The 72,089-nt window shown below is 43.6% G+C and overlaps 2 protein-coding genes across 3 annotated transcripts; both read right to left on the bottom strand.

The window, feature by feature from the left end:
* Positions 1 to 20,705: 20,705 nt before the first annotated feature.
* Positions 20,706 to 23,825, bottom strand: LOC115172756 (P2Y purinoceptor 4-like). Of its 2 annotated transcripts, none has more exons than XM_029730498.1 (2): positions 23,438 to 23,825; positions 20,706 to 22,240 (listed from the first exon to the last, which is right to left on the bottom strand). In XM_029730498.1, exon 2 carries the CDS (start codon positions 22,195 to 22,197, stop codon positions 21,115 to 21,117), a length of 1,083 nt encoding a protein of 360 aa, XP_029586358.1. In that variant the 5' UTR covers positions 22,198 to 22,240; positions 23,438 to 23,825; the 3' UTR covers positions 20,706 to 21,114. The 2 variants fall into 2 exon arrangements, with proteins under 2 accessions (XP_029586358.1, XP_029586350.1); XM_029730490.1 differs by having other exon boundaries at positions 23,434 to 23,824.
* Positions 23,826 to 31,261: 7,436 nt separating this feature from the next.
* On the bottom strand, positions 31,262 to 69,970 carry LOC115172750 (phosphatidylinositol 3,4,5-trisphosphate 5-phosphatase 2B). The gene is made up of 26 exons (XM_029730480.1): positions 68,348 to 69,970; positions 56,888 to 56,951; positions 54,248 to 54,540; positions 53,752 to 53,892; positions 53,541 to 53,628; positions 52,672 to 52,761; positions 52,302 to 52,562; positions 52,004 to 52,118; positions 51,797 to 51,897; positions 51,603 to 51,705; positions 47,650 to 47,846; positions 46,332 to 46,449; positions 45,661 to 45,757; positions 45,093 to 45,231; positions 44,855 to 44,954; positions 44,608 to 44,696; positions 44,029 to 44,110; positions 38,089 to 38,178; positions 37,872 to 37,985; positions 37,680 to 37,768; positions 37,498 to 37,585; positions 37,077 to 37,229; positions 36,556 to 36,637; positions 35,615 to 36,401; positions 32,654 to 32,763; positions 31,262 to 32,556 (listed from the first exon to the last, which is right to left on the bottom strand). Exons 1-26 carry the CDS (start codon positions 68,482 to 68,484, stop codon positions 32,457 to 32,459), a joined length of 3,828 nt encoding a protein of 1,275 aa, XP_029586340.1. The 5' UTR covers positions 68,485 to 69,970; the 3' UTR covers positions 31,262 to 32,456.
* Between the last annotated feature and the right edge of the window lie 2,119 nt (positions 69,971 to 72,089).

Below are 72,089 nucleotides of genomic sequence, written 5' to 3'. Positions count from 1 at the left end.
CAGGGGTGAGATGAGGGCAGCTCAATGCCCCGGAGACTGACATGTCAATGGCAGATACAAGCTGCTGCTCCAGTGGAGAGGAGATGTCTCACAGACTCACTGCACTCCTCACTGACAGCAACACTGGAGCGCTCTCACTTTTATATTTTCTTTCACTCACTCACTCACTCACTCACTCACTCACTCACTCACTCACTCACCTCACTCAAAACACGGACGCATGTGCTTGTACAAACACATGATCAGCAGCATGAACGCACAAAGATATTCAGGCGTATGAAGGGAAGAGTGAATCATGCCATGCATTACATAAACTGTTACGAGGGTTGTCTTTGGAGTTGTTTTGAACTTCGATTTAGAGTCCTCTAAAAGCGGTACCGATTGAATCCATGTGAGCTAGGCTAACGTAATTTGTGTATGAATACAATGCAGTACATTACAGTCAGCAAGCTGTATTGTGTCTGTCAAACCTTTGTATTTATTAGGAATATCACCAACTGGCTATTAGTTTGAGCTCTGATCTAAAGCAACACACTTGCTCTGAAGGTCATACTTATCACATTACCTCTTCTGTTGTCCGTGTCCACCATGTGACTTGAATTTTTGCCCGACAATTTTTACTAACTTTGTCACTCAATAGGCACACAATACACAATGATGGCATCAGGACCAACAGATAATACCTTTACAGAGAATTAGATATCTGTAGTCAGCTGATATTTTTGCCAGACAGGACGTGACAATGTTTCCATGATTTATCGTACAATAAATGCATTCCTACTCGATGAATTTGCAAATAAAAACATTGTGAATCATGAAGGCCAAAAACGTGTTGCCCTTAGCTTTTCTGCCACCTCGGAACTGCATAGAACTATAGAGAACCGAACTCAGAGAACAGAACGGAGCGACACACACCAGCTCTCTCTACACCACCCTCCCACTTCCCTCCCTCACAACTCCCAACCACTACTAGCTCACGCACAAACACTCACCCAGCTCTGACTGACCCCCGGGGCTCCTGCTCTCCGATCCCTGTGTGAGGTGTCACACCTTCGGGGGCTCCCAGACGACAGGGCCAGAGGCAGGGGGAGGGGAACCTGGGATGAGGATGGGTTCGCGGAGAGGACTGACGAGGGGGTGGCTTTCCCAGCCCCATGCAGACCCCAGCGGCTGGGCTGAGACAGGGACTAGAGGGACGGCTGCTCCTGCCTCCCTGATCCTGCCTGCAGCAGAGAGAGAGAGAGAGAGAGAGAGAGCCAGGCAGGCGCCAGTGGTGTTGCGGTGCATGCCGCAGCCAAGCCCTCCCTGCTCTGGGACCCATCTCATTCAGCCAAGATTGCTTCATACAAAAGTTGACAATACACCAGTGAAAGCCATTGTTGATATTCAACATTTTTTAAATAGCTGAGCAGAATAGACAACATGGCAGGCCGTAAAACTTGGAAAGGGAAACTGACCTGGAGCTTCCCGGTTTGAAAAGGGCTGCCTTGGAACGGGAGAAAGGAGAGGGTTTCTGTGGGAAAAGGGAGTGCTGGTGTGAAAAGAGCACGAAAACAAAATGTCTCCTATCCCAGGAGAAAGGACTACAATGCTCGTTGTGTGGCTGTGAAAGGACAATACCCTCACTGGGTCAAAAGCATGTTAGTATTCAACAGATTGTATTAAGAAAAACAATGTAATCCAGTGCTATTAGATCCACTGTAATACTGGATATTGCATTTCTGGATTTCTAAGACGTACTCATGTCATCTGAGCAGGTTAACTAAGTACAAATACATTTGCGATCATTTGAGTTCAAACTATAAAACCCTTTGGGGTCAGAAACGGTATTTACAGCAATACCATTAGAAGCTGATCTAGCCCTAATGTCCATAGAGATAGTGACAGTGAGGGCCATCCATCCACTTCTAGGATGTTGTTCTGATGATCCTCCGTGACACGTGCTGACAGCTAATGATGTTCTGTTTCCAGTCTTTGTCACCGTGACAACCCTGCAGATTGATATAGACATTTAAGAAGCCTTTAACCTCCCATCTGTCAGAGCATGAGTGCCCAATGAGACTTTAGACTAACATGCTAGCAATCGATAAGGCAGTCAGTTAAATGCTTGATTGTGTGTTTCTGTGTGTATGTCTGTGTTGGTGTGTGTGTGTGTGCGTGTGTGTGCGTGTATGTGTGTCTGTGTTTGTGTGTGTGTCTGACTGTGTGGGTGTGTGTGTGTGTGCATGCGTGTGTGTGTCTGTGTTTGGGTGTGTGTGTCTGTGTTTGGGTGTGTGTGTCTGACTGTGTGTGTGTGTGTCTGAGTGTGTGTGTGTGTGTGTGTGTGTGTGTGCGTGTGTGTGTCTGTGTTTGGGTGTGTGTGTCTGACTGTGTGTGTGTGTGTGAAGAGAGGTAGGCTGTGTGTGTGTGTTGGGGGTGAGGGGAGGCTCGTAGCCTTGAGCCACGTCCCAGTGTTAAGTTTCATCTTCCCTGTATCTCTAGGTTGGAGTGGAGTGCGAGAGGAGGACATTCAAAGCTCCCAGTCTACCTGGGATTAATGAAGATTAATCCCAGGTAGACTGGGCACTTTGAGATTTATTTTAAATTGCAAAACCCTTACGCACCACTGCACTTTGTATACCAGGTTTGGCTGGCCTTCTTAAGTCACTCGTAGGCTCAGTCACTGGTATACTTTTATTTACAAAGCCATTTTGGGTTTACTACCTTTTTATTTGGGCATTTTTATTGTTCAGAAATGTGGTGGGTACTCTCTTCGTTCGCGGGACTTTATCCTGCTAACTGTTCCAAATGTCCGAACTGAATTTGGTAAAAGGGCTTTTATGTACTCTGCGCCATCGTCTTGGAATGCCTTACAAAATACTTTTAAACTGGAAGAACTTGTCCCGATTGGTATTTTTAAATCACTGATGAATGATCTTGAGACTGATTCCCTGACATGTCAATGTTTTTAATTAGCTGTTTTTGATTTTGTTATATTCTTTGTTAATTCTATGGTTTTTACTAGATTAATTGTAGTTTTTCATGTTGTTTGTCTGTAATTTTTGTAATGACTTTGCGCTGCCCATCTTGGCCAGGACGCTCTTGAAAAAGAGATTTTAAATCTCAATGAGCCCTTCCTGGTTAAATAAAGGTTAAATAAATAAATAAAAATAACCCTAAAGGAAACCCCTTTACTTCCTGTGACCCCTCCCTTTCCCTGTGTGCTTTATACAACCAGTACAACACAAACCTACTACATGGCCACAAGTATGTGGACACCCCTTCAAATTAGTGGATTTGGCTATTTCAGCCACACCCGTTGCTGACAGGTGTATAAAATCAAGCACACCGCCATGCAACCTCCATAGACAAACATTGGCAGTAGAATGGCCTTAGTGAAGAGCTCAGTGACTGTCAACGTGGCACCGTCATAGGATGCCACCTTTCCAACAAGTCAGTTCGTCAAATTTCTGCCTTGCTAGAGCTGCCTCGGTCAACTGTAAATCCCGTTATTGTGAAGTGGAAACGTCTAGGAGCAACAACGGCTTAGCCGCGAAGTGGTAGGCCGCACAAGCTCAGAGAACAGGACCGCCAAGTACTGAAGCGCGTAGCGTCTGTCCTCGGTTACAACACTCACTACCGAGTTTCATACTGCCTCTGGAAACTTCAGCACAAGAACTGTTCATCGGGAGCTTCGTGAAATGGTTTTCTATGGCAGAGCAGCCACACACAAGCCTAATATCAACATGCACAATGCCAAGTGTCGGCTGTAGTAGTGTAAAGCTCGCCGCCATTGGACTCTGGAGCAGTGGAAACGCGTTCTCTAGAGTGATGAATCACACTTCACTATCTGGCAGTCCGACAGCGAATCTGGGTTTGGCGGATGACAGGAGAGCTCTACCTGCCCCAATGGATAGTGCCAACGGCAAAGTTTGGTGAAGGAGAAATAATAGTCTAGGGCTGTCTTTCATGGTTCGGGCTAGGCCTTAGTTCCAGTGGAGGGAAATCTTAGCATACAATGACATTCTCGAGGATTCTGTACTTCCAACTTTGTGGCAACAGTTTGGGGAAGGCCCTTTCCTGTTTCAGCATGACAATGTTCCCATGCACAAAGCGATGTCCATACAAAATTGGTCTGTCAAGATCGGTGTGGAAGAAATTGACTTGCCTGCACAGAGCCCTGATCTCAACCCCATCGAACACCTTTGAGATGAATAGGAACGCTGACAGTGAGCCAGGCTTAATCGCCCAACATCAGTGCCCAACCTCACTAATGCTCTTGTGGCTGAATGGAAGAAAGTCCCTGCAGCATTGTTTCAACATCTAGTGGAAAGCGTTCCCAGAAGAGTGGAGGCTGTTATAGCAGCAAAGGGGATACCAACTCCATATTAATGCCCATGATTTTGGAATGAGATGTTTGGAATAAAATGTTTTTACTCCCCCCCTACATAGCCCCCAATGCAATACACTGAATATGAAATACAGGTGTCCACATACTTTTGGCTATGTAGTGTATATATGTATATAGTGTGTGTGTGTGTGTGTGTGTGTACTGAGGGGGCTTTATCAACAACACGGAACAGGACCAGTCGTGGCCCATTGATATTAGAGAGGGTGATGTGGAGATGTATAATTATATTGATCAGGGAGAAATTACAGCTCTTAGAGGAGAGGCTGGGCCCATATAATCTTACAGGTGTGTCAGCGCCCAGCCGGTAGAGCGAGAGCGAGAGCGAGAGCGAGAGAGAGAGAGAGAGAGAGAGAGCAAGCAAGGCAAACAACCTGCGGTGTCTTTACTGGAAGTTCCACATCAGTGACACCATCACATACTATTAGATGCCATAAAGCGCTCATTTTACTCTAGCATTACACCCCTTCCCCGCATCCCCACTGCCGCCCTCCCGCCTCCCCACTGCCCCCCTCCCTCTCCTGCTGGGCTGGATGGCGAAGCCTGGTGGGAAAACGACATTCAATCCGCCGCCGCCTCATTCAGGCCAAATTGGCAAATGACAGCTCTCCGCCTCTAGGATTTAGGGAAGTGAAAGGTACCACCGCCACCGTCCGCCTGAGCCATGGGGAACAGGGGAGCTGATGGTGGGGGCGGTACGTTCGAGGGGTGAGGCGGGGGGGCTGGAACTCTCCTGTCTCTTCCCCATGTCTGTTCCCTAGTTCTGGTGTGCAGGTAGAGAGAAAAGAAAAGGGGACCAGAATGCCTGCTCATCAGATCTTCCCTGTGACCGGAGGTAAAAAGCTTACACACCAACCAGCCCCACTATCTGAGCTTATACACTGCTGATAGCAAAGCCCTTGGCCTTACAGCAGACCAGAGCAGGGAGAGGGCAGAGAGAGTTATTCTTAAAATAAACACACGCTTACACAGCACAGACCTGTGTGGCCAGCTTTTCTTAAGGACGGGAAAAATGAGCCCTTTCGTGGCTGTAGTTTGGAGGGGATATGAGTTCCTGGGTATTTAAAACAAAATCTTATCCCTCAGCTAACCATGAAGACAAGAAGGCAGGCATATGTAAGAAAGCGTAGCACACGCGTACTTTGCACACACACACACACCAAACACACGTGCTAACAAAAGGAGGCCTTTTTCTTCACATTGGAGCATTTTGCTGTGACACACAGAGACAGAGCCAGAACATATTGTGTTGGACACTGACTGTCCCCTGTCTGAATGGTACTCTTACTGCTAATGAAGTGCTAATGGCAGTCCCCCTGCAGAGAATACTAATTAATGTTGCTGGGTGAGTACTGAATGTACTCCACTACTCCACCATGTCCTAATGAGCAGAGGCAGGAGGCAGGTTTGTCTCCACCATGTTCCAAGTGGTTAAAGAAGGAGGTCCATGTTAGGGTTTGGGGAGTGCTGGGTAAAGATGGGGGGGTTCCTGTCCCCCTTGCTCCTAACAGAACCCCCCCCCCCCCCCAAACTGGAGAGGACTGTAGGTGTCGAGGGGGCCAGCACAGTGGAGCCTCAGTCAACAACATGGATATGTAACGGTGACGACGCTGCTGTATCTGATGGGAAAATATAGGACAAGGCCGGTCTTTAGATAATGAACGCAGCAACATACAGCTCTGTAGCTCTGTAACGTCACAAAGACATCCGCCTCGCACAAGATAGTAAATCGCTACACTTCACCTATTACAATATTGCTTTTCTCAAGGACATTTGGATTTGTAAAGGTCCAAAACCTTTTCCTTATGCGTTAAATAAAAGCAAGCACAACCTTATCGCCTCGTAAAGAAATACCTTGACACCTTGTGAACAAACTGGAAACGTGTGCATTTTTAAACAATGTTCATGCACCTTCAAAATAAATATATTGTACATTGCATTTATTCTAAACCAATGAAATTGCTTCTTGGAAATGACTGACATCTCATAGAAAAGGACTTCAGTGTGATATAGTTTCTACCTTTCAAAGCATATACACACCAGGGAAAAATAAATATATACATAACATATTTGGAGGCAGACAGCGTGTAGGGGAATCAAATTCAAAGTGTTAAAGAATGAGTGAGTGTGTGTAAACATAGATTGGGGACGGTATTGGAATTACCTGAGTGAGATAATGGCAGGGCATTAAATTAACTTTCATTCATTAAATGCAACACATTTAGGTAATCTTGTCCCCCAAAAACACACCAATGGCGTGAAAGGCCTCCCTCTCGCTATCAGGAACCTGTGGTCCCCCACACTGATGCAGCTGGCAAGGCGCTACCGTCGACTGTCGAAACGCAGCACCAGATCTAGTTATAAAATAATTGAATTTTCATATCAGAGGGGACCAGAGTCCCAGCAGACAATAGGAGTGCTGAGTCCTCTCTGATATTGGCTCAGGCCCTTTGCCACGCACATGAAATCAGTATGTTAATGTTCCGGGATTTTCTTTTTTTAAGGGCACTTGTGCTCTCTGCAATGTACTACGGATGCGGTTTCAAAAAATTGCAACTATTGATAAGTAGGCTGCCAGCAACCCCTGGACCCCCCCCCCCCCCCCCCCCCGTGTAACTACCCACCTTCTCTCAACCAAGCAAGACTCCAGACATCCTCGTACCCCCACCCTACACCATTATTAAAATTGTAATTTATTTTTCTAAATCAGAATGACAGCTTGCTTTCTTTTCACTGCAGCAAGTGGTGAATCATGGAGCTTTAATTACTTTCGTAACTTTGCTGACCCTGTGAGAGCGCAACTCCAGTGGAAAAAAGGGGCCCTCCAACAAAGGCCTTCCACAGCCACAGACACCTATGTTAATTTAAAATGTGAGAATTTATCAAACTCTGGATTTTATACGATTTGTTAACATTTCACCTCCTACCTTTCTTACACTCCCTACAACTTCCCTACTTGCAGCTTCCCTGTGACCCCAATCTTATGACCCACCTCCTGAAGGGAATGGGTGCACACAGGAGAACTAAATAAACTCACTGCGATAGTGTGAGTGAGAGAGAGAGAGAGAGAGAGAGAGAGAGAGAGAGAGAGTCCACGTGTCTGCGTGCGTGTGTTTGCCCTCTTGTGTGTTTAAGTGCATGCCTGTGTGGGTAAAGGCAACAGAGTGCATCCAGAGGCCAGGAGCTGGCCAGAGGTCATCATAGTGGTAGCCCCTTAGTCGCCCCTCATATCCAGGCCACGAGCCCCACAGCAGGCTGACAGACAGAGCAGGATCCCACAGCAGGCTGACAGACAGAGCAGGATCCCACAGCAGGCTGACAGACAGAGCAGGATCCCACAGCAGGCTGACAGACAGAGCAGGATTCCACAGCAGGCTGACAGACAGAGCAGGATCCCACAGCAGGCTGACAGACAGAGCAGGATTCCACAGCAGGCTGACAGACAGAGCAGGATCCCACAGCAGGCTGACAGACAGAGCAGGATTCCACAGCAGGCTGACAGACAGAGCAGGATTCCACAGCAGGCTGACAGACAGAGCAGGATACGGGGCCCCAAAGAGATGAACAGGGATGAATGCTGCAGTGGATCACTTCACAAACCTTTGGTCCACGGGGACCAGGGTCAGGCTGCAGACAGAGGAAGTGATTAAGAGTCGTATCTATCAGCTTCCACTTCTGACCAGGGGTAGCCAGGATCGGACTTACTTTGATGCTTCTAAAGCTGACTGTAGAGCTGTCTCAAAAACAATACACTGCCCAATGCTAAAGAAGACATTGATCATCTCTATCGCAGAGTTTCAAGATTAACATAAGAAATACTTTGTTTTAAGCTACGGCACTTTATCATTTCATGCAGGGATCTTTGTTAATTCCAGTAGAGGTTCTTCTTGTTCGCCGGCAGAGTCAGCCGGCAGAGTCAGACTCCTATTGGTTCACATGCTGCCTGCCACCTGTCTAATTAAAGTTGCTAATATGGTGTAATCCCTACTATCTCTCGCCCCTTCTCACTGGTGAATCTCTGTTTTGGCTCCAGCGCTGGTGAGAACCGAGGGTAGGCAGGCGGGATTGCTCTTTGGCTGATAATTGAATGAGTGATTATCCCTCCCATTAATAGACAATGACACAGATAGCGCTGCCATATGTCCGGAATATTAATGGGTGGCTGCAGTGGCCCAGATAAGACGAGGCACCATACCGTTGCTATAATAGGGGTTAAAACTATTTGCCAGGAGTGCCACAGCCCCCTCTCGCCCACCCGCCCCCTCAGCAAGCAAGCCCGCCCGTCGGCTCCCCTGCCTGTCTGCCTCCCTCTTGCTATGCTAATCCCTGGTCCCCACTAACTAGGCCTCCACCACCCTCCACAGCCTGCCCTTGTGCTTGGGCCTGACCTTGCTGCTCCCGGGGCTATGAACACCATTGTGTTGTGGAGCTCATTGAAGGCCACTCATGCTGATGACACGGAGCAGCCTGTTTTTGGTATTTATGGGATTTTACATTTTAAAACAGGAGAGAAGATGGAGGGGGGGGGCTGGTTGTTTATGAATATCTGCCTCTGTACTTGTCCAATTAAGATTTGTGTCAACATATTGTTAGTGATGAAAGAGCGGAAGTACCTAACCATACCAAGTAAAGAAAATAAGTAAACAGATATCACCCTTGGCTTATGAATTTCAGCTCAAATTCAATTTCCACACAAATGCACGCACTGCTACTCGCTTGCCTTTTCCAGTGAGTTTAGTGTGGCTAGTCTGTGTTTTTCCCTACCAAATGTTATTATCAGTGAGAGAGAGAGAGTTATCAGAGGCAGTCTAGGCCCTCAGTGCCTCACAGAGCCATCATGGATAACCTCCGAGCCACTCATGCCAAAACTCGCCATTTCCCAAAAGGCTGGAGAGCAGGTGATCATTTAGGGCACAGCTCTACATGAATCACCATGCCAATCAATATCTAACATCTATTAGCATTTGAAAGCAATATTTCCTCTTTTTACCTTGCAACATTTGTGCTTAATGCTGTGAAGTACCTTATCATAGGTTTGACAGCAAAAGAAAGGCCGGTTCCCATGGAGACTGTGAAAGCCATTGGTTTCCTTTTCAGCTGGATAATGAACTTCTCTCTTCTTTATGTCACTCTTCCCCTCAGCTCTCAGCCCCTCCAGTTAAATTCAAATCCGTGCGTCCTTGAAATCTTCAATTTCTTCCAAATAGTTCTTCCAAACAAGAACACAGACAGAGAGAGAGAGAAATAGATTTGAAGCTCCACAGATACCATAGGCCTATTATATGGGATATTGATAAAAATCCTAGAAATCTAAACATAAACTCAAGTTAATTTACTTAATACTAATACTCAAAAACCATTTTTGGCTAGAAAATACATGAAATAAAACTAAAAAGGGTAGATAGCCTCCAGTGTTCATTTTATGCTTTCTAGTAGGCTAACAAATAACCATATTAGGCAAAACACCGACCTCCAAGACTGACCTCTGTTCAGCAATGCATCAGTTTTCTTATCTTCTCCAACACTCATGGCTTGTATAATTTCTCTGCCAAACTCGCCCTGCACCAAATTATAAGAACATTGGTTGTAATTGATAAACATTAAACATGTATAATTCCAAAAGTATTAAACAAAACAAAAGTCAATGGTGAAATTATTCAACAAATGACGTCAACGATTTGGGTGAGTGGATTTGGAGGGCACGGGCTAACCCTACCTCAATTCTGCTGTTTTGGCGCGTTTTTTTCAGGTGGTCTCCTGATTTGCCCGTCTCATAGGAGATTAATTAAGATGGGCCTAACTGTACATCCTAATTTCAAGAGCACAGACATGATATTCGCCACTTGCCAAATTAAATATTTCTTAGGCCTCCTGCTTCTTCTTTCTTGATACCCTGTCTGTAAGACAACGTTTTTTCTGACCGTTCGAAATATATTTAAACGGCAACTGAACCAAAAACAAACAACTTCTTAGTCGAGAACGGTCTATGTGGTATCGATATGAGTCAGAAACATTTATTCTAGTGTCAAAATGAACTACAAAGTGTAAATATGATCATGTTGGTGACAAAGTCAGTATCGATTTGCGAGAATATAGGGTAAGTAACAGTTTCCATTGAGTTGGGTTTATTTCAATCCTGCCAACATTGTATCAACGAACGAGGCGGCTCAGATAATATTGAAACGTTTTGAATCAACTAGACTGCTCGGAGAATATTAATATTGCAACATAGTAGCCAATGCAGAAGCGGCCCGCGAACGTTTTTCCCCCGGGCAGCATGGCTCTGTCTAATGACATTGTGTTGCCTACGCTGCATCTGGGTGCTCATTATATACAACAAAACAGCCCTACATCCACACTATAGTTAAATAACTTAATATTTAATGACGTTTTGCCAGCAAGATTGGCCTGTTACAAGATAGAATTTTAATTCGAGTAGATGGACAAGCAAGATTGAAAGAGTGAGAGGTGGAAATGCATTATACCAGAGGCAGGTAAGCTGCAGGTAGAGATGAAGGCAGAGGATGATGATGTAGGCCTACAGCAAGAAGTTAATGATTACCTAGTTGGGCTAACTATTTTAACTATTTGTATTATCTCAATTATCGTTATGTCACTGCATGACAATGCACATTTGTTATAGTCTACAATTGTTATTGTCTTTGAAGCCAAAAACAAGACATGTATTTTGGGGAAATAGCAAGTTTTTTTTTCACACCAATAGGTCTACACGAAACCAAAATTGCACTAGCCTACTGGGCAAATAAATGAAAATAACAATTATGCCTACAGCTTACACAATCTATAGTTTAATTTTAATAAAATAGCAACAAGGAGGGCTCCCCAATTCCAAATTAAATGAACCCCTGGCTCTCAGATTACAATAAGGTTTACAAGGCTGACATCAAATTCAAAGCAATTGGTGCACTGCCTAAACAGCTGACCGACAAAGCAAATGGCACTCTTTTTAGAAGTGACAGAAAAGGTACACAGGCTGGAAGCTGCTCTACGAGCAATTCTCCGCATGGTCCTAAAGCCATTCCTTATGGTAAACAGCCATAGCATTTTAATCAGAATTGAGGGGGGGGGGCTGAGAATTTGTCGTGGATGTTTATTTTTGACAGCTATATCAAACCGCTAACACAGGACTGGTAAAGGCTCAGTGTACTTCTTTTGTGATTTTTTTTTCACAAAAGAAAGAATATATATATATATATATATATATATATATATATATATATATATATATATATATATATATATATATATAGTACCAGTCAAAAGTTTGACACACCTACTCAGGGTTGTTTTTCTTTATTTTAATAATTTCTACATTGTAGAATAATAGTGAAGACATTAAAACTATGAAATAACACATATGGAATCATGTGGTAACCAAAAAATATGTTATATTTGAGATTCTTCAAAGTAGCCACCCTTTGCCTTGATGACAGTTTTGCACACTCAATCAGCTTCATGAGGTAGTCACCTGGAATGCATTTCAATTAACAGGTGTGCCTTTTTTAAAAGTTCATTTGTGGAATTTATTTCCTTACTGCGTTTGAGCCAATCAGTTGGGTTGTGACAAGTTAGGGGTGGTATACAGAAGATAGCCCTATTTGGTAAAAGACCAAGTCCATATTATGGCAAGACCTGCTCAAATAAGTAAAGAGAAACGACAGTCCACCATTACTTTAAGACATGAACTTTGAAAGTTTCTTCAAGTGCAGTCACAAAAACCATCAAGCGCTATGATGAAACTTGCTCTCATGAGGACCGCCACAGGAAAGGAAGACCCAGAGTTACCTCTGCTGCAGAGGTTAAGTACGTTGGCGTTAACAGCCTCAGAAATGGCAGCCCAAATAAATACCTCACAGAGTTACAGACACATCTCAACATGATCCAAACACACCAAGACAGTTGTGAAGAGGCCACGACAACACCTTTTCCCCCTCAGGAGACTGAAAATATTTGGCGTGGGTCCCCAGAGCCTCAAAAGGTTCTACAGTTGCACCATCGAGAGCATCCTGACCAGTTGCATCATCGCCTGGTAGGGCAACTGCTCAGCATCTGACCATAAGGTGCTACAGAGGGCAGTGCTTATGGCCCAGTACATCACTGGGGCCAAGCTTCCTGACATACAGGTCCTATATACTAGGCGGTGTCAGAGGAAGGCCCAAAAAATGGTCAAAGACTCCAGTCACCTAAGTCATAGACTGTTCTCTCTGATACAGCACGGCAAGCAGTACCGGACAGCCAAGTCTATAGGACCAAAAGGCTCCTTAACAGCTTCTCCAAGCTATAAGACTGCTGAACAATTAATCAAATGGTCACCCGGACTATTAACATTGACCCCCCCTCCCTTTGTTTTTACACTGCTGCTACTCACTGTTTATTATCTATGTATAGTCACTTTACAAATTACCTTGACTAACCTGTTCCCTCCGCACATTGACTCGGTACCCCCTGTATACAGCCTCGTTATTGTTATGTAATTTTCTTCTTACTTTTATGTTATTTTTTTACTTTAGTTTATTTAGTAAATATTTTCTTAACTATAAGTCTTGAACTGCATTGCTGGTTAAGGGGCTTGTAAGTAAGCATTTCACGGTTTTATTCGGCACGTGACAAATAAAATTTGATTTGATAAAAATGTTTTTTTACATTTTAATGGCTCCAAATGTCAATGACTTAAAAGCCTCAAACCAACTATAAGTTGTAGAAATTTTTGAGTCTACACATATTGAACGTATTTAATGAGAAAACTAAAAGGTGTGCAATATGAAAATATTGTCCCATTTACATTGTGTAATTTATTGACTGTCCCTAACTAGCCCCACTATCCAAAATCAAACCAACTTTGGTAATTGGCAAAGGAGTTGGCTAGTTTGCTAGCTAGCCTAGGCTACTTCCAAACCCAAGACCTGGTTACACTGTTTAAATGTATTTAACTGTGTACTGTTTTGGCAGACTGAATGTACTAAAACTTCCCACATGTAAACACACACATAATGACACCCATTACACCTCCAAGACCCAAATCTCGTTCTCAGTCGCATTTCCTAATAAGGAGGCTTGAAACCAAGGCTAAATCAGTCAGTTCAGACCTCCTTTAATTTGGATGCTACCATTGTCCTTGAGGGTGGGGGGTGGAGTTCGATGGATAGCCTATGGTAGATTCCCTTGAGGCACAACTTCATTTTTTTTATAGCCTCCATAGGCCTAAAATGTGAACCTGTTATTAGTAATATATTCTTATTTAAATAAAACATGCACCTTTCTATTGAAATAGTCATATACGTTCCGGCTTCTTCTGTGGACATCTCAGCTTTTGGTCTCATATGTCAAATTCCTTCCAGGCAATTGATCCAGTCATTGGGGGCCGGAGTGGTGTCACACTTGTCCTCATCCCTAGCAGACACAGCTGATTAAACTAATTGCGTTCTAAACTGAAGATCATGATTAGAGTCAGGTGTGTTAGCTGGAGCTGGGGCAAATGTGTGACGCCAATCAGGCCCCCGAGGACAGGAGTTTCCCGCCCCTGACGTAGATCGTGAGAGGTTGTAATCTCACACGAAGAGAGTGGGGAGAGACTCAACAAACGTTGGGTAACAGTATTACATTGTTCCTCGGCAAAAAAAATATGGAGAATATCATTTGCTTCGCCCGCAGAACTCAATTCGGTGCAGAATGCGTCTCTTTCCTTTCACACTTGATATAATACACTACACAGTCCTCAGAGTAACTTCAAGAAATTATTAGAAACGTATTATCCGTTAGGTATTTTTTTTTCATAGTCTGGTGTCTACAATATTGTGACCCTGAGTATTCAACACAGATGTTCTTCACCTGCGCAGAGCCATGTCCTTGGAGCAGCGGCGCCTTTCATGAGGCGAGCGCGATGTGGATCGACGAGAGAGGCAGGAGGGGGGCGCACGGATCCCTCTTCTTTTCTAATGGCGTAATTAATAAGTGTATAAAGAATAATACATAGATTACAGTACAATATAGCGTTAAATACAGCGATATGTATCATGCATTACTTTGAAACACTGCATGCATTATTACAAATAACTTTTGATTACCCCCAAAAAACGAGGGGAAAAATGAAAACGTTCAGGAAAAAACTGACAATTTGTAATTTTTCCAGTGTTTATTTAAGGAATATACATTTAAATTAAATCAGTACAATTTCAACGTATTTATGTATTTTGTGGAAAATATATGAAATAGGCTGCTGATAAGTTAGTATTTATGAAACTCATCAAGCTTTTAAACGTATAACCCCATATCCTGAAAAATAGCCGAGATGTTTAGGGATGATTATAAATATTTAATAACTTAATAGATTTTTTTATTACTCTATTAAAATATGTTCACCTTAATACTCTGAAAGTTGAAGGCAATCAATGCATAGTTTCCATATGCATGTGGTATGCTCAATATAATATTTACATAAGACTTATTTACTTCTATAAAAATATGCAAATTACAAAAGTTATTTTATAAGTCCATTGCATTGTATAAGTCCAACAGCATTCATAAATGTCAGAGAACTTATGGCATTAATAAATGTTCTCATTACTGAGGTCTGAAAGGAACAACAATATTTTACCCAAATGTTACCCTATATCAAGAGACAATATGTTCCCATATATTTACAGAATAGAGGTTTCAAAAAATAATGTTTGTATTTTGCTTCATTTTATACCAAGTTCTAGCATTAAAATATTGTCTGCTGTAAATGAACTGCTGAGACTAGGCTACTTAAACCTGCTTTATGATAAACATTGTGCTTTTATTACAACTTCTGCAGTGAGCTATACAATGCCTGTTTACTTGCCTGTTTATACTATACCAATGACAATGTATAAATTCGTAATGTTTAGCTATTATAGGAAATATTGAGGCCCTCCCTATAGTAAATGTCTATAACAATTAAATTGACTTGCTACTGACTTCACAGAAAAAAATATATAGTTGAAGAAACTCCTTGCCAAACTTCCCCTCTTTTATTTTGGGTTAAGATTATTTTCAACTCAACATCACTCATAACAATCTCAAACTATATCTCAATAAATGCGATAAGCCCATAGGTAATTATCTGATATAGTTTCACATGATGCCCATGCTTTAGTAAAGAAACCGATGGGGCCACCTACTGACCAAGCTGAGAACATCCTACATGAGATGACTGAATCTTCTGTAAAGATGTGCAGTGGTATATACTATTGGTAATTCAATTGTATGTGGTTGGTTTATACAACATTATATATCCTAACAACAGAGTACAGTCGTGGCCAAAAGTTTTGAGAATGACACAAATATTAATTTCCACAAAGTTTGCTGCTTCAGTGTCTTTAGATATTTTTGTCAGATGTTACTATGGAATACTGAAGTATAATTACAAGCATTTCATAAGTGTCAAAGGCTTTTATTGACAATTACATGAAATTGATGCGAAGAGTCAATATTTGCAGTGTTGACCCTTCTTTTTCAAGACCTCTGCAATCCGCCATGGCATGCTGTCAATTAACTTCTGGGCCACATCCTGACTGATGGCAGCCCATTCTTGCATAATCAATGCTTGGAGTTTGTCATAATTTGTGGGGTTTTGTTTGTCCACCTGCCTCTTGAGGATTGACCACAAGTTCTCAATGGGATTAAGGTCTGGGGAGTTTCCTGGCCATGGACCCAAAATATCGATGTTTTGTTCCCCAAGCCACTTAGTTATCACTTTTGCCTTATGGCAAGGTGCTCCATCATGCTGGAAAAGGCATTGTTCGTCACCAAACTGTTCCTGGATGGTTGGGAGAAGTTGCTCTCGGAGGATGTGTTGGTACCATTCTTTATTCATGGCTGTGTTCTTAGACAAAATTGTGAGTGAGACCACTCCTTTGGCTGAGAAGCACCCCCACACATGAATGGTCTCAGGATGCTTTACTGTTGGCATGACACAGGACTGATGGTAGCGCCCACCTTGTCTTCTCCGGACAAGCTTTTTTCCAGATGCCCCAAACAATCGGAAAGGGGATTCATCAGAGAAAATGACTTTACCCCAGTCCTCAGCAGTCCAATCCCTGTACCTTTTGCAGTCCCTGATGTTTTTCCTGGAGAGAAGTGGCTTCTTTGCTGCCCTTCTTGACACCAGGCCATCCTCCAAATGTCTTCGCCTCACTGTGCGTGCAGATAACCTCACACTTGCCTGTTGCCATTCCTGAGCAAGCTCTGTACAGGTGGTGCCCCGATCCTGCAGCTGAATCAACTTTAGGAGACGGTCCTGGCGCTTGGTGGACTTTCTTGGGCGCCCTGAAGCCTTCTTCACAACAATTTAACCGCTCTCCTGGAAGTTCTTGATGATCTGATAAATGGTTGATTTAGGTGCAATCTTACTGGCAGCAATATCCTTGCCTGTGAAGCCCTTTTTGTGCAAAGCAATGATGACAGCATGTGTTTCCTTACAGGTAACCATGGTTGACAGAGGAAGAACAATGATTCCAAGCACCAACCTCCTTTTGAAGCTTCCAGTCTGTTATTCAAACTCAATCAGCATGACAGAGTGATCTCCAGCCTTGTCCTTGTCAACACTCACACCTGTGTTAACAAGAGAATCACTGACATGATGTCAGCTGGTCCTTTTGTGGCAGGGCTGAAATGCAGTGGAAATGTTTTTGGGGGATTCAGTCATTTGCATGGCAAATAGGGACTTTGCAATTAATTGCAATTCATCTGATCACTCTTAATAACATTCTGGAGTATATGCAAATTGCCATCATACAAACTGAGGCAGCAGACTTTGTGAAAATGAATATTTGTGTCATTCTCAAAACTTTTGGCCACGGCTGTAAATTTCTTTGTTGGGCCTAAGACTTATGTGACAAATTATTTTGTATACAAAAAAGTCATTTAAATTAAAAAAAAAAAAAATAATTATGGATAGGTACATCAATACTAAACATCTACATTTAAGCCTAGATATAATTTGTATTCCATTGTTACATTTCTATTCCATTTTAGATACTTAGAGGCACCAATGCACACCACTAATCGGTTTTGTCACAGTCAGCCCACAGAGTGGCGCTAGTGCTCATGGGATTCCAAATCTGACCAGACTACAAATCTTCAGATAAATATCCATGGAAACCATATTCTTCCTGGGGCTTGCTATTACATCAGTGGACGGCTTTAGCAACTAACTGGTCTCTTTGAGCATAAAATCTGTATTTAAATATGCCCTTTAATGCATCCTTGTTGGAAAGGAGAGCAGAGGTATGAAGGTAGCGGGGCAGACAAGACAACTAAATCATTGCAAAACACTGAATTGCAGACAATTAGTTGAACATTAGTTTGACTAGTTTATGACAATGGACAACCAATAACTGAAGGCGTACAACAAACAATGCATAAGTGAATGCAATTGCTAAAATATACATAAGTATCAAAAGTAAAAGTGTAAATGATTTCTAATTCCTTATATTAAGCTAACCAGACGGCACCTTTTTCTTGCTTTTTTCATTATATACGGATAGCCAGGGGCACACTCCAACACACAGACATAATTTACAAACGAAGCATGCATGTTTAATGAGTCTGCCAGATCAGAGGCAATATGGATTACCAGGAATGTTCTCTTGATAAGTGTGTGAATTTGACCATTTTCCTGTCCTGCTAAGCATTCAAAATATAACAAGTACTTTTGGGTGTCAGGGAAAATGTATGGAGTAAAAAGTACATTATTTACTTTAGGAATGTAATGAAGTAAAAGTTGTCATTGACAACAACTAACAATGCTCTACAGAAATATGGAGAATACACCTGCTGTGTACTGTGACTATTTTAACACCATCTATTGCTTTATGGAGAGTTGGTCTTCCCCTATTTCAGATCTCAATATCAGTTTGTTTATGGATGATTACGATGGACAATCAATACAGAGCCTTGGCTGGAAAGTGGAAACACAAGATCTTTTGGTTGGTGGGGCCAGCTTGGTTTTCTTGGCACGGACCAGGGAAGGAAAAACCCAAACAGTCCAGTACCATGACCAGCTCACTTCCTGCTCTTGTTTCTCCATCCGTCCCGTCCTCCCACTTCCTCAGGTCTCCTCCTTTCACCCCTGTCTGAATCATGGAGGACCTGCATCCGATAACGCCACATGTTTGGGTGAGACACGTAACCAACCATTACTTTCCCACACTCTCCCTCTATCATAACCCCATTCAAGTCTGCAAGACACTGCAGCACGAAGGAGTTCAGTTCGATATATGCACACAACTTCGATTTTGGTTAATCAACCAATGTCATGGATAAATATTGACAAATATTGACATAACACATAGCGCATAACAAAATAAAATTATAACCAAATGACAGTAAGCAAATGTGGATTTATAAAAATAGATTTAATGGCATTAGATTGTTATAAACCTATTGAACCATGTGTCTTCCTATCATACCTTGAACCTGAGTTATAATGCCTTTTATAAACACGACCAGTAGCTTAAATATAAAGTACAGCAGTGTAGTACTTCAAATACCCTTAGGAATGGACCTCTGACCTGCAATCTGCTTTACAGAGACATCTGCTTTCACATGGAAAGTAAGACAGTCTTTCTGAGAGCAGCAACAACAACAACAACAACAACAACCAAAACTAGTGCGGAAAAAGACCATGTTGGGTCAAGTAATGAGTCCAAATTGGGTAATGCAGGAAAATCTCCTCTTTATCCAAAGTGTGGGTTGTTGGATGGAGTTGATACTCCAGCCTACACATCCATTCAGTCCCTCTACTCCCTCACACCACCCCACCCCTGGTTTCCCCACTGCAGAGACAGACAGATAGACAGCTGTGGAGACTGTGCTGAAGGACACAAACAGCTGGGAGAGGACTAGTGCTTTAGCTACCACACATTTTTTGGATAACACACACTGTTTCTGTTGAACTCTTTCAGCTTGCCTCAACCTCAGAGTTTTTTTGATAATTGTGACGTCACCTCCACTCTGACTGGAAGACATTTTTACCAGCCAAACTCCTTGGATCATATTTTTAAAATAATGTTATAGGAAGAGATGCTTTTGATGATCACAGTAACTCACTGATAATCCATAATAATCCATTCTGTCATACCCATCCACAGAGCCTCTCTCTGAGTACGTGCTACCATAATAACACAAATCTGAACAAACAGATTACAGATTACATACATTTCCTCCTGCTCTTCAGAGTCCTGTAGCTACTGTGCATAACACTCTGTGGTAATATTTTTATTTTATTTATTTAACCTTTATTTAACTAGGCAAGTCAGTTAAGAATTAATTCTATGAGACTACAGTCTGGCTCAGACAGAGGCACATAAACTGTTTTGTTTCCCTGGTTGAAAGGATTTGAACTCTTGTCTTACAAGCACGGCAACCGGCAGAATTAAATTAATAGACAAATATTCAGAGTAGGAAGAGACTGTACAGTACATGTATAAAACAGACTTGGCTTTTACATTTTTGCGGAAGCTCTTATCCAGAGCAACTTACAGGAGCAATTAGGGTTAAGTGCCTTGCTCAACAGATTTTTCACCTAGTCAGCTCGGGGATTTGAACCAGCAACCTTTCAGTTATTCTTTTCCATTAGGCTACCTGCCATAGCTTCTTACTAACAAGGGGGAATGTGGATGTCTCACGGTACTACATACTTTCAACACTGTTTTAAAGTGTTAGTGGTGATAAGGAGACTGTTTTCCAGCGGTGTAAAGTACTTTAAAGTACTACTTAAGTAGTTTTTTGGGGTATCTGTACTTTACTATTTATATTTTTGACAACTTTTACTTCACTACATTCCTAAAGAAAATAATGTACTTTTTAACTCCGTACATTTTCCCTTACACACAAAAGTACTCATTACATTTTGAATGCTTAGCAGGACAGGGAAAGGGTCCAATTCACGCACTTATCAAGAGAACATCCCTGGTCATCCCTACTGCTTCTGATCTGACGGACTCACTAAACACACATAAATAAAAAAGCAAGAAAAAGATGTTGTCTGGTTTGCTTAATATGAGGAATTGGAAATAATTAATAGTTTTACTTTTACTTTGATACTTAAGTATATTTTAGCAATTACATTTACATTTGATACTTAAGTATATTTAAAAACAAATGCTTTTAGACTTTGGGTCCCGTGTGGCTTAGTTGGTAGAGCATGGTGTTTGCAACGCCAGGGTTGTGGGTTCGATTCCCACGGGGGACCAGTACTGGGGGAAAAAAATAAAAAAATGTATGAAATGTATTCACTGCTGTAAGTCACTCTGGATAAGAGTGTCTGCTAAAATGTAAAAAAAAAAAATTTAAAAAGTAAAATGTTTTACTCAAGTAGTATTTTACTGGGTGACTTTCATTTTTACTTTACTCAAGTATGGTAATTAGGTACTTTTTTCACAACTGTTATCTGAACTCAACCGTACTCCCACTTCTTCATTCTCTTTAACATGACATTAGCTGCGTTGACCCAACAGCCTTATAGGAAATGAACTTCTCATTCAGGTCTGAGTTCTGTCAAGAGGCCCCTTCGTTCACTCTGGACAGTAGTCATCCTGTGTCTGAAATGACAGAACAGCATCCAAAGAAAGTGCAGCTGTGTAGTGGCCAGCCTAGGACTTTTAACTGTTTCCTCCCTGTTTATATCATGGAGGTTAGGCATATCTATATGATGCCCCATAGTTGTCCATATGTATAACCCACTATCTCATAGGTTCAGCGCTGGCTTTAGGCTCTGGGTTCTTATAGACCAGGGCGATCTCATGGTTCTTTTTGGGGCGCTTTGTCAGGCAGGTTGTCGGTCTATTTCCAGTGAGAGCTTTGACCAGCTTAGAGCGGTAGTGATCCCCAGCCAGGAAATACAGGAGGGGATCAATACAACTGTTCACACTGGCCAGGGGCCTGGTGATCTTATAGGCAAAGTTGACGATGTTCAGAAATTCACATTTGGCATTCAGTACACGGTAGGTGTAGTAAAGGGTGCGTGTGATATGGAAGGGTACAAAACACACGGCGAACACCACCAGCACCACCACAATTAGCTTGATGGACTTGGTGCGTGAGGGTGAGTTCTGCTGGCTGGACGAGAGCCCCCGTCTGGGCCGACACAGAGCCAGTGCCATCAGACAGTAACAGACCATGATGACCATGAAGGGGACGCCGAACAGCAGGACCATGACCGCAGAGCTGTAGTCCACATACTCCTCAAACTTCTCGGGATTGGTCGTATCGTGACACATCGTGTCGTTGTCCCTCTGGCTGGTGGTGACAAAGATGAGGTTGGGCACCAGACACGCCGTGACAGCAGCCCACACCATTCCACACACGGCGTGGGCATGGCGTGGCTTCACCATGGTCAGGGCCTTGATGGGGTGGCAGATGCCCAGGTAGCGGTGGACGCTGATGCAGGTGAGGAAGAGGATGCTGCAGTAGAGGTTGGCGTAGAACAAGAAGCGGACGATCTTGCAGGCGGCCACGCCGAAGGGCCAGTGGCTGCGGTTAGCGTAGTAGTAGATGAGGGTGGGCAGGGAGAGAACGTACAGGAAGTCTGAGAGGGCCAGGTGGAACATGTAGACGGTGCTGGTGTTCCACGGTCGCATCTTGGTCAGGAACATCCACAGAGCCACAGAGTTCAGCACCAGACCCAAAACGCACACCAGGCTATAGGAAACAGGTAGTAGGATGTACTTAAACTCCTCATTGAAGCGACAGGTCTCGTTGGAATAACCAGCACTCAGAAGAATGGACTGGTTCTGCACAAGGTGGCTGTTAATGGCTGAGTCCATCTTCTGTCTCTTCAGCAGAGAGCTAAGGCTTGGATTGTAATATCTGTGGAGACATTGAATACATTTGGAATCCACATGGCATCACTCTGAAAATGACAGTTTCACCAAAAATATATATATTTAGTATGAATTCAAATTTTGAAGCAGTCCCTGATTACATTTTTTCCGGAAAGAAAAATATTAACAGCATGTTGTGTTAGAAATACAAATGTCTTGTTGACATCTTTGAAGAATGAACTGAAGTTCAACCTGCTCATAAAAGTTTACTGCACTGCATATATCCAGGGCCGGCTCCAGGCATAAGCAATATAAGCAGTAGCCTTTTTTTAGGAACTCAGTCGGGGTCGCAACTTGTTGAGAGTTAGAATAATAGAATAGAGAAGGTGCAAGTTCGAATTTTGGTTGTGCATTAGCAGTTTTTCTCTTGTTTTGTCAGTCACTGACTGTCACTCAATTAGCCATGTCAGCTAACAATTTGGTATGTTAGTATGTTAGTCTGCCAGTTATCTAAACGTGTTGTAATCATGGTTGAATACTGACCGGGCATGCAGGGCACATTGATTTTGTTAGTCACTCTCACTCAGATATCTTTAACATGGCATAAGTCATGGAAAATGTTTAGAATTGCAGGAAAATCGTTTTAAAACTTCAAAAACACTTCACTCCACCCCAATGGGTAGAATTGCAGAAATGTAGCTTTAAAATGGCAAAAATGTATCTCTGCCCCATGGCAAAATTAGTGGAATTTAATGAATAAAAAAATAACATGGCAACATTTTATCTCTGCCCATGGCAAAATGTGTAGAATTGCATGAAATACATTTTGAAATGTACATTTTTCTCTCAGCTGTCAAAAGGGTTCCACTAAAACATTAGGCCCGTTTGGTGGGCTCCCCCAACCGAAAAGGCTAGAGCCTGCTCTGCTTATAGCCTAACCTAAAAAAATTGTTTTAATTTCCTACAAAGCCTATCCTGAAATGAACCCCAAATACCGAGCTATATCCATAAACGGATAACATTGGTGTTGTATCTAAATCTGTAATCCAAATAGTTCGCCGGAAGATTACAGAGAAATGTGCGCATGGTTTAAAAAATACATTTAAAAAACTGACGAGGATGCCCACTTCTTGAAAACCTGGCAAGGCAATGTGACTCATCGTAATAATTGCACTATAGCTAATAACCCTGACATAAGGGATATATAACTTCAAAGTTGAACTGAGATGTACAACTTACCCACCGTAGATACAAAATTGACTTGCCGAGACGGACTTGACTTGTGACCGCTGCTCTCAGTGCAGTGAGCGCACTATCTCTGCAAACGGCTTGGATAGAAATGGTATATGCGTCTTGACTGACTCTCCGGTCTAAAGGAAATATGCCCCTTTCCTCTCAACCGTCCCCATGAAATACAACTCCGATATTACTGAGGCAAGTTATTCGTTTTAAACCCGATATTAAATCAATGTTTTAGCATGATAATAACACTGATTTCAAATAGTGCTCAATATAAATTTTTTGATTACTTATATTTTTTGGTAAATTTGCCTTTTGAAGTGATGTAGCATAATTCTCACAATATTGCTTCATATACACTGAGTGTACAAATATTAAGAACACCTGCTCTTTCCGTTAAATGGACTGACCAGGTGAATCCAGGTGAAATCTATGATCCCTTATTGATGTCACTTGTTAAATCCACTTCAATCAGTATAGATGGGGAGAAGACAGATAAAAAAATCTATTTTTAACCCTTATGACAATTGAGACATGGCTTGTGCATGTGTAACATTCAGAGGGTGAATGGGAAAGACAAAATATTTAAGTGCCTTTGAACGGGGTATGGAAGTTTTTATTTATTTATTTTATTTCACCTTTATTTAACCAGGTAGACAAGTTGAGAACAAGTTATCATTTACAATTGCGACCTGGCCAAGATAAAGCAAAGCAGTTCGACAACATACAACAACACAGAGTTACACATGGAGTAAAAACAAACATACAGTCAATAATACAGTAGAAAAATAAGTCTATATACAATGTGAGCAAATGAGGTGAGATAAGGGAGGTAAAGGCAAAAAGGCCATGGTGGCAAAGTAAACACAATATAGCAAGTAAAACACTGGAATGGTAGATCTGCAGTAGAAGAAAGTGCAAAGTAGAAATAGAAATAATGGGGTGCAAAGGAAAAAATAAACAAATAAATAAATACAGGAAAAAATAAACAAATAAATAAATACAGTAGGGGAAGTGGTAGTTGTTTGGGCCAAATTACAGATGGGCTATGTACAGGTGCAGTGATCTGTGAGCTGCCCTGACAGCTGGTGCTTAAAGCTAGTGAGGGAGATAAGTGTTTCCAGTTTCATAGATTTTTGTAGTTCGTTCCAGTCATTGGCAGCAGAGAACTGGAAGGAGAGACGGCCAAAGGAGGAATTGGCTTTGGGGGTGACCAGAGAGATATACCTGCTGGAGCGCGTACTACAGGTGGGTGCTGCTATGGTGACCAGTGAGCGGAGATAAGGGGGGACTTTACCTAGCAGGGTCTTGTAGATGACCTGGAGCCAGTGGGTTTGGCGACGAGTATGAAGCGAGGGCCAGCCAACGAGAGCGTACAGGCCGCAGTGGTGGGTAGTTTTGGTGACAAAACGGATGGCACTGTGATAGACTGCATCCAGTTTGTTGAGTGGGGTATTGGAGGCTATTTTGTAAATGGCATCGCCGAAGTCGAGGATCGGGATGGTCAGTTTTACGAGGGTATATTTGGCAGCATGAGTGAAGGATGCTTTGTTGCGAAATAGGAAGCCAATTCTAGATTTAACTTTGGATTGGAGATGTTTGATGTGAGTCGGGAAGGAGAGTTTACAGTCTAACCAGACACCTAGGTATTTGTAGTTGTCCACATATTCTAAGTCAGAACCGTCCAGAGTAGTGATGCTGGACAGGCGGGCAGGTGCAGGCAGCGATCGGTTGAAGAGCATGCATTTAGTTTTACTTGTATTTAAGAGCAGTTGGAGGCCACGGAAGGAGAGTTGTATGGCATTGAAGCTTGTCTGGAGGGTTGTTAAAACAGTGTCCAAAGAAGGGCCAGAAGTATACAGAATGGTGTCGTCTGCGTAGAGGTGGATCAGAGACTCACCAGCAGCAAGAGCGACATCATTGATGTATACGGAGAAAAGAGTCAACTCGAGAATTGAACTCTGTGGCACCCCCATAGAGACTGCCAGAGGTCCGGACAACAGGCCATCCGATTTGACACACTGAACTCTATCAGAGAAGTAGTTGGTGAACCAGGCGAGGCAATCATTTGAGAAACCAAGGCTATTGAGTCAGCCGATGAGGATGTGGTGATTGACAGAGTCGAAAGCTTTGGCCAGGTCAATGAATACGGCAGCACAGTATTGTTTCTTATCGATGGCGGTTACGATATCGTTTAGGACCTTGAGCAGTAGGTGCCAGGCTCACCGGTTTGTGTTAAGAACTGCAACACTGCTGGGTTTTTCACGTTCAACAGTTTCTCGTCTGTATCAAGAATGATCCACCACCCAAAGGACATCCAGCCAACTTGACACAACTGTGGGAAGCATTGGAGTCAACATGGGCCAACATTCCTGTAGAACTCTTTCGACACCTTGTAGAGAGCATACCCCGAAAAATGTAGGCTATTCTGAGGGCAAAAGGGGGGTGCAACTCAATATTAGGAAGGTGTCCTTAATGTTTTGTACACTCAGTGTATTTGCAGAAATTAGTGATTTCTCACAAATAAATTATTCACATACAACCGCAACCACAAATATCATATCAAGTAGAAAAACACAAACACACGGCGTATGGAGCTGTGTCGGGGACCAAATTGGGAAGTAAAATTGATATGTGTTGACACTGTGTGCATGTCTGACCTCCTAAGTCTGCAACTTCCTTTCAATAGAAGAGGAATCAACCCTAACAATTTCATGAGAACTGGCACATAACCAAAAGTGCCGAAATCTTATGACTCAACAACGTCGGCGAACCACTGTGTATTTAATCGGATACAAACTGTAATAAATCAAAGTGGAAATAACATGAACTGTGATTAGCTGTATAATGACCCACTGTAGGGCCTACTGCACTAGCCTACTAATTGACCAGGGCAGCTGTATCAATATGGAGAGTAATGCATGACTTTTTTACCATTCCTGTGTAGCTCAGTTGATAGCCTATGGCCCTTGCAACACTAGTGTTGTGGGTTCTATTCCCACAGGGCACCAAGAAAATACATGCACTCACTACTGTAAGTTGCTCTGGATAAGAGCGTTTGCGAAATGGCAGAAATGTAAATAGCCTTTGTTTATGTATTCGATTTTCCAAATGAGTGTTAAGGTTAATATACCGTGAAAATGATTAATCAGACTGTATTCTACCAAAAAGTATGCTACTGTTTCTCTTCAACTCTGTCCTGCTTGTCATCATTGTCATGTTACTCTACTGCCAGCCAAGCCTGAAATTGGTGGGTCATTGCTACAGCTTTAAGGTTAATATTTAGACAGTTCTGTAAATGGTTGTCGCAAAGTAGCACATTTACACAGCGGTCGATCCTGGCATGACAGGAGAAATGTACTATTGACTCTGGCCACCTTTCCACGTCATCGTCTTAATTTGCCGGAAATGTGAGTGATAAAACATGATCATAAAGACATAAATGTGGACAGGATGAGCAGTAAGCTAACGCTGGCAGAGATGCATAGTCCAGGTGTTATCTATCTGGGAATGTCAGTTTTCACGTGACTCCAAACAGGACGGTCAGAAACTACAATAGTTATGCTTTTAGTTCCATATAGCATGCATCAGATCTGGGCCCGTATTCACAAAGCGTCTCAGAGTAGGAGTGCGGATCTAGGATCAGCTTTGCCTTTTAGATCATAATGAATAAGATTACATGGACAGGGGGGACCTGATCTTAAATCTGCGCTCCTACTCTGAGACGGGACCTGATTCCTGTACTGTAGCTTGTGGTATGTAGACTGTGTGTGTACGAGCCCATGGGTGTGGCCCTGTTGGGATTGTAGATTTGAATATCTATGGCTTAAATTTTCAAACGCAGCATACTGTTACACTTTCTGTATTTTGACTGTTCTACATCTTGAAAACTTGATTGCTGACAAAATATTTTGGGACTGTATCAAAAGTGGACTAATTAAACAAATACCAAAAGCTTTTGAATGGAATTTTCCTTCACCCTTGCAGATGCCCTTGTTAAAACAACATAACTTTCACGTGTGAACGATTTCTATTGAGGATTTATACTGTAAGTGACTATTTAGGGTAATTGTGCTTCTTTGGTTCTTCAAACAAATTAGGCTCATTGCAGTGTCATGGTGCTAATTTGCTCTGCATTCGTTCTGTTCGGCCGGCAGTTCTACTGCTCATATCCTGGGGTCAGTGCAGCCCCTCTTCTCCCTTCCCCTTTAAACCCTGGCCCCTGACCCATGGAGAAGTCAGAAACCCACTCAGTACCAATCAAAGGACAGGCTGACTTGCTTTATAGAACTTTCACAGACAGAAAGTCAGTGTATTGTATAATTTTTTTTTTCAAATCCAATAACATCTGTAGTAGACTACCAGGGTAATGAGTTAGCATCAGGTGAGCACTCATACAGATAATATCAATGATATTCCTCTCCTGATGACACCCAGCTATATGTGAAAACCAGTGGAGGCTCCTCAAAGAAGGAAGGGGAGGACCATCCCCCTCAGTGAATTTAATAATTAAAAAAATAGGGAAATATTTTGAAAAGTTATCCTTTTTAGATAAATCTATACTAAATATACGTATTCACGTCACCAAATACAGTGCATTCGGAAAGTATTCAGACCCGTTCCCTATTTCAACATTCTGTTATGTTACAGCCTTATTATAAAATCTACACTACACAAAATACACCATAAGGACAAAGCGAAAACAGGTTTTTATAAATGTTTGAAAATGTATTAAAAATAAAAAACAGAAATACCTTATTTACATTAGTATTTAAACCCTTTGCTATGAGACTCAAAATTGAGCTCAGGTGCATCCTGTTTCCATTGATCATCCGGGAGATGTTTGTACAACTGTATTGGAGTCCACCTGTGGTAAATTCAATTTATTGGGCATGATTTGGAAAGGCACACCCCTATCTATATAAGGTCCCACAGTTGACAGTGCATGTCAGAGCAAAAGCAAAGCCATGAGGTCAAATAAATTGTCCGTAGAGCACCGAGACAGGATTGTGTTGAGGCACAGATCTGGGGAAGGGTACCAAAACATTTCTGCAGCATTGAAGGTCCCCAAGAACACGGTGGCCTCCATCATTCTTAAATGGGAGAAGTTTGGAACCACCAAGTCTCTTCCTAGAGCTGGCCGCCCGGCCAGACTGAGCAATCGGGGGAGAAGGGTCTTGGTCAGGGCCATTGCACTCCACCAATCAGGCCTTTATGGTAGATTGGCCAGACGGAAGCCACTCCTCAGTAAAAGGCACATGACAGCCCGCTGACGTTTTGAACACTGAAGTCCACAAGTGAAGGGAAAAGGTGAGACAAGGAGAGCATATGGATGCGAGAAGGAATTATACAACGATCAAGGGATCATGCTGTTTCTATGTGGCTGCTATGAAAGTGAACTGTGTTTGCATGTGATCAGGGGTGTATTCATTCCACCAACTCTGTTGAAAACGTTTCTTAAACGGAAGCAAACAGAACAAAAAGGGGATAAACATAACCTGAATTTGTCCAATAGAAACTCATTTTTAACTGTTGGACTAATGATTACACCCTAGATCAGCTAGATGCAGGCAAAAGTGTGCAAGGCGGTATTGAATGTGCCAATGTCTGTCACCTTGATTACAAAATGTATCTCGACCTGTGCACCTACGTTGTAAACTTTCATTAATAGACTAGGTTGTAGCAACTTCACGAAGGGTATAGGGAAAACTAGAGTATCATGTAGTAGCCTAAACTTATCGATGTTACATTGAACTGGGTGAATGTAATATAAATGACAGTCATCCAATATGCTGTAATAGAAATAAGGCCATGCCCATAATAAAAGAATAATAAAAAATGCGTATCGTCCTCCCTCATCTTAAACAACCCTGATCACCACTGGTGAAAACTGCCCCAAGTCTCTCTGCTGCCTGTGCTCGTCTAAACACCTGCCTTAAGGAGATAAAAGCTTGCATGAAGCAAAACTCTCTTCAACTTAACAGCCGCAAAACCGAGGCTCTACCCCTCACCGGGTCCAGGTCCACTGTATCATTTCAAATCCAAAGTGCTGGAGTACAGAGCCAAAACAACAAAATATGTGTTACTGTCCCAATAATTTTGGAGCTCACTGTAGACGTGTTCCTTGTTGTGTCCCTTTGTTTTTTGTTTCAGGTACCCTGTCTACTTGTGCCCTTATTTAGTGTTTTTTTATTTGATTTATTTTAACGCACTCACTGCGCATTATACATTCAGTGTATTATTATTATGGAGTGGCTGAGGATCCAACTTTTCCCAGACCTTTTTTTTCTAACGTTAAAGGTCCCCAAGCTCCTGCGCATGTGTTAATTCTCTCCTTATGCGCTGCCTGTGTTCTACTTTTAGAGAACTCTTGCGAATGGTGCTTGTTTAATAACGATAGATGAAAGCTGAATCAATGTCTGCAAGATCACATGAGGATAGTACTCTACATAAAATAAACTAATATAATAGCATTGCATTACTGCAAGACAAAAAACACCACATTTTCCTCTCATGTGGCTAAAACTCAACCAGTAAAACGCTGCCAGTCGTGAATTATCATTCACGACTGGCAGCGAGAAATGTGAAGGGAAGGAGAACAGAAAAATATGTGCCTAACGTAGAGGTGAAGAAACACATGCGCTCAGGATAAAAAGGTCAGGGAAAAGTCAGCTCAGCAGCCACAGCCTTATTATTATTAGTAGTAGCAGTTGGATTAGAATGATTTGGAAAGAATCACAGACACACTATCATCTTGTTCCTGGCTTTAAACTAACCTACTGTAGTGAACAAAGGCTGTTGGGTTTATAGAGGAGCAAACAGGATCACTATGTTGACATTCTGCCAAAAGTCCCAGAAACCCCTGAGGATGTCCTGTGATGACATCATGAGAGTTCCACCGGAGCCAGTCTGACTGGGGGTCTTATCACCCTGGTCATCACCCCGCCGCAGTGTCTGAGTCCAGGCGGGGTGACCAGTACACATTTGCCTCTACGGTCAGCCAGGGGGTCACTGACACATACCCGCTGTCAAGGGACACAGAGGGATGTGTTGGCTCATTTTTTAATGACTAACTTGTACGTATGCACCACCAAAGGCCGCAAACACACAGACCAATAATATCAACAGATTTCTCCAAATCCCACATGGACACACGTCCTCCACTCTTGCGCCTGTTGCCTGTGTTAAAACGAGTAGAACTTACATGGCCAGCGCAGACAGGAAATGGTTCTGGGTTCCGAAGTTATAAGGGACCCACATACAGCTCGTAGTTATAGAACATTTGCTGTAAGGAAAAATGCCTATTATTTTCCCACAATGACTGTCGCTCCATGGGTACACTTTACATTGGAATTTACATAAGAGTATAAGTATTTCTCCTGTTCAAACATGCAGGCCTTGATAACATCCACTGAGCTATCATGTGTGTGGCACTGACATTGACATGCATTATGTAAAATACCCAAATCATGTCATGGGAACAGGTGAGTACAGCATAGAGACAGTCGTGTGGTTTTTGTGGGTGTAACTGACAATATAGTGTGAAACCAGACACAGGAAGTTTTGGGGAAGATATCCAACAAAGAAAGGCTTCAAGAAAAAATAACAATTAGCAAATCTAACTAAACCTGTTATAATTTTGCAAATTAAGCAAATGATGACAGCTATTCAATTGAATTTCTGTCATTTCTATAAAGATTGCAATATCATTGTGTTTATATGCTGTATCTAGGTATACCATTTTAGGTTGATGATTATATCAAGGCATGGTCAATTTGTTTTTCCGCTATTGTATTTTTTGTGCCAGCAAGGCCTGTACCATTAAGAGTGTGGATAGTTTATAGTTTAATATGAAGACAAAACAAACATAATTCCATAGTACAGTCTGGGATATGAAACCTCCCCATGCTCAATCTCCATTGGATTATATGGTCCCAAATGTCCTAATAAATATAGAGAGTTTACTTCCTAATGTTCACACAACATTGTTTTATTCACGTCGTGTCCCATTTGGTTGAATAAATGCAACATCACCTGCATGTAATACTTCATTACCTTAATTCAACAACCTTCAGAAAATAAAGTAGTAAACTTCTATGATCCACAGTTAAATGCATATCTAAAACGCAGATGATGACCAAAGTAGCGCCACTGGCAAAGAACCACAGGAAAAGAACCACAGGCGTCAAGCACAAGTTTTACGCCCTCAATCTTCACACAGTAGCAGTGTCTAAGAACCCACATATATCAACAGTTAGTTTTATACAATAACGTTTTAAAAAGGCAGTAAAAAAAATGCTAAGTTCACAGAAGCATTGATTAAGTGACTGTGATGTTCATGTTAAATGGGTGGGTGCCACTTTATTATCTCGTGAGCGCACGAGAGTTATGGGATAAGGGAGAGAATAGAGAAACATATACAATGTAATAGTAGGAATGTAAATAAACGGGCCCAGGGTTCGCATTTTCCTCCCACTGGATTCCCGTCTTATCACTAACAGCTACACCACAGTGACAATATAATAATACCATCGGACAGTAAACAGAAAGCGAGACCTTATTATTAACTTTCCAGGCCATGTTAAAATGTGTACTGGTAAATATGTACAGCTGTACATTTCATCCTCCATGGCCCTTATTGAGTGATTTTACAAGCTCTGTGCTGTTCTTTATAAACGGCAGAGCAGTGGAAAGGGCAGGGGAGGAGGTGATGCGTGTGAATGCTCAGTAAACACTCTCGTCTGGTGACTACTGGGGAGACATAAAATCAATATTTAGCTATGTGGATCTAAAATTGGATCTAAAAAATGTTTGACCATTTTAAGGTGGACGTGAATGGAAACGGATATGAGATGAGGATTTCATGGGACATGCACCATGTCTGTGTGTGTGCTTACTAGATTTGTTTTATACTGTATATAAAAGGACGTGAATGGAAGAGATGACGAGTAGTCCATTAGGGCAGGTATCTGTCACCGATGTCCATTGGGTTGAGTTTGAGAACTCAAACAAAGTGAGTAGGTCTATAGTGAATCCCAGGTCCTGGGTAAGTTCTCCAGGATCCTCCGGCGATGCGACGGGTTCCACACCCCGGCTGCACGCAGGTCCTCCTCTGTGATACCACTGTGGAGAGAGCAAAGGTCATTTAGGTATCCCTGACTGACTTAGACCACCGAGACCAAACAAATCAGGTTCCATCCACCGTTATTCCTCCTCTCACCTGAAGTAGTCCAGGTCATCCCAGCCGTTGAGGCTGAGTCCCAGAGTGTACTTCTGTAGACCCAGGGTGCTGAGTAGTTCTCGCACCGTCTCTGGAGCTCCATAGAGGACCTGTATCAAACACCAAAGCAAATGTCTCGTCAAAAAACTGATTGATAAAGCCTTAGGTCTGGGCCCATTACTAGGCTCCTACAATCTAAGCTAGATTCCCTCAATCTCACACAAATTATCAAGGAACCTACCAAGTACAACCCCAAATCCGTAAACACGGGCACCCTCAAAGATATCATCCTGACCAACCTGCCTTCTAAATACACCTCTGCTGTCTTCAACCAGGATCTCAGCGATCACTGCCTCATTGCCTGCGTCCGTAATGGGCCCGGGGTCAAACGACCACCCTTCATCACTGTCAAACGCTCCTTTCTAATCGACCTGGCCCGGGTATCCTGGAAGGATATTGACCTCATCCCGTCAGTAGAGGATGTCTGGTTATTCTTTAAAAGTGCTTTCCTCACCATCTTAAATAAGCATGCCACATTAAAAAAATGTAGACTAAGAACAGATATAGCCCTTGGTTCACTCCAGACTTGACTGCCCTTGACCAGCACAAAAAACATCCTGTGGCGTACTGCATTAGCATCGAATAGCCCCCGCGATATGCAACTTTTCAGGGAAGTTAGGAACCAATATACACAGTCAGTTAGGAAAGGAAAGGCTAGCTTTTTCAAACAGAAATTTGCATCCTGTAGCACAAATTCCCAAAAGTTTTGGGACACTGTAAAGTCCATGGAGAATAAGAGTACCTCCTCCCAGCTGCCCACTGCACTGAGGCTAGGAAACACTGTCACCACTGATAAATCCACGATAATCGAGAATTTCAATAAGCATTTTTCTACGGCTGGCCATGCTTTCCACCTGGCTACCCCTACCCCAGCCAACAGCTCTGCACCCCCCGCAGCTACTTGCCCAAGCCCCCCCCAGAGCTTCTCCTTCACCCAAATCCAGATAGCTGATGTTCTGAAAGAGCTGCAAAATCTGGACCCCTACAAATCAGCTGGGCTAGACAATCTGGACCCTCTCTTTCTAAGATTATCCGCTACAATTGTTGCAACCCCTATTACTAGCATGTTCAACCTCTCTTTCGTATCATCTGAGATCCCTAAAGATTGGAAAGCTGCCACTGTCATCCCCCTTTTCAAAGGGGGAGACACTCTAGACCCAAACTGTTGTAAATCTATATCCATCCTCCCCTGCCTTTCTAAAGTCTTCGAAAGCCAAGTTAACAAACAGATCACCGACCATTTCGAAACCTATCGCACCTTCTCCACTATGCAGTCTGGTTTCCGAACTGGTCATGGGTGCACCTCAGCCACGCTCAAGGTCCTAAACGATATCGTAACTGCCATCGATAAAAGACAGTACTGTGCAGCCGTCTTCATCGACCTGGCCAAGGCTTTCGACTCTGTCAATCACTGCATTCATATCGGCAGACTCAACAGCCTTGGTTTCTCTAATGACTGCCTCGCCTGGTTCACCAACTACTTCTCGGATAGAGTTCAGTGTGTCAAATCGGAGGGCCGGTTGTCCGGACCTCTGGCAGTCTCTATGAGAGTGCCACAGGGTTCAATTCTCTGGCCGACTCTTTTCTCTGTATATATCAATGATGTCGCTCTTGCTGCTGGTGATTCTCTGACCCACTTCTATGCAGATGACACCATTCTGTATACTTCTGGCCCTTCTTTGGACACTGTGTTAACAAACCTCCAGACGAGCTTCAATGCCATACAACACTCCTTCCGTGGCCTCCAACTGCTCTTAAATGCTAGTAAAACTAAATGCATGTTTTTAAACCGATCGCTGCCTGCACCCGCCCGCCCGCCCAGCATCACTACTATGGACGGTTCTGACTTAGAATATGTGGACAACTACAAATACCTTGGTGTCTGCTTAGACTGTAAACTCTCCTTCCAAACTCACATTAAGCATCTCCAATCCAAAATTAAATCCAGAATCGGCTTCCTATTTCGCATCAAAGCCTCCTTCACTCATGCTGCTAAACATACCCTCGTAAAACTGATTATCCTACCGATCCTTGACTTCGGCGATGTCATTTACAAAATAGCCTCCAACACTACTCAGAAAATTGGATGCAGTCGATCACAGTGCCATTCATTTCGTCACCAAAGCCCCATATACTACCCACCACTGCGACCTGTATGCTCTCGTTGGCTGGCCCTTGCTTCATATTCGTCACCAAACCCACTTCATATTCGTCACGAAACCCCAGGTCATCTATAACTCTTTGCTAGGTAAAGCCCAGCCTTATCTCAGCTCACTGGTCACCATAGCAGCACCCACCCGTAGCACTCGCTCCAGCAGGTATATTTCACTGGTCATCCCCAAAGCCAACTCCTCATTTGGCCGCCGTTCCTTCCAGTTCTCTGCTGCCAATGACTGGAACAAATTGCAAAATTCACTGAAGCTGGAGACTTATATATCCCTCACTAACTTTAAGCATCAGCTGTCAGAGTAGCTTACCGATCACTGCACCTGTACACAGCCCATCTGTAAATAGCCCACCCAACTACCTCATCCCCATATTGTTATTTATTTTTGCTCTTTTGCACCCCAGTATCTCTACTTGCACATCAGCATCTGCACATCTATCACTCCAGTTTTAATGCTAAGTTGTAATAATTTTGCCACTATGGTCTATTTATTGCCTTACCTCCCTAATCTTACTGCATTTGCACACACTGTATATAGATTTATATTTTTTCTATTGTGTTATTGACTGTACGTTTGTTTATCCCATGTGTAACTCTGTGTTCTTGTTTTTGTTGCACTGCTTTGCTTTATCTTGGCCAGGTCGCAGTTTTAAATGAGAACTTGTTCTCAACTGGCCTACCTGATTAAATAAAGGTGAAATAAAAAATAAAAGAAACATTTTATATCTACCCACCTCTTTCTCCCAGCAGTAGCCTCTTTCTGCAGCCATGGCCAGGTCATTCCTCTGGGCCAGTCTCTGGCATGGGGTAGATGGAGCCTCAAGGTCCATTGGGAAGAAGTCTACCTCGCTGAGTGACTTGGCTATCTGCAGGGCTGTGAGGGAGTGGTCCCCAAGGGGCCCAACTGGCTGCTCCACCACCCACGGTGCTGAGGCCTGGGTGTGGGGTACACAGGTGGACAAATATGGGTAGAAGGCTGGGAGTTTGCTGCTCCGTACAGGGATGGCTTGTTCCTGTTGGTGCACCCTAGGCTGTTCTCTCCTGGGGGTCTCTCTGATGATGGCGGAGTGGTTCATGTACATGTTCCTCAGGTTCTTGGCAGGCAGGATGGAGTCCTGGACAACATTGTTTTTACTTGGTCGTGGTTGTATGGGTTGTTCATGATAGTGAGAGGTGGGGCTTGGGGCAGGGGGGATTGGCGATGGGTCCTTTGATGGGAAGAGCTGATAGGAGGAGTTGGTCTGGGGTGGATGAGGATCATTGGTGGAAGGATAGTGGGGCAGGATCCCTGGAATCTCGATTTCAGTGAAGTCAGACCTGCGAGGGGACTTCCTGTCACAGCCACGCCCCCCGAAGAGTTTGGGTAACTGCAGCGCGGAGTCGCCGGCCCAGACCACCTGAGGGTCCCTGCGAGGGGGTGGAGACTCCTCTACTCTTCCCAGGACAGACACACCTTCAAATATGAAGTAGGCAGGGTTTGTGTAACTGCTAGGGGCTGGCTTGGGTGGAGGCGGTGAGGATCTGAAATGGGTGGACAGATAATAATGAAAGTAGGCTAAATGACAAACTATACTATAAACTCCCATCACTAATCATATCTCGGAATCATATGCTGACAATGTATGTTGGCTGGTTTTACAATGAGTGGCTTGAAAAACACCAAAAAGATCCTCACCGGCTGATAGGTGCCCGAGTGGACGGAGGAGACAAGCATCCCCTCACCAGACCCTTCTCATCCTTCTCAAAGCAGAACCATTCTGAAAAAGACAAAACAGATGTTTACTGGACACCATCTAACTCATGTCTTCTCCATATGTCCTGTGTTGTCTGGAGTAAAGGCTGCCCCTGGCGTGTGTTGGCAGTGTTTATGTGTGTTGTTATGGCAATGCATAATGCCTGACCTATAGGGCAAATGGCACCCACTCACACTGTGTCCTTTGAATGTCTCAGGATGCATCTGGTCAGGGTCAGTCAGCGAAGAGCCAAAAGAGGAAGCCAGGGCAGAGACCACAGAGAGAGAAAGCCAAGCCTTGGATCAATCAGGAACCAAATAGAGGAAGCAATGAGAGATACACAGGAGAACCAGACGGCATATGGACTGTCGCAACAGAAGCCCAGCGGGAAGTGATAGTGCGAGCAGAGGAAGGAGAGGAGAGCAGTGATGAGGTTGGCGGGAGGGCAGCCAGGCGAACCCACCGTAGATCTTCTCCCGTGTTCCTCGCCGGTCCTTGGGCACGTGGACCCTGACTCGCCCACGTATGGAGCCCATCTCCTCGCCCCGGTGGGTCAGAAACATCTCAAACTGCTCTGTCGCGCCGATAAGGGAGCGCAGCGCCACACAGCACTCACCTACAGAGTCAACAGTAGGATCAACAATGGAGTGGACACTGATCCCGGCCTAGACACTGATCTCTGGTCAGTTTAGCTTTTTTCTCTCCTAATAGTTAAGATTTGAAGACTGTACACTGGTCTTTGATCTGTGCCTAAAATACACTTCAAAAGATCAAAACATCCTAATGACTAGGGTCAAAGGGCATTGATTGACTAAGTGACTGATGAGAGGGGAAATAGTGAATGGTGGTGGTTATGAACAGGAAGGGAAGGAGTAATGACCAACCGTATGACTCAAACCCGTCACATGACTTGACAGACAGCAGGAGGTGCTGATCCTGAAGGTATTCCATGTCTGAGACGATCGGGAGAAGCTATGATAATGTAGACACACACACACAGACAAACAGGTTAGCTATGTGTCTTTGGTATGAGTTTGCTCATCTAGCTCCAGATTGATGTATTTACCTTGGGCAGCTGCTTGGGGGACCAGCCCAGTTTGAGGAAGCCAGGCACGTCACAGCTCTGTGAGTCATTCTCTACGGAACGGCGGATCTCTGCTCAAAACAGATATCGACTTAAATTATTCATCACATAAGTCACAGAGTTTATTATAGAACTGTACATGAACTAGGTGAGAAAAGGTTAAGGACAAAGCACCTTCAAGGCAGGATGAGTGAAACTCAATGAAGAACTTGGCTTTGCTGGCTGTCTTCACAATGGCCTCAACGCCTTCCAATTCCATCCAGGCCCTCTCCATGCTTGAGTTTGGGTCTGTTTTGTAGTGCAAAGCAATCGAGGCTCACAAGCAAGCATCACAGTTATATTATACGACGTATATTAATCACAATTCTTATGTCAAAATAACCACAATCACCTGTTTTGGAAATGAACTGTGATGTCACCCCTACATGGAATGTGGCAAAAACAGGTGAGTGGTCGCTGGTGAAGATGTCATCTGTACAACCTGGAGACAGAGAGATCTCAGTCATAATGATACAACCGTGTCCATTATCCTTATTCTGTTAACTGTACCATCATATAAGCATTCTTATGTCACTGATGATCACTTCAGCACTCTATGTTATTCAACCTTATCATCAAAACCTGTGGCATAGACTAAACTAATGATCCTTTAATGGCTATGAGTATGCTGTATTATGCTGTATGGTGAGTATTTGCTGAGGGAGGTCAAAAGCAGTGCCCTGGAGTCAGGGCTACGGTGAGGAACTGACTGTTCGTCTGAGGACCACAGACCAGAGAATGTAGGAGTTGTCAATCATACCTTAACAGGGCATCTCACATTTTACAGGAAAACAATGAAAGAAATGGCCACAAAAGATATAATTTAGGAACGCCACGAGAAATAATACTATGATATCCAGTTTGCTGTGCCTGAATGCTAAACTACAACGCTGTTTGAGTGCCTTCAGTATGTAATCAGGCCCCTAGACTTTTTCCACATTTTGTTATGGTTACAGTCTTATTTTAAAATGTATTAAATTGTTTTTTTCCCCCTCATCAATCTACACACAATATCCCATAATGACAAAGCAAAAACAGGATTTTAGACATTTTTGCTAATTTATTAAAAATTAAACCCGGAAATATCACATTCATATAAGTATTCAGACCATTTACTCAGTACTTTGTTGAAGCACCTTTGGCAGCGATTACAGCCTCGAGTCTTCTTGGGTATGACGCTACAAGCTTGGCAGACCTGTATTTGGGGAGTTTCTCCCATTCTTCTCTGCAGATCCTCTCAAGCTCTGTCAGGTTGGATGGGGAGTGTCGCTGCACAACTATTTTCAGGTTTCTCCAGAGATGTTCGATTGGGTTCAAGTCCGGCCTCTGGCTAGGCCACTCAAGGACATTTACAGGTTTGTCACTCCTGCTTTGTCTTGGCTGTGTGCTTAAGGTCGTTGTCCTGTTGGAAGGTGAACCTTTTCCCCATTCTGAGGTCTTCAGCGCTCTGGAGCAGGTTTTCATCAAGGATCTCTTTTGTACTTTTCTCCGTTCATCTTCACCTCGATCCTGACTAGTCTCCCAGTCCCTGCCACTGAAAAACACCCAAACAGAATAATGCTGCCACCACCATGCTTCACCGTAGGGATGGTGCCAGGTTCCTCTAGAAGTTATACTTGGCATTCAGGCCAAAGAGTTCAATCTTGGTTTCATCAGATCAGAGAATCTTGTTTCTCATGGTCTGAGTCTTTAGGTGCCTTTTGGCAAACTCCAAGCGGGCTGTCATGTGCCTTTTACTGAGGAGTGGCTTCTGTCTGGCCACTCTACCATAAAGGCTTGATTGGTGGTGCTGCAGAGATGGTTGTCCTTCTGGAAGGTTCTCCCATCTCCACAGAGGAACTCAAGAGCTCTGTCAGACTGACCAAGTCACCTCCCTGACCAAGGCCCTTTTCCTCCGATTGCTCAGTTTGGCCGGGCGGCCAGCTCTAGGAAGAGTCTTGGTGGTTCCAAACTTCTTCCATTTAAGAAAGATGGAAGCTACTGTGTTCTTGGGGACCTTCAATGCTGCAGAAATGTTTTGGTCGCTTCCCCAGATCTGTGTCTTGACACAATCCAGTCTCGGAGCTCTACAGACAATTCCTTCAACCTCATGGCTTGGCTTTTGCTCTGACATGCACTGTCAACTGTGGGACCTTATATAGACAGGTGTGTGCCTTTCCAAATCATGTTCAATTAATTGAATTTACCACAGGTGGACTCCAATCAAGTTGTAGAAACATCTCAAGGATGATCAATGGCAACAGGATGCACCTGAGCTCAATTTCGAGTCTTATAGCAAAGGGTCTGAATACTTGAGGAAATAAGGTATTTCTGTTTTTTTATTATTAATAAATTAGCAAGAATATCTAAAAAACAGTTTTTGCTTTTTCTTCATGTGGTATTGCTGACGATTTTTAATCCATTTTAGAATAAGGCTGTAATGTAACAAAATGTGGAAAAAGTCAAGGGGTCTGAATACTTTCTGAAGGCACTGTATGTCTGAGGATAATGTTACGAGCCAACAAAAAATAAACTCAGCAAAAAAATAAACGTCCTCTCACTGTCATTTATTTTCAGCAAACTTAACATGTGTAAATATTTGTATGAACATAAGATTCAACAACTGAGACATCAAACTGAGTTCCATAGACATTTGACTAACAGAAATTGAATAATGTGTCCCTGAACAAAAGGGAGGGTCAAAAGTAACAGTCAGAATCTGGTGTGGCCACCAGCTGCATTAAGTACTGCAGTGCATCTCCTCCTCATGGACTGCACCAGATTTGCCAGTTCTTGCTGTGAGATGTTACCCCACTTTTCCACCAAGGCACCTGCAAGTTCCCAGACAATTCTGGGGGGAATGGCCCTAGCCCTCACCCTCTGATCCAACAGGTCCCAGACGTGCTCAATGGGATTGAGATCCGGGCTCTTCGCTGGTCATGGCAGAACACTGACATTCCTGTCTTGCAGGAAATCACGCACAGAACGAGCAGTATGGCTGGTGGCATTGTCATGCTGGACATGCTGGAGGGTCATGTCAGGATGAGCCTGCAGGAAGGGTACCACATGAGGGAGGAGGATGTCTTCCCTGTAACGCACAGCGTTGAGATTGCCTGCAATGACATCACGCTCAGTCTGATGATGCTGTGACACACCGCCCCAGACCTTGACGGACCCTCCACCTCCAAATCGTTCCCACTCCAGAGTACAGGCCTCGGTGTAACATTCATTCCTTTGATGATAAACGCAAATCCGACCATCACCCCTGCTGAGATAAAACTGTGACTTGTCAGTGAAGGGCACTTTTTGCCAGTCCAGTCTGGTCCAGAGACGGTGGGTTTGTGCCCATATGCGATGTTGTTGCCAGTGATGTCTGGTGAGGACCTGCCTTACAACAGGCCTAAAAGCCCTCAGTCCAGCCTCTCTCAGCTTATTGCAGACAGTCTGAGCACTGATGGAGGGATTGTGCGTTCCTGGTGTAACTCGGGCAGTTGTTGTTGCCATCCTGTACCTGTCCCGCAGGTGTGGTGTTCGGATGTACTGATCCTTTGCAGGTGTTGTTACACGTGGTCTGCCACTGCGAGGACGATCAACTGTCCGTCCTGTCTCCCTGTAGCACTGTCTTAGGCGTCTCACAGTATGGACATTGCAATTTCTTGCCCTGGCCACATCTGCAGTCCACATGGCTCCTTGCAGCATGCCTAAGGCACGTTCACGCAGACGAGCAGGGACTCTACCCTGGGCATCTTTCTTTTGGTGTTTTTCAGAGTCAGTAGAAAGGCCTCTTTAGTGTTCTAAGTTTTCATAACTGTGACCTTAATTGCCTACCGTCTGTAAGCTTTTACTGTCTTAACGACCGTTCCACAGGTGCATGTTCATTCATTGTTTATGGTTCATTGAACAAGCATGGGAAACAGTGTTTAAACCCTCTGCAATTAAGTTATTTTGATTTTTATGAATTATCTTTGAAAGGGTCCTGAAAAAGATTGTTAATTTTTTTGCTGAGTTTATGTCCTAAACCAGGGATGGGCAATCAGCTGCCCACAGCCCCCATTTTGTAGGCCTGTGGCCCAATAATAATAATAACAAAAATACAAGTTATTAAACAAATTTTACATACATGTATTTGTTTTTGGTTGGAACTCAATCGGGGTCTCCACTTACTGTTGAGAGTTAGAATAATAGAATACACAGGGTGCAATTTTGAAATGTGGTTGTGCATCAGCAGTCACTCAGTTAGCACGTCAGCAATTTTATTTACGATTGATATGTTAGTCTAGTGGCTAGCTATCTAAACTTGTAGTAAGCATGGTCCAGTGGGCCCCGACCGAGGTGGGGCCCACTGATCATCAGTTATCATATAAAAAACTGCAAACATTTGCCTGCACCCTATGGCAAAATGTGTACAGTCGTGGCCAAAAGTTTTGAGAATGACACAAATATTAATTTTCACAAAGACTGCTGCCTCAGTATGTATGATGGTAATTTGGTAATTTGCATATACTGGTAATTTGCATATACTCCATATACTCCAATGTTAATATTAATTTTCACAAAGACTGCTGCCTCAGTATGTATGATGGTAATTTGGTAATTTGCATATACTGGTAATTTGCATATACTCCATATACTCCAATGTTATGAAGAGTGATCAGATGAATTGCAATTAATTGCAAAGTCCCTCTTTGCCATGCAAATGAACTGAATCCCAAAAACATTTCCACTGCATTTCAGCCCTGCCACAAAAGGACCAGCTAACATCATGTCAGTGATTCTCTTGTTAACACAGGTGTGAGTGTTGACGAGGACAAGGCTGGAGATCACTCTGTCATGCTGATTGAGTTCGAATAACAGACTGGAAGCTTCAAAAGGAGGGTGGTGCTTGGAGTCATTGTTCTTCCTCTGTCAACCACCGTTACCTGCAAGGAAACACGTGCCGTCATCATTGCTTTGCACAAAAAGGGCTTCACAGGCAAGGATATTGCTGCCAGTAAGATTGCACCTAAATCAACCATTTATCGGATCATCAAGAACTTCAAGGAGAGCGGTTCAATTGTTGTAAAGAATTCTTCAGGGCGGGGCACCACCAGTACAGAGCTTGCTCATGAATGGCAGCAGGCAGGTGTGAGTGCATCTGCACGCACAGTGAGACAAAGACTTTTGGAGGATGGCCTGGTGTCAAGAAGGGCAGAAAAGAAGCCACTTCTCTCCAGGAAAAACATCAGGGACAGACTGATATTCTGCAAAAGGTACAGGGATTGGACTGCTGAGGGACTGGAGTAAAGTAATTTTCTCTGATGAATCCCCTTTCCGATTGTTTGGGGCATCCGGAAAAAAGCTTGTCCGGAGAAGACAAGGTGAGCGCTACCATCAGTCCTGTGTCATGCCAACAGTAAAGCATCCTGAGACCATTCATGTGTGGGGTTGCTTCTCAGCCAAGGGAGTGGGCTCACTCACAATTTTGCCTAAGAACACAGCCATGAATAAAGAATGGTACCAACACATCCTCCGAGAGCAACTTCTCCCAACCATCCAGGAACAGTTTGGTGACGAACAATGCCTTTTCCAGCATGATGGAGCACCTTGCCATAAGGCAAAAGTGATAACTAAGTGGCTTGGGGAACAAGACATCGATATTTTGGGTCCGTGGCCAGGAAACTCCCCAGACCTTAATCCCATTGACAACTTGTGGTTAATCCTCAAGAGGCAGGTGGACAAACAAAAACCCACAAATTCTGACAAACTCCAAGCATTGATTATGCAAGAATGGGCTGCCATCAGTCAGGATGTGGCCCAGAAGTTAATTGACAGCATGCCAGGGCGGATTGCAGAGGTCTTGAAAAAGAAGGGTCAACACTGCAAATATTGACTCTTTGCATCAACTTCATGTAATTGTCAATAAAAGCCTTTGACACTTAAGAAATGCTTGTAATTATACTTCAGTATTTCCATAGTAACATCTGACAAAAATATCTAAAGACACAGAAGCAGCAGACTTTGTGAAAATGTATATTTGTGTCATTGTCAAACTTTTGGCCACGACTGTAGAATTGCCGGAAATTAGCTTCAAAACTGCTAATGTTTTTCTCCGCCCCATGGCAAAATGAGTAGAATTGCAGGAAATTAACTTTAAAATGTAAATATCGCTCATTGCTGTCATGAGGGGGGCCGCTAAAATGTTTTCTCACAAGGGGATGGGGTTGGGAGGGTACGCAGACCCATGAGCCACTGCGGCCCCTCATGATGAGTTCTGTTTTTTTGTGGCCCCCAGCCCCATCAAAATTGCTCATCCATGTCGTAAACCTAAACCCACCATAGGAGTTGCAGGTGATATGTGTCTCTGAGTAAGACTTCCACAGAATCCGGTCACACCATGATGGCACATTGACACGCACCTGTAGACACAGAATAGAAGAACGGCTATATTTATTGTGTGTTTGTGTGTGTTCGATGCGGACACATTGAACATAGAATTGATTTAGAAATGTTTTATTATATAATGTAGGGAACACTGCATTCCAATCATACCAGCCATTTCACTCTGTGAGGTAGTTTTAGTAGTCATGGTGACAGCTGCCGTCAAAGCAACTACCCCCTGTGTCCCCAATAGAGACTGATTTGGTTACACATACAGTAAATCCAGTCGTGAGCTATACTTCTTTGTGTAGAATGTTTAGGGGGGCAGGTTACACTAGTTGAAGAAGCGAAGGTTCCCAACCTAGCATTATGCAATTCCTTTATTTGCTGACTGCTTTCACAAGGCTCACAAATGATGCTTTGTGTGGATTATTCATCACTTACCGATTGAATGTAATTCAGACAACACGCTGATTTGGACACAATGTAGCTTTGAGAGGTTGGGTCAGATAGTGTCACAAGGAGATAGACTCACGCCAGAGGTCTTGTACTTCTGCCACAGGTAACTGTCCCTGGACCCCCTCTCATACCGATAGGTGGGTGGAAACGCAATCTTCTCTTCCTCTTAACCAGGACAACGTGAGAGAAAGGGAGAGAGAAGGGGTAGATTCAGAGACAAAAGCAACGAAGAGGAGAAATTATTGACAAGAATAAATAACACAGGTATTTTCACCCGCACAGCAACACACAGTTTGACATGACGTCAGTAGGATGCTACTCACTGAAATTGAGGAAGGCCTTCCTCTTGTGTCGTTCTCGCGTCAGCTGGTCAGCACACATGAGCTCATCAAACTCCCGCTTGGAAACATGTTTCAGAATGTCCTGTAAATCAATAGCAATGCAGTATGAGAGAATTCAAGGTACGGTTCTGGGTCTATGAAGATTCTTGTTTTCGGGTTACACAAAATTCGCTGGGGAACAACAAAACAGAGAGGGGAGAGGAGACAGGGTTTGTCTGACCTGTACGTCCAGATCTAGTCTGTAGTTGAGGTCTCCACACCAGAAGAGATGTGTGAAGCGCAGGCTGACGTCAAAGGCACTGAGCTGCCGGTCACCCAGGGACAACAGTCTGAGGATGTCCGCACAGTTCTGGTTCCTCCTGACAGGACCACAAGCACAGGGAGGGACAACATCAACTCACACACATAGACATGCTGCGTACATACATTGGAAACGTATACACTCTACAGCCCTGGAATGTCCTTATATAGAAAGTACACAGTGTACATCAATCTGATGATAGTTGTGTTGAACGTTACCCTAATGTTTTATCCGTCAGCTAACACCCAAATGATATACCAAACAGCTGAACATTGGAAATAGGTGTGTATACAGTTGTGTATACCACAGGAGGTTGGTGGCACCATAATTGGGGAGGACGGACTCATGGTAATGGCTGGAGCGGAATTAGCGGAACGGTATCAAATGCATCAAACACATAGTTTGATGCCATTCACTCCGTTTCGGCCATTATTATGAGCCGTCCTCCCCTCAGTAGCCTCCACTGGTGAATACAATATGTACATACCTGAGTACTTTCTCACTGCCAGAGGTCAGGTGGCAGTTAACAAATCCAAAAGAAGTACTGTTGAAGAGTAAGGAAACCCCAACTGCACCTTTATTTCCTGGAAACAAACAGATTTGACATTTTAAAGGTTTACCTCAGTTAGTTAATAAAACACAACATCTCATTCCTGTTGATCATGCTCGGATTTCATAGATCGGGAGTGTGAAACTCATTCCACGGAGGGCCGAGTGTCTGCAGGTTTTTGTTTTGTTCCTTCCAATTAAGACCTAGACAACCATGTAAGGGGAGTTCTTTACTAATTACTGACTTTAATTCATCAGTCAAGTACAAGGGAGGAGCAAAAACCCGTAGGCCCTCCGTGGAATGAGTTTGACACATGTCTTCGGCTGTAGGCTACGCCAAAGATACACTATGTGTCAGTGGAGGCTGCTGACGGGAGGACGGCTCATAATAATGCCTGGAATAGAGTCAATGGAATGGTATCAAGCATGTTGTTTCCTTGACATTCCATTGACTCCATTCCATCCATGACTATGAGCCGTCCTCCCCTCAGCAGTCTCCACTGGTATGTGGATGTGTATACTACACATTGTTTTCTGAGCCGAGGAGGAGGGTGTGGTGTTATGGGTAGCCGACCCATAGACGACCCAAGTAGGGGCCTGGCATTATACCCAGTGTATTCCCCAGGCCAGTCTTCACACTGGCTGTGTTTACATGGCTGATGCGACTCTCGTGCTCCGGCTTCACAAACACTGCCAGCCTCATGTTCCACAGGGACTGTACTGCCACCTGCAGGACACATAACCACAGTACACTATAACAGAGCAATTAAGACATAGGCCTACAATTCTGCTGTTTGAAAAAAGCTAAAGTAATGATAACATATATGTCTTGATTTTTCATGGAAGTATCATAATCATAGACATAAGCAATGGTTTTTAGACATTTTATTGCTAGGCTAACTCCAGTAAGTATCTGGTAAATGAATGAGCAATAAACCTTAAGATGCTCTAGACTTCCAGTTAATACCAACAATTTATATTTACACTAGATGACTATCATGGGAAGCTGTTTTGAAGCCACCACGCCCCCATCTTGGCACTCCACCACTGTTGTAAAAAAAATATTTTGGAAGCTATAGAAATGCATTGTTTTGCCACGTTTATTCCATTACAGACACATTAATGCATACTTTTTCATTATATTATGTGAGCTAAACATACAAATACATTTTTTTAAATATATACAATTATTTTCCTTAAAGCATACTTTTTGAAAGTTTGAATGTTACTGTCCCCACTGCAACAACAAAATACTGAAATCCATGTAATTTTGTCCTTAAAACATTTAATTGAAATACTGTAGAATTCCATTAATTCCTATGGAGAACCCTCTCTCCTTGGGAGTGCCAATAATGCCCACTGACGGTTTCAAACCCTCTCATTGGCCAATACATAGCATCCACAATCCAGGGTTTATATACGTCATTGGTTTATACACCCTTTTCTATGTACCTCTTTTTGCAAATACAAAGAGCACGTAAAGTAACTGTCACAGAGATAAACACCTATCATTGCTTCAGGATGAATGGGTAAAAGAAAAAGTACATCAAACAGATATCCTATAAGGTGAGCAAGGGCATAATGACATAATGCAAACACATGACAATCAGAGAAACTGAAATCTAGGAGAAAGGGCCAATAAGGTATAGGGACAGAAAGAAAGAGACAGAGATAGAAAGATGGCGAATGAGCGACACATACGGTAGAGATGGAGGAAAATAGGGACATGGAGATGGAGAAAAAGAAACAGAGAGAGATGGAGAAAGAGGACTGGGGACGACAGATGGAAATGAGCTGTTTGCTAAATCTGGTGCAACATTTCCTTTCTCCGTATTCTAAAACGTACGATTTTGTTGTACATTGCCTGTGTCCCAATTTTTTGTTGTTGAGTTAAATGGAGAACAATAGAGGAAAAACTGATGCTCACCTGTTTGTACTCTATATGAGTGTAGCTGTGTAGGGTAGCCTTGACGTGCTCGGTCCACTCCTTCTCCCCCTGAGAGTTCTCCTGGGTACCCAGGGCGTAGATGTCATGAGGCAGCAGAGCTGTGGACTCATCTGGGGTTCGCCCCAGACCACAGCACGTCACCCAGGACTGCAGACTGCGAGGGGGAGGGGAGCCACCTGGACACCCAGCCATTAAGATCATTAGTAAGGGTCCAACTCAGTATAGACCACCATCTAGTGCTTCAAATAAAAAATAGGGTGTTTCTAATAAGAAAATTGTGGCTTTCTAGTGTAATAACCCTGTAATAACCATAGCCATACCAGTAAAAGTTCTGGTTTTTTTTTTTCACCTTTATTTAACCAGGTAGGCAAGTTGAGAACAAGTTCTCATTTACAATTGCGACCTGGCCAAGATAAAGCAAGGCAGTTCGACAACATACAACAACACAGAGTTACACATGGAGTAAACAACATACAGTCGATAATACAGTAGAAAAAAAATAAGACTATATACAATGTGAGCAAATGATGTGAGATAAGGGAGGTAAAGGCAAAAAAATGCCATGGTGGCAAAGTAAATAAAGTATAGCAAGAAAAACACTGGAATGGTAGATTTGTAGTTTGAAGAAAGTTCAAAGTTCCACTATAAATAATATGGTGCAAAGGAGCAAAATAAATAAAATAAATAAATACAGTAGGGGAAGAGGTAGTAGTTTGGGCTAAATTATAGATGGGCTATGTACAGGTGCAGTGATCTATGAGCTGCTCTGACAGCTGGTGCTTAAAGCTAGTGAGGGAGATAAGTGTTTCCAGTTTCAGAGATTTTTGTAGTTCGTTCCAGTCATTGGCAGCAGAGAACTGGAAGGAGAGACGACCAAAGGAGGAGTTGGCTTTAGGGGTGACCAGAGAGATATACCTGCTGGAGCGCGTGCTACAGGTGGGTGCTGCTATGGTGACCAGTGAGCGGAGATAAGGGGGGACTTTACCTAGCAGGGTCTTGTAGATGACCTGGAGCCAATGTGTTTGGCGACGATTATGAAGTGAAGGCCAGCCAACGAGAGCATACAGGTCGCAGTGGTGGGTTGTATATGGGGCTTTGGTGACAAAACGGATGGCACTGTGATAGACTGCATCCAGCTTGTTGAGTAGGGTATTGGAGGCTATTTTGTAAATGACATCGCCGAAGTCGAGGATTGGTAGGATGGTCAGTTTTACGAGGGTATGTTTGGCAGCATGAGTGAAGGATGCTTAGATTTCACTTTGGATTGGAGATGATTGATGTGAGTCTGGAAGGAGAGTTTACAGTCTAACCAGACACCTAGGTATTTGTAGTTGTCCACAAATTCTAAGTTAGAACCGTCCAGAGAAGTTATGCTGGATGGGCGGGCAGGTGCAGGCAGCGATCGGTTGAAGAGCATGCATTTAGTTTTACTTGTGTTTAGGAGCAGTTGGAGACCACGGAAGGAGAGTTGAATGGCATTGAAGCTCGTTTGGAGGGTTGTTAACACAGTGTCCAAAGAAGGGCCAGAAGTATACAGAATGGTGTCGTCTGCGTAGAGGTGGATCAGAGATTCACCAGCAGCAAGAGCGACATCATTTATGTATACAGAGAAAGGAGTTGGCCCAAGAATTGAACCCTGTGGTACCCCCATAGAGACTGCCAGAGGTCCAGACAGTAGGCCCTCCGATTTGACACACTGAACTCTGTCAGAGAAGTAGTTGGTGAACCAGGCGACGCAATCGTTTGAGAAACCAAGGCTACTAAGTCTGCCGATGAGGATGTGGTGATTAACAGAGTCAAAAGCTTTGGCCAGGTCAATGAATACGGCAGCACAGTATTGTTTCTTATCGATGGCGGTTACGATGTCGTTTAGGACCTTGAGCGTGGCTGAGGTGCACCCATGACCAGCTCTGAAACCAGATTGCATAGCGGAGAGGGTGCGGTGGGATTCGAAATAGTCGGTAATCTGTTTGTTGACTTGGCTTTCGAAGACCTTAGAAAGGCAGGGTAGGATGGATATAGGTCTGTAGCAATTTGGGTCAAGAGTGTCACCTCCTTTGGAGAGGGGGATGACAGCAGCTGCTTTCCAATCTATGGGAATCTCAGACGACACGAAAGAGAGGTTGAACAGGCTAGTAATAGGGGTTGCAATAATTTCGGCAGATAATTTTAGAAAGAAAGGGTCCAGATTGTCAAGCCCAGCTGATTTGTAGGGGTCCAGATTTTGCAGCTCTTTCAGAACACCAGCTGAATGGATTTGGGAGAAGGAGAAATGGGGGAGGCTTGGGCGAGTAGCTGTGGGGGGTGCAGTGCTGTTGAATGCAGTAGGGGTAGTTAGGTGGAAAGCATGGCCAGCCGTAGAAAAATGCTTATTGAAATTCTCAATTATAGTGGGCTTATCGGTGGTGACAGAGTTTCCTATCCTCAGTGCAGCGTGCAGTTGGGAGGAGGTGTTCTTATTCTCCATGGACTTTACAATGTCCCAGAACTTTTTAGAGTTGGAGTTGCACGAAGCAAATTTCTGTTTGAAAAAGCTAGCCTTGGCGTTTCTAACTGCCTGTGTGTATTGGTTTCTAACTTCCCTAAAAAGTTGCATATCGCGGGGGCAGTTCGATGCTAATGCAGAACGCCACAGGATATTTTTGTGTTGGTTAAGGGCAGTCAGGTCTGGGGAGAACCAAGGGCTATATCTGTTCCTGGTTCTAAATTTCTTGAAAGGGGCATGCTTATTTAAGATGGAGAGGAAGGCATTTAAAAAAAATAACCAGGCATCCTCTACTGACGGGATGAGGTCAATATCCTTCCAGGATACCAGGGCCAGGTCGATTAGAAAGGCTTGCTCGTTGAAATGTTACAGGGAGCGTTTGACAGTGATGAGTGGAGGTCGTTTGACCGCTGACCCATTACGGGTGCAGGCAATGAGGCAGTGATCGCTGAGATCTTGGTTGAAAACAGCAAAGGTGTAATTAGAGGGCACATTGGTTAGGATGATATCTATGAGGGTGCCAGTGTTTGCGGCTTTGGGGTTGTACCTGGTGGGTTCATTAATAATTTGTGTGAGATTGAGGGCATCAAGCTTGGATTGTAGAAAGGCTGGGGTGTTAAGCATGTCCCAGTTTAGGTCGCCTAGTAGCACGAGCTCTGAAGATAGATGGGGGGCAATCAGTTCACATATGGTGTCCAGAGCACAGCTAGGGGCCGAGGGGGGTCTATAGCAGGCGGCAACGGTGAGAGACTTGTTTTTGGAGAGGTGGATTTTTAAAAGTAGAAGTTCAAATTGTTTGGGTACAGACCTGGATAGCAGGACAGAACTCTGCAGGCTATCTCTGCAGTAGATTGCAACACCGCCCCCTTTGGTCGTTCTATCTTGTCTGAAAACGTTGTAGTTAGGGATGAAGATTTCACAGTTTTTGGTGGACTTCCTAAGCCAAGATTCAGACACAGCTAGGACATCCGGGTTGGCAGAGTGTGCTAAAGCAGTGAATAAAACAAACTTAGGGAGGAGGCTTCTAATGTTAACATGCATGAAACCAAGGCTATTACGGTTACAGAAGTCATCAAAAGAGAGCGCCTGGGGAGTAGGAGTGGAGCCAGGCACTGCAGGGCCTGGATTCACCTCTACATCCCCAGAGGAGCAGAGAAGAATAAGTATGAGGGTACGGCTAAAAGCTATAAGAATTGGTCGTCTGTGACGTCCAGAATAGAAAAAGGAGCAGGTTTCTGGGGGCGATAAAATAGCTTCAAGGTATAATGTACAGACAAAGGTATGGTGGGATGTGAGTACAGAGGAGGTAAACCTAGGCATTTAGTGATTATGAGAGAGATATTGTCTCTAGAAACATCATTGAAACCAGAAGATGTCAGATGTCAGATAGTAATAGTGGAAGACATATTACTCTAGGACAGTGAGGTTCTATTGATGTCATAGTTACCCATATTCCAGCTGCCCACAAACACAGAGATGACGTCAGGTTCACTCAGATGGGAGTGTCTGGTCTTCATCAGCTGTAGCAGCTGGCAGAATGCCTCCCGTTTCTGGAGGGAAGAATGTTCTCAGTCAATATAAAAACTACAATGGAATCCAATGGGTGGCAACACACACAGATGAATGTAGACCTGTATGTACCCTTGCACTCTCAAACGTGAGCTCTCGTGGGGTGTTGTGATGACTGTCCACTACCATGCGCAGCTTGGCTGGACTGCTCTGGAACTTGACTAGCTGCAGAACTGACACGTGCGCCCGCAAGGAAAAAGAGGGGAATCGTTAAGATCACTGAAAGCTTCTTCATCGAACTGGGTCAAGTAATGTCAGGTGTTGATGTTATTCTCTTACTCCGGTCGTGTGAGACTGTCTCCGCTCCGAATGACCCGGCCTTCTTGTCAAACAGCAGCACTCCTGTGTCCAAGTCCACTGACACGGTCTGTCTGCCGTAACGCACCATCTTAATCTAGACACACACACACACACGCACACACGCACACACACACACACACACACACACACATACACACACACACACACAAAGATGATGCAACATATACAATACTGTACCACATAAATGATCAAAATATGATTAAACAGCTGGTATGCCCCCTAAAAGTATGAAGTGCCATTTGTCTTTCTCTGTCACCTGAAAAGAGTGGACAGGTATGGGCCTGGCATTGTTTTTGGCTACAGGGACTAGTGCTGGAGCATGGACTGGGGCTGGAGAAGGGGCTGGAGCTGGAGCAGGGGATGGAGCAGGGACCGGAGCTGGGGCAGGAGCAGGGACTGGAGCTGGGGAAGGAGCAGGAGCAGGGACTGGAGCTGGGGCAGGGGCGGGATCACGGGGAGGGGCAGGCTGCACAGCCAGGTTGTGATTGGTCACAGCATCTTGAAGAGCTTTCAGCACCTGCACAGTAAGAGCACAGAGAGCTTTAGACTGTATAGTAAATGAATATCAGACTGGTTTGCATTGGGGGATAGTGTGTGTGTGTGTGTGTATGTATGGGGGTACATACCCTCTTCTCCAGGGAGGACAGCAGGCTGACCAGGGCAGAGATCTTACACAGCAGGCTGTCCAACTCCATGTCTGGACCTCTGCCCATATTCTAAAAGGAGGGACAGTAATATACTGTATTAAGTAGCTGTGTGCTATGTGCAATACAGATATAAATATATAATTATACCCCATGAATGGAACATATTTAGAGGTGTTTTATTTTCAACTTTTTTAACAGTGATGCGCTGTGAAAGTTATTTTTCTCAATTGGTGCACTAGAGGGCGTAGCAGATCAGATTTCCATTTATTTTATGTCTTCTTAGTTTGTGGGTCCGTTATGGACCATAGTCGAGTAGACAGGATAGGACAGACAGGGTAGGACAGACCGCGTAGGGGCCATCCGAGTGGCGCAGTGGTCCCAGAGCTGTGCCACCAGAGATTCTGGGTTCGAGTCCATGCTCTGTTGCAGCCGGCCGCGACCTGGAGACCCTTGGTGCGGTGCACAATCGGCCCAGTGTCATCCGGGTTAGGGGAGGGTTTGGCCGGCAGGGATGTTCTTGTCCCATCGCGCACTATCGACTCCTGTGGCGGGCTGGGCACAGTACACGCTGACACGGTCGCCAGGTGTACGGTGTTTCCTCCGACACATTGGTGCAGCTGGCTTCCGGGTTAAGTGGGAATTGTGTCAAGAAGCAGTGCGGCTTGGTTGGGTCGTGTTTCGGAGGACGCACGGCTCTCGACCTTCGCCACTCCCGAGTCCGTACGGGAGTTGCAGCGACGAGACAAGACTGTTACTACCAATTGGATGCCACGAAATTGGGGAGAAAACGGGGTAAAAAAAGGACAGAACGGGTAGGACAGACAGGGTATATCACAGATGGGATGTACCTGTGACTTGGTGGAGGTGAAAGGGTAGGTGGGATGGTCAAACACTTTGGCCAGAGTCTCCAAACCGGACATGGTCAGATCAATCTCACTGTGGATCAGACAATCAGTTTCATTTTCTCCCTATGATAACCAACAAATCCATCACATCACAAACACTAAATGACATACAACACTTTAACTGTAATAGCAGTAGCAAAATGCTGAAACCCACCTGTTGAGTCCCTGGCATGCGGTGCCCAGGGTGTGGTGTAGATGGAGTAGGCCTTTTGCTCCTCTACGCAGACCCTCCACATCCAGAGGCAGCTCACTGCACAGATACTCACTGAGCAGCCCAACCACCTCACCTGCCATGCTGTGAAACCACAGTAAAAAAATCAACATTTTATGTGGGTTATCCATCATTTTACCAGAAAGAGTAGATTAAACTAACGGAATGGAATGTTTGTGTAAAAAAAAAACATTCAACACACTCTGTTGAAAAGAAACAACGTTTATTGTGAGTGTTCGCAAATGTAAGCCTGAAAGCAGCACTCAGGCAAGCTGAAGAGGAAGGGAAAGGGGATACCTAGATGCCACAGGAAAGTACTACAGTGCTAAAGTACCCTAAATAGCCCCAGACCAATATTGAACATTTTCCCTATTTATGTGTGGAACTGGAACTATATCTGTGTTCTGCTGATGTGTGATTGGTGTTAGGGAGTGTGTACCTGGGTGTGTTCAGCTCCTGCAGCCTGTGGAGGAAGAGGAGGTGGGGAGATGGGGTGACTGGGGGTCCTGCTGGGGGTCCTGCTGGGGGAGCTGTACTGACCGAGACTGGGGCTGGGCTGGGACTCCACACCAGCCCTGGCTTCTCATCATCACCTGAGCTCTCCTCACCAGGCTCTGTGTCCCTCCCCACAGGGTACAGCAGGGGGGTGACCAGACCCTTATGAGGGTGCTGGTACCCCAACACCAGGTCCCCCAGCGTACGGAAACAGTTCACCTGCACCCCTTGAGATGTCTGTGGGGAAACACACATACAGCATAGACATAATTATAATATAAATAGACATTCACAGACATAGCAATTTGCTCAAACATATAAGAATGAACATACATGGGCTGTGGTTATACATACATGGGCTGTGGCTATACATACATGGGCTGTGGTTACCCAGAAAAGTCAAAAATACCATAAACACATGATACAGAACCTACACAACACAGGTGATCTTCATGAGAGTTTCCTTTATTTACAGGATAGATGAACAAATTCCCTGAACTGGTGCCAGAATGAGCTGCAAACCGTCCATCAAGATAATGTTTATAAACTGTTACTCTAAAGTTCCTAAAGCTTGGAAGACCGTACAAATGTCTCAAAACCATAAGAACCTGTTCAGGATACGCATGTGTTGTTCCACCAAAACAAAATGGACCTGGATATGCTCAGGAGGGTCCCTTGGAGTAGAGGTGCGGTCTCTTAGGCCCTGGAGGTGCCAAACAGAAGCCACAACCACTCACCTCTGTTTGCATAGCCAGAACAAGAACCACATCAAACACTCACTGCCAAGCAGGCTGCAGAAACCACTGCTAATCAGCCACAGGACAGGAGATGATGTCACAAACAACCCCCCAGCTTCTGGTCACTGGCAAGGTTGGCTGCCATGAGTCACAGTGTTCCAGCAGTTTACTAGCCGACCTCTTGTGTTCTGAGCCAGTCTACCGTACACACGCACAAACGCTGCCCGCTATAAACAACACTCCAACAGCCAGCTGTCTCAGATACGTACAGTAAACATGGAGGGGGAAACACACATTCAACAGTCATAGACAAACACATTACGTGCCAGTCACACACACACACACACACACCGCGGGCATAGACATATTAGATGCCACGGACACACTCTCAGACACACACACACACACACACACACACACACACACACACACACACACACACACACACACACACACACACACACACACACACACACACATATTAGATGCCACAGACACACTCTCAGACACACACACACACACACACACACACACACACACACACACACACACACACACACACACACACACACACAGCAACACTGCAAACTAAAAGCCCCTTTCCTGTACGTCTTATTTTAGAAACGTTTGTTTTCATTATGTGGTTTGAAAAACCATTTTTGGCAGACATTACCTGCTCCAGTTGCCAGGGACTCTTCTAATGGTTGATGCATTTTTTCGAGGAACTCTTGAAAAGTGATTACAAAGAAAATACAGACTAAACGACTCAGGGAGACAAAAACAGCCTGTCTTTTAGCTCAAAATATCCCTTCTATAAAATAGCCCCCTCAGAAAAACAAGAAAGCAACCACGCAATCCCTATGTGGTAATGTTTTTATAGCAGTGAGACAATCTGCTTATTGGGGACTTTACTGACTTCAGTGGAAAACAAGCGAAGCAGCGCTACAGTACATGTAGCACAGCCCTCATCTGAAAAGAACGTTTACATGGTGTTTTCAAATCAAAGACTCATTACATGACTGTCTCTATGAGACAATTGTTATTGAGCTGTTGTTTTTGCACCAGATATGGTAAAGGAATGCACAGGCTGGTTTGCGGGCTGCCTCAAATGTTTTTCGTTGCTGTGTTTTTTTCTTCTTCTCATTCCTGATAATTAGGACCAGGAGCTGCGGCTCTTGAAAGGAGTCGTCCCCTATAGTCACTATCTAAAACACACCCATACAACCGCCACACACACACTATAGTCACTATCTAAAACACACCCATACAACCGCCACACACACACTAATCCGAACCATCCCTATCCCCCGCCCAACTAACCCTCAACACACATCCTTGTCCACGACACACACACACACACACACACACACACACACACATACACACACACACACACACACACACACACACACACACACACACACACACACACACACACAAAGTACAAACAGACCCATCCTCCTTAGAGCACTGGTCAACGAGTGGGTAGGTCAGGAATCTGTGAGACACACACAGACACACAATTTCTCCTCTGTGCAGCTGTCATTCTCCAAGCATGCAGCCGCATGGCAGAGATGCCATTCAAACAAAAAGGCCTAAGGCCGAATGAGCCTAGTAACAAGACACTTCCTGTTTCCCTTACAACAGACAATAACACAACTCTTTTGTAAGGATAACAACTACAGTATTGTACGGTCCATTCTTTCTCAAAAGTGGATGCTACAAGAGGATAATATCATGCTTGCACATGTAGGATATGCTACAGTATTAGCCTGGTTACTGTCAGGAATAGCTCATGTGTGTATGTGAGGGGGGTCTGGAAAGTTACACTAGCGATGGTTACTCACCTGTACAGCCAACAGGCCGTCTGCATCAGGAAGTATACGATAAGTGTGAACGTGCCGTTGGAACCTGAAAAGGGGAAAATAACATTTACAAATGTACTATATACCCCAACACAGCACTACACGTAACTATACCACTGTCTTGGGCCAGAAATAAACATTCAAAGGCAAAACATGCTTTAAAGTAGCAATGAAATAAGGATGAGCAGATGTGCTGCCCTTGTTAAAGATAAACAAGACGCTAATTTGTTGATAGTGTGACTCAGTTAGATGGTTATTTTAGCAACTTCATGGTCCACTGCATAGCGTGGGACTACATGACTACTACTGGGCAATTCCATGGAAAGGGAACTGCGCTGAGACTCAGATTTTTCACTTAAAATGTATTCCAAACAAAAACCTTTGATTTAAAAATGTAACAAACCATACAACTCTATGCACAATGACTACTTTTAATAATTTACACAGAACATTTTACAGAAACACATTTACTGGAAGAACTGTGCATATGCAAAGTTTAGTAAAATAATTTCGGTAAAAATCTCACTCCGTTTTTCATGTGACCATGTTTTTCAAAAGATCTGTTAAATAACTCCTCAAGATTAAGATTAAAAGATGTCTACTGAAAGAATGGGAAGTTAGCTATGACATGGTACCTTGACTCTGAAAAAAAACTATTTTGATTATTGAGCCACAGTAAGTGGATTTACACCCGGTAACGGAATTGCGGTAACAGAAATTTTTCATGGGTCCCCAATCTGTATTACACAGAAATGCATAATTATAGATATAAATGTCATTATCTCCATGGCGATGTATCCTAAATAGGTACACAAAAGGTATTAATATGCAAAATCTTCCTTTGCATATTTGGTTATTATTCTACACACTGGCTATTTGAATGAGCTCCTCCACTAAGCAAGACCAAATTTGGTTGGTCCGGACAGGACCAAATCTGAACCAATCATAGACATCTATGTTTCACAAGTTTTGACATCAAAGTACAGCACAGTAGAGCTCAGTAGAGTACAGTATAGTACAGTATAGTGTACTCAACTCATGTGCTCTACTGTACTGTACTGAACTCTACTCTATACTACTCTACTGTACTGCACTGTACTGAGCTATATTCTACTCAACTTTTTAAAACTTTACCGTACTGTACTGTGCTCCCCAAACTTGTGAAAAATAGATGTCTATGATTGTGTCACGTCCTGGCCAGTATAAGGGTTAATTAGTATTGTAGTTTGGTGAGGACGTGGCAGAGGGTATTCGTTTTATGTGGTTCGGGGTGGTGTGTTTTGTTGAAGGGGCATTTGGTTTAAGTATTCCGGGGTTTTTGGGCTATGTTTGGTTTTCAGGTATTCTATGTTTAGTCTAGTATGTCTGTTTCTATGTTTGGTTAATTGGGGTTGGGACTCTCAGTTGAAGGCAGGTGTTGTCTATTGATTGAGAGTCCCATATATTAGGGTGTGTTTGTTATTTGTGGGTGATTGTTCTGTGTTTCGCCTTGTGCCTTACCAGACTGTTTTTGTTGATCGTTCGTGGTTTTTGTTATTTTTGTACGTTCATTTTGAAAATAAATAAACATCAAGATGAGCCTGCACATACCTGCTGCGTTTTGGTCCTCCTTAACCGACGACAACCGTGACAGATTGGTTCATTTGTCCGGTCTGGACTAAATCTGAACCAATCATAGACGTTTGTTTCGGTCAAATCATGGCCGGTCCGGACCAGACCAAAAATCAACATCTGTGGACATTGAAATTAAAGTCGGTCCAGGCCGTACTAAAAAATAGCATATGTGGACATTGAAATGAAGGCCAGGGTGGACTGACCAATTTTCAACATTTTTCAACGTCCATGAACATTCGGTGTTGGTCGTGTCAGTGGGTAAGGATGCTGGTTACAGTAAATGGAAAGAGAGGGGGCTCATGGGTAGGTGTTGGCAGGCAGGTGCACAGATAGGAGTCAACCTGTGCCTAGTACATGGCCCTTTGCACTCCAACTCGCCAAGTGCCGTTTTGGGTGGTGGTATAGATATTTTTTTGTATTAAGTTTTGTTGTTGTTGTTCTGAACCCATTGCCCGCAAGTTCGTCATGACGTCTTCAAGTTTGCTACCTAAGGGACAGATCGAAATTTACTGTATAACAATAATTGTAGCGGCCCTGTGTTTATAAACATGTATATCTACTTGGCTTTTGTGGCACAAAAATAAACTCAGCAAAAAAAGAAACGTCCTCTCACTGTCAATTGTGTTTATTTTCAGCAAACTTAACGTGTAAATATTTGTATGAATATAACAAGATTCAACAACTGAGACATAAACTGAACAAGTTCCACAGATATGTGACTAACAGAAATGGAATAATGTGTTCCTGAACAAAAGGGGGGGGGGGGTCAAAATTAAAAGTAAGTCAGAATCTGGTGTGGCCACCAGCTGCATTAAGTACTGCAGTGCATCTCCTCCTTATGGACTGCACCAGATTTGCCAGTTCTTGCTGTGAGATGTTACCCCACACTTCCACCAAGGCACCTGCAAGATCCCAGACATTTCTAGGGGGAATGGCCCTAGCCCTCACCCTCCGATCCAACAGGTCCCAGACGTGCTCCATGGGATTGAGATCCGGGCTCTTCGCTGGTCATGGCAGAACACTGACATTCCTGTCTTGCAGGAAATCACGCACAGAACGAGCAGTATGGCTGGTGGCATTGTCATGCTGGAGGGTCATGTCAGGATGAGCCTGCAAGAAGGGTTCCACATGAGGGAGGAGGATGTCTTCCCTGTAACGCACAGCATTGAAATTGCCTGTAATGACAACAAGCTCAGTCCGATGATGCTGTGACACACCGCCCCAGACCATGATGGACCCTCCACCTCCAAATCGATCCCGCTCCAGAGTACAGGCCTCGGTGTAACGCTCATTCCTTCAGCGATTAACGCAAATCCAACCATCACCCCTTGTGAGCCAAAACCGCGACTCGTCAGTGAAGAGCACTTCTTTCCAGTCCTGTCTGGTCCAGCGACGGTGGGTTTGTGCCCATAGGCGACGTTGTTGCTGGTGATATTTGGGTGAGGACCTGCCTTTCAACAGGCCTAAAAGCCCTCAGTCCAGCCTCTCTCAGCCTCTCTCAGCCTATTACGGACAGTCTGATCACTGATGGAGGGATTGTGTGTTCCTGGTGTAACTCGGGCAGTTGTTGTTGCCATCCTGTACCTGTCCCGCAGGTGTGATGTTCGGATGTACCGATCCTGTGCAGGTGTTGTTACACGTGGTCTGCCACTGCGAGGACGATCAGCTGTCCGTCCTGTCTCCCTGTAGCGCTGTCTTATGCGTCAGTAATATAAGGACAGAATGCACTTCTAATTTACACATCTCCATCTGGCTTTGGGTGGTCATCTTATTTTTTTAACATAGCTACATCTGCGGGCTTTCATGCTTTTCTGTCGTGCGTAATGTGCAGTAGCCTATGTCATAGCCTATGTATTGGATAACGGTACAATCATTTGGCCTTTTTTGGGCTTGGGCTCATAAAATATCTTTAATGTAGGGCTCATAAAATGTCTTTAATGTAGGGCTCATAAAATATCTTTAATGTAGGGCTCATAAAATGTCTTTAATGTAGGTGTCACGACTCCCGCCGAAGTCGACCCCTCTCCTTGTTCGGGCGGTGTTCGGCGGTCGACGTCACCGGCTTACTAGTTGCCACCGATCGATGTTTCACTGTTCGTTTGGTTTTGTCTTTAGGTCTTTGTGTACACCTGTTTTGAGTTTCCCTAATTATGTTCATTATTTAAACCTCTACATTTCCTGTTTGTCTTGTCGGTGATTGTTTGTCCGTTTAGTGTAGTTGGAGGTGTTTTCTCCAGACTATGTATTTTTAAGAGAAGATGGATTTAATAATTTTAGTAAACACGTTTTGGTTTACCTTCATCCCTGTGTCCTGCGCCTGACTCCTCCACTTCTCTAAGAAGAACCGTTACAGTAGGGCTCATAAAATATCTTTAATGTAGGGCTCATAAAATGTCTTTAATGTAGGGCTCACAAAATATCTTTAATGTAGGACTTCATATATGGCTCATCAGTCTCAGGTAGCATCAGACTTGAATTTTCATGCCGATCAAAGCTCTAATCAAATCCAGACATCAATATGCTCTATGTGCTTGAGAATGACACTTCCGGTTTGGGTGGGAAATATCGTGTTACCCGGGAAAAAAGTGATTATTCTCAAGATGGAACATTTATAAAATACCGGGAAAATATTCAACCCTAGTCTGTAGCTTATTCTTTGGATGTTTGGGGTTGCTGGTGAACCATGATGTGCAGGCATGATCAAAGTGACACTGGACTAGCACTCTAGTCTTTCAGGTGTCTATAGGTTTCCATCCAATTGGCAACAGATTGTCATGGAAATATTCTCAAATCTGCATAAAAACAATATATACATTTCAGGGTTTCCTTTAGGAAAATTTGGCAGACAACATGACCGGGAAGATTTTAATTTACCAGACATTTGAGAAATTTACCGGACATTTGCATTCAGATCCAACCTGGCGCAGCCAGCGCCATCAATAAATGAGGGATATTGACCAAATGAGCAGTGGTGTAAAGTACTGAAGTAAAATTACTTAAGTAGGTTTTGGGGGGTATCAGTACTTTACTGTTTAAATTTTTGACTACTTTTACTTTTACTCCACTACATTCCTAAATAAAATAATGTACTTTTTACTCCATACATTTTCCGTGACACCCAAAAGTACTCGTAACATTATGAATGCTTAACAGGATAGGAAAATGGTCCAATTCACACAATTCATCAAGAGAACATCCCTGATCATCCCTACTGCCTCCAATCTGGCAGATTCACTTAACACACATGCCTCGTTTGTAAATTATGTCTGAGTGTTGGAGTGTTCACTTGACTATCCATAAATAAATGTAAAAAAGAAAATTGCACCATTTGTATTGCCTAATAGAAGTAATTTGAAATTATTTATACTTTTACTTTTGATATTTAAGTATATTTTTGCAATTACATCTACTTTTGACACTTAAGTATATTTAAAACAGAATACTTTTAGACTTTTACTCAAGTAGTATTTGACTGGGTGACTTTCACTTTTACTTGAGTCATTTTCTATTAATGTATCTTTACTTTTACTCAAGTATGACGATTGGGTACTTTTTCCACCACTGCAAATGAGCCACATTTACATGTCCTTAAAAACAGCCTATAACAAATTCCCAAAACACTATTCCTTGGTTTCGATGTGTAGCGTATGCAAAACTTTAAAGCAAATTTGTTTTATTGTTTTTTAGGCTACTTTCATAAAACAATAATGGTCCACCTCACGGTTCAGCTGTCGGCGATTTGAGTCCTAAATGCATCAGGGCATTGCATGCATAGGCCTACAGGCTAACGTGTCCACTGTATGATTTGTATTTATTACGGATCCCCAAGACAGCAGCTACTCTTCCTGGGGTCCAGCAAAATTAAGTCAGTAATACAATTTTTAAAACATTACAATACATTCACAACAGATTTCACAACACATGAAGTGTATGCCCTCAGACCCCTACACTACCACCACCTATCTACAACAGAAAATCCATGTGTATGTGTGTATAGTGCGTATGTTATTGTGTGTGTAGGCATGTGTCTGTGCCTGTGTTTGTGTTGCTTCACTGTCCCTGCTGTTCCATAAGGTGTTTTTTTAATCAGTTTTTGAAATCTTATTTTAGTGCTTGCATGTAGTCATGGCTCTATGTAGTACTGTGTGCCTCCCATAGTCTGTTCTGGACTTGGGGACTGTGAAGAGACCTCTGGTGGCATGTCTTGTGGGGTATGCATGGGTGTCCAAGCTGTGTGCCAGTAGTTCAAACAGACAGCTCGGGGCATTCAATATATCAATACCTCTCACAATTACACTTTGAGCCAGGAGAGATTGACATGCATATTATTAATATCAGCTCTCTGTGTATATCCAAGGGCCAGCCGTGGTGCCCTGTTCTGAGCCAATTGCAATTTTCCAAAGTCCCTCTTTGTGGCACCTGCCCACACGACTGAACAGTAGTCCAGGTGCGACAAAACTAGGGCCTGGAGGACCTGCCATGTTGATAGTGCTGTTAAGAAGACAGAGCAGCGCTTTATTATGGACAGACTTCTCCCCATCTTAGCTACTGTTGTATCAATATGTTTTGACCATGACAGTTTACAATCCAGGGTTACTCCAAGCAGTTTGGTCACCTCAACATGCTCAATTTATTCAAGATTCAGTTTAGGTTTAGGGTTTAGTGAATGATTTGTCCCTTATACAATGCTTTTAGTTTTTTAAATATTTAGATCTAACTTATTCCTTGCCACCCATTCTGAAAGTAACTATCTCTTTCTAAAGAGTTGCAGTCATTTCAGTCACTGTAGTAGCTGAAGTGTATAGTGTTGAGTCATCCGCATACATAGACACTCTGGCTTTACTCAAAGCCAGTGGCATGTCGTTAGTAAAAAGTAAGGGGCGACAGCTGCCTTGGGGAATTCCTGATTCTACCTGGATTATTTTGGAGAGGCTTCCATTAAAGAACACCCTCTGTGTTCTGTTAGACAGGTAACTCTTTATCCACAATAAAGCAGGGGGTGTAAAGCCATAAATAACACTTACGTTTTTTCCAACAGCAGACTATGATCAATAATGTCAAAATCCGCATTGAAGTCTAACAAAACAGCTCCCACAATCTTTTAATCATCAATTTCTCTCAGCCAATCATCAGTCATGTGTGTAAGTGCTGTGTTTGTTGAATGTCCTTCCCTATAAGTGTGCTGAACGTCTGTTGTCATTTTGTTTATTGTAAAATAGCATTGTATCTGGTCAAACACGATTTTTCCAGAAGTTTACTAAGGGTTGGTAACAGGCTGATTGGTCGGCTATTTGAGCCAGTAAAGGGGGCTTTCTATTCTTAGGTAGCGGAATGACGTTAGCTTCCCTCCAGGCCTGAGGGCACATACTTTCTAGTAGGCTTAAATTGAGGATATGGCAAATAGGAGTGGCAATATTGTCCGCTATTATCCTCAGTAATTTTCCCTCCAAGTTGTCAGACCCCAGTGGCTTGTCATTGTTGATAGACAGCAATAATTTTTTCACCTCTTCCACACTCACTTTACGGAATTCAAAATTACAATGCTTGTCTTTCATAATTTGGTCAGATATACTTGGATGTGTTTATTGCTGGCATGTCATGCCTACGCTTGCTAATCTTGCCAGTGACAAAGTGATTAAAGTAGTTGGCAATGTCAGTGGGTTTTGTCAATGAATGATGGAGCTGAGTTTGCCTTCTTGCCCCAATTTTTTGCTCCAAAGCTTTTACCTCTTTCATCTTTGTTTCATAGAGTAGTTTCTTCTTTTTATTCAGTTTAGTCACATGATTTCTCAATTTTCAGTACGCTTGCCAATCGGTTGCGCAGCCAGACTTATTTACCATTCCTTTTGCCTCATCCCTCTCAACTATACCATTTTTCAATTCCTCATCAATCCATGGGGATTTAACAGTCCTTATAGTAATTTTCTTAATGGCTGCATGCTTATTAGTAACTGGGAAAAGCAATTTCATAAACGTGCAGCGTCTGGTTGCTCTTCATTACACACCACGCACCAACAAATATTCTTTACATCAACACATAGGAATCACTACACAACGTTTTGTATGACATCTTATACACTATATTAGGCCCAGCCTTTGGAACTTCGGTTTTCCTAGATATGGCTACTATATTGTGATCACCACATTCAATGGATTTGGATACTGCTTTAAAGCAAATGACTGCAGCATTAGTAAAGATGTGATCACTACATGTTGATTATTTAATTCCTGTGCTGTTTGTAACTACCCTGGTAGGTTGACTGATAACCTAAACCAGTTTGCTGATATTAGTCACAGTTTGAAGTTCTCTTGAGTGGGCAGCCTGATATCTGTTGATATCACATACATTATCGAGCATTTCACACGTTCGCCAGATACTGACTGTTAGCACTTGGTGGTCTAACGCAGCTTCCCACCAAAATGGACTTTAGGTGAGGCAGATGAACCTGTAGCCATATTACTTCAACAGTATTTAACATTGTCACGCTGGTATAAATGTTCGGGAGACAGGCGCAGGAATGCGTAATAGTAAAAAAAAAAAATCTGCCCAGATTACAGCGTGCCATGTAAAGGCACGGGGACGCGAAGACCAAACAAACACGTATACAAAACACAGGGTTGAGACCCAAACAAAAGTGCGAGGAGTACCTCGAATAAATACACAAGCACACAATGATACCACACTGGACAAGAACCATAATCATATGCACAATACGCGTGACACGAAAGCCAAAACAACACAGCACAGGTACTCACACAACCAACGGACATTGTAACAATAATCAACCGAATAATGGTGAACAAAGGGCACACTTATACAATTACTAATCAATGGGAATAGGGACCAGGTGTGCGTAATGACAGTTCCGGAGGGATTCGTGTCAAACATGAGATCCTCTCGAAGCATTACAGAAACGTGTATCTGAATAGAAAACGGCCACACCACCTTTGGCATTTTGGTATTTTCTGTAGATCATATAACCATGTATTGCTACCACTGTATCATCAAATGTATTATCTAAGTGAGTTTCAGAGATTGTCAGAATATGAATGTCATCTGTTACTAGCAAATTATTGATTTCATGAACCTTCTTTCTTAACGTGGGCTATTTTTTGCACTTTTCTGGGATGCTTGATTGTTTTTATTGCTTTACTGGGAAGTTTAGATTTTGTGTCACTGGACTACACACAATACCCCATAATGTCAAAGTGGAATTATGTTTTTTGACATTTTTACAAATTAATTAAAAATGAAAAGGTGAAATGTCTTGAGTAAATACGTAAGTATTCAACACCTTTGTTATGGCAAGCCTAAACACGTTCTGGAGTAAAAATGTCCTTAACAAGTCACATAATAAGTTGCATGGACTCACTCTGTGTGCAATAATAGTGTTTATTAACATGATTTTTTAATGACTACCTCATCTCTGTACCCTACACATGTAATTATCTGTAAGGTCCCTTAGTTGAGCAGTGAATTTCAAACAGATTCAACAACGAAGACCAGGGAGGTTTTCCAATGCCTCGCAAAGAAAGGCACCTATTGATCAGCAAGCCCACCCCCTTTTCCGATGTCAATCATGTCTTTAGGAGGCACTGTAACCAGCTTGCTCACAAATTGTGATGAGTTAGTATGTTGTTGCAGAAATAAATAGGCCTAGGGGAGGGGTTGTCCAGACACATTAGCTTTGACCATCAGATGACAGAAAGTGAAAGAGAACCGTTATCAGCTGAACATGACAGTGGAAGGGAGGAAGAAATTCTGTTGCAGATTTTTCAGAAATTCTGTTGCAGATTTTTCAGAAATTCTGTTGCAGATTTTTCAGAAATTCTGTTGCCAATTCATTAACATAATTTATATTGGTATAAACTCTATAACTAATTGATATGTCTACCTTTACTGGTTACTTCTGTGAACTTTCATTATTCTCCCTCTTTAAAATATGTTGGTTTTTGGTAACAGAATTTCAAGGCATAAGGCAATGTTTCTTCAACTTACAGAAAGCAGAAAATGTTTTCCTAACCTAAATATAAGTGTTGATATTAGTTGGCAGGGGTTTTTACTTCAGCATTATTGTGTTTAGATGTATTTCTAATAACTTGTAAGACTTATTCTGGTAGATGTTTTCTCAGACTCCTTTTCCATCTGTTTGACAAGAAATTAAAGCCTATGCTTATTCCAAATTCTAAGGATGGAAAATTGTTGTATAATGTATAAATGCCTTAATTTAAAAAAAAATATAGACTCTTAATTAGCTTTCATTTGACACCCATTTTGACATGATTCTATTAACGTCACAGGTTGGTGCACATGGGTCTCTTTACATGGAAAGAACCTACCCACACATTTCACGTTTTTACACACCACTATTTACACAACCTACACAAACTAGCCAGAGGGGTGTGACTCATCTGGACCGCATGTGGGCTTCATGTTCGATAATAATCACTTGGTAGCAAAATCATACCACTAGTCTGTGTCAAGTATCCAATAGATGGCTAACTTTTATCTCTACTTTATCTCTAAACACAGTACAGCAAATGTCCATAACCCCACCTGTTGAAAAGCCACCAGTTGAAAGCCCCCTGCTGAAAGCATGGCCTTGTGATGCCTGGTAGAAAATCACAGGTATCATTTATCTGGAATTAATTCATATTTCCCTGTAATGAAGTTAGAGAATAATGTAAAGAAACAGTAGACCTGTATTGATGTGGAGATTAGATTAGTGTACACTAGGCCTACATACAACATAGAGAGGAGGAAGAGGTACAGAGGCAGAGGGACAGGAAAAACACAGAATAGAAAACAACAGCAAAAGAGAGGGAAAAGAGAATGAGGAAAGAGAGAATGAGACAGCTAAGAGGGAGAGAGAATGAGACAGCTAAGAGGGAGAGAGAATGAGACAGCTAAGAGGGAGAGAGAATGAGACAGCTAAGAGGGAGAGAGAATGAGACAGCTAAGAGGGAGAGAGAATGAGACAGCTAAGAGGGAGAGAGAATGAGACAGCTAAGAGGGAGAGAGAGAATGAGACAGCTAAGAGGGAGAGAGAGAATGAGACAGCTAAGAGGGAGAGAGAATGAGACAGCTAAGAGGGAGAGAGAATAAGACAGCTAAGAGGGAGAGAGAATGAGACAGCTAAGAGGGAGAGAGAGAAGGAGACAGCTAAGAGGGAGAGAGAGAAGGAGACAGCTAAGAGGGAGAGAGAGGGGGGGGTGGGCAGCATGAGCAGCAGTGGGACTCAGCTTTCAGGAATGTGTCTGGCTCGGGCCGCTGTGCACAGAGAGCCGTGTGGTCACTGTAGCTCCCTCCCTCTTCCAGGGGCCCCAGGGAAGAATGAAGGGAGGGGGGATTAGAGGAGAGAGGGGGACAGGGAGTCCTAAGCCAGGGTTACAAGGACACTGGCCAGGCTTGGTTGGGCTGTATCGGGACTGGGCAACCTGAGTGTTCAGGAGCTATAGACTTCCAGCAGCCCTGTGAGCCACAGCCTTCTCCTTGCCTGCTGTCCCAGCTCAGAGTGACAATGATAAAGATTACCGAGAGACAGGCTGCTGAATCCATTTACAATGCAGACATTGAGACACTCTATAGCTCTTGTGAATGTGAGGTTAGTTCCCTTTCCACTGACTGTGAGCATCACTGAGTTGATATTGACCATACACACTCAGAGATGGAAAGGAATTTTATGTTTGTGTGCGTGTGTGCATGTGTGCGTGTGTGTGTGCCTGTGTGCGTGTGTGTGTGTGTTTGTGCGTGTGCGTGTGTGTGCATGTGTGTGTGTGTGTGTGTGTGCGTGTGTGTGCGTGTGTGTGTGGTGGTAGGCTACTCACAGCAGACAGAGGGCGTAGGCTCCAGGCACGGACTCACTGTCCCTGACCAGGAAGCTGCCGTCCCTCCCAGCCCGGGCCAGCAAGTCCTCCGCATGCACGCGGCTGATGTCACGGTGGTACCACGCCGCCATCGCCATGACAACCGACGCTGTTGTTGTCCACCTGTCAGTCAGTGGAGTGTCTGTCCGTCCAACGGGGTAATCCACAACAAGGTGTACGGTCAGAGGTGACACACACACAGTCTGTCTCAGACACCTGTGTCATGACACCACGAGACCCTCCAGTCAGGAGCTCTCGTTGTTCAGTCCTCTTGAGTGTTCACAGCTTCTCCAGCATCCTCGTCCTCATTAGTAAGGTCGACACAGAACAACAACAGCAGTCCTCCTCATTTAAGACAGGCACGCCTTCCAGGGTCCTACTGGGTTACACATCCTGTTGCATTTGAGGATTGTTGTCGTTGTAGAGTCAGAGTCAGTATCCCTCCCACAGATGTCTCTATGTGTCCAGATTCCAGAACTACAGTTGCTGAACTCTGGCCCACCTTGCTGTTAGTTCCCCCACAGAGAAAAACTGTCTTAGTGTCTGTGTGCAGGTTGCTGCCAGCCGGATGTTCCTCTCAGGTAGACAGACAGCTGGATGTTTCTCTCAGGCAGACAGACAGAGATAGAGAAAGAGAGGGGGGGAAGCAATGATGCGTATAGCCAACCACCCCTGGGGGCAGTGCCTGCGGCCTCACCCCAAAGACCGGCAATGCTCCTGCCTGCTGTCCCCTCAATAAAAGCCCGGCATGCAAACAACATAGGAAAGAAGAACCAAGAGAAGTCAGTCAGCCATACAAGCAAACCCTGCTGCACAGCCTGCTGTGGTGGATAGATATCAGACAATTCAAATGATTTTCCAGTTGTTTTGCCATACAAGGGAAAGGGCAAATACCCTACAGAAAGTTCAGCTGATGGTTGCAGTTCTCTCCAGATTCCACAGTCTCTCTCTTCCTCTCTGTTGTCAGACGTAGATTACAGAGGCTGGGTCGGGGGTGTTGGTGGGGGGTATCAAGGGTCCCTGGTCGGTCCCGTGCTGAGAGTGTGTTGGGAGCGTCCCGTCCCCCTGGCGTGGTGTGTTCCGTATCTTCCTAGAGTGTCGTCAGAGGAGGAGGTGAAGGGGGGCTAGAGGATGAGAGGACTAGCCCTGTTAAAGCACAACACAACACGGGGCAGCACAGACAGAGGAAGTGACTCCCCGCTCCAGATGTGAGTAAGAAGGAAAAGCGAGGGCAGAGAAAAAAACTGACGCAGCAGCAGAAAGAATTCCTGCGAGGGGCTTCACTTCACCACTGGTGTGTGAAACCAACGCTGCCAGCAGACTCTTCCTTTCTCTGGCCCACCCCATGCTCCATCCTCCTCCCCTCCTTCTCCTCCTCCTTTTCCCTGAAATCCCAAACACAAAACACAGCCGCGCCGTGCACACTCAGGTGGGAGGCTTGGCACAGCCTCTGTCTGTCTCACTCCTGCGTTCTTGTCCTCTTTTCCAGCCTTTTTTCCACTGTGCTGGCTAGCTTATTCCCCTCTCTCTTTCTCCGTTCCCCGCCCTTTTCTTTTGTTACTCTCCCTAACATCCCTTTCTCTCTCTCCTTCCTCTCCTTCCCTTCTCTCCCTCCTTTCTCTCCCTCCTTTCTCGCCCTGCTTTCTCTCCCTGCTTTCTCTCCCTACTTTCTCTCTCTCCTTTCTCTCCCTTTTTTCTCCACCTTCCTTTCTCTCCCTCCTTTCTATCCCTCCTTTCTATCCCTCCTTTCTCGCCCTCCTTTCTCTCTCTCCTTTCTATCCCTCCATTCTCTCTCCTTCCTCTCTCTCCTTTCTCTGTCTCCTTTCTCTCCCTCCTTTCTCTCCCGGCAGAAAAGCAGCCTCCAAATGGATATGGAGGCTTATTTTTGGCATGCAAACAACGCCCCTCTTCCTCCTCCTCTTCCCCTCCTTTCTTCACCCAGTGGGTGGAACTGTGTTTGTGGGCAGCTGTTTGGCTCCAGCTTTGCTGTGCTGCCTCTTACAACTCAGCAGAAATCCATTGCCCACCACCCCCACCACACAAACCCATAACATACACAAACAAGCTGACGTCAGTACAAGCCCATTCCATTACCCGCCCTCTCATCTCCTCTGTTTATTATAGGCCCAATCCCATCTCACGACTTTCCAAAGGCCACAAACCAGTCATTGTTGTTGCTCCCTGTAGCTTTTTCTTATAGGAGGTCAGTGACTGCTGACTCTATCCCACCCATCCCAACCCCCAAATCTAAAACCTTACTGCTGTCCCTGAGGTGGTCTGTTCTTCCAGCTCTGTTGTGTTTCTCAACAGGTGTAGGTGGGCCAGATGAGGGTACACAGCAAACATGGCCCCATTTGGGTATTTGGTGGGCAAGGTAGATAGGGGCGAGCCCACAGCAATCCCACACCAGCCCAGTGTCGTTCCAGTTTAAGTGTTCTGTTATGTGATGTTTGTAAGTCGCTCTGGATAAGAGCGTCTGCTAAATGACTTAAATGTAAATGTAAACGATGTCAACATAAAAGTTTATCTTGTACACAGTCTGTAAAAAGGCTTAGATAAGTGCATGTGACATATGAGAAAGTTTTAAGTTAAGGGCAGCCTACATGGTCCAGTGTTTTAACCCGCATTGGGCCAACATCGTGCCAATGTGGGTAGCCTATATGGGTCCAGGGTTTTAACCCGCATTAGGCCCACCTTGTGCCAATGTGGACATGTTTGCTGGGTAGTGATTTAGTACACAGACCCCTATCATCCCCATGGCCCTTGCAGACTCTATACTGCCTTCTACTATACTGCAGGTATAGTAGGGAGATATTTCCTTAGAATCATATGGATACTGTATAATATTGTTTAATACTGATTGATTATACAGTTTAAATTTGGGACAAGCCAGGTTTTTTTTGTGCTAATTTTTGCTAACAATTTCACTGACATTTGGAGTTGGGTTCAGCACATCATTAGCATTTTGTATGTGGTCATTTCAATTGGTGTAAAAAATAAAGGTTAATTCCCGAACACACAGACAGCATGCTCTGCTCCTGTCTGACCCTGTCTTATTATAACCCTGGGCTCATCCCATTACTGTTGCTGTCCATTCAATTACCAGGGCTGCTATGTTTATGCAAGCGCTGAATTACACAGAAATATCTGACAGAAAACCTGCCCTTTCTGGTAACTTAGTTATCTGCTTTCACTTTCTCTGCTGTCTCTCAGTTCTACACTGATGGAGGGAGCCTAGCTATCTCAAGGCAGCTGTCTACGTAATAAAATAGAGGCATCAGACTTTTTTTGCCATGTCACTTCTCCAGGCCTTGTATTCTTCCTCTTTAATCTGATAATTTAGCAACACTGTATAGCGCATAGCTAATACCTGCCTACCCATAGAAATAGAAATGAATTCAAGTCAATGATGGCATAATGGGACTGCCAGCCATTTTGAGTGTACCCATGCCAGGAAGTAATTTATTTCTATGTGCCTGCCCATCACCACTGAGAAACCATGGGAGGACACAAACATATCAACATCATGGCTGATTAAGTTCTTTACTTTAGTTGGGGGTGTGACTATACAGTGTATCAATATAGTGTATATGTCAATATACAGTCAACACAGAGCGCTGCACCACAACTGTTTGAACTGGTCATTTTTTAGATTATAATATTTTCTAAAATCACATATTTCTGCTTCAGCCATACACGTTAG

Source organism: Salmo trutta, chromosome 3 (genome assembly GCF_901001165.1).
Source record: "Salmo trutta chromosome 3, fSalTru1.1, whole genome shotgun sequence".
Lineage (NCBI taxonomy): Eukaryota > Metazoa > Chordata > Actinopteri > Salmoniformes > Salmonidae > Salmo > Salmo trutta.
Note: the sequence above shows the minus strand (reverse complement) of the source record. Positions and strands in the feature narration are given on the sequence as shown.

Excerpts from the sequence above, each read along its gene's own strand:
- LOC115172756 (XM_029730498.1), bottom strand. The coding sequence starts at position 22,197 with ATGGACTCAGCCATTAACAGCCACCTTGTGCAGAACCAGTCCATTCTT.
- LOC115172750 (XM_029730480.1), bottom strand. The coding sequence starts at position 68,484 with ATGGCGATGGCGGCGTGGTACCACCGTGACATCAGCCGCGTGCATGCG. Across the intron at positions 51,706-51,796 it reads TCACGTTTGAGAGTGCAAGG|AAACGGGAGGCATTCTGCCA; the intron begins GTACATACAGGT and ends TCTTCCCTCCAG. Across the intron at positions 47,847-51,602 it reads TGTGGGCAGCTGGAATATGG|GTGGCTCCCCTCCCCCTCGC; the intron begins GTAACTATGACA and ends CTGGGTGTCCAG.